Source organism: Peromyscus maniculatus, chromosome 12, assembly GCF_049852395.1.
Source record: "Peromyscus maniculatus bairdii isolate BWxNUB_F1_BW_parent chromosome 12, HU_Pman_BW_mat_3.1, whole genome shotgun sequence".
NCBI lineage: Eukaryota > Metazoa > Chordata > Mammalia > Rodentia > Cricetidae > Peromyscus > Peromyscus maniculatus.
The window spans coordinates 8735903-8806778 of NC_134863.1; the positions used below are offsets into that span (position 1 = coordinate 8735903).

The window sequence follows — 70876 nt, forward strand, 5'->3', positions numbered from 1 at the left end:
GGTGGAGGAGAAGGGTAACCCAGAGCAAGTCTCCGCAGAGTGGCACTGGCTGGACCTCCACGCCGCTCTCCCCACGCAGTCCCAAACACAGGCCCGAAAGGCCGGCCGCCACCGTCCCGTGTCTCCTTACTGAGTGTGCTGGAGCTGGAACTTTGCTGGCCATCCCCTCTGGAGCCTCAGTTATCCACCTGGACCAGGAGCGGGTGAGGCCAGAGTCCCTCACAGCCGTGTCCACAGTAGAGGTGACTTGCCCGTCACTACCCACTGCCACCTCGCCCCGCCTTGACACATTCCCTGTCAGAGGAGCTGAAAAGGCGGCGTTTCAGATGCGTGTGTATCCAGAGAAAGCTGTCCTCAGGAACAGCTCTACTTGTGAAAATAACTCACAGACAGCCCCCAGGGTGCTCTTTCACGCTTCCTAATACTTCTCACAGATACACCACGCAGAGTACACGCTCCCGCCTCTTTCCAGAGACTATGTTCTGACCCAATGTCAGATCCCCAGGGGTAAGAGATATCATTCCTCAAGCTTTTCCTCCAGAAGACAGGCAGGAAAACAATTTCTGGTTTGTAGACAAGGAGGAAGCCCAGAGATACTTAGAGGATTGTCTGGGAACACACAGTAGGACCAGAGCCCAGGCCGCAGAGACCTGTGTGCCTACTCGACCGCACTGTGGGGTAAGCTTGGAAAGCAGCCTGGAAGGCCTGCCGAGGAGCTTAAGGCGGCTGTCCTCAGACCCCTCCCCCTGGGAGGAGATGCCTGGTCCAGCAACCTGCGTCACAGCTCAGGTGTGTCATTTCCTGAGCTCTCAGGTGGGGGCCGGGCCAGGGCTGGCCCTGCTGGCACGGGTTCAGTTTCTTTATTCCTCTCACACCCGCAGTGCTGGGGCTCCTGGCACAGACCTGTGTGTGGAGGAGCCCTGGTGTTGTGTCTAGCAGAACAGTGTCCAGTCCTCCCGTGCTGAGACAGCCTCTCCGCTCCTCCTTCAGACCCACAGAGCCACCTCCCTAAGTCACTACTCTTAGAGGATCAGAATCACGAGTTCAAATCCAGGCTCTACTTCTTACCAGACACGTGGCATTGGAAAAGTTGCTGCTTTGAACCCCACTTTCCTTATCTGTAAAATAAGGCAGTGAAGTCATCCCTGTGGGGTTGCTATGGGGATGGATACACGTAAGAAATCTCGTACCCGGGGTTGGGGAGACAGTTCAATGAGCAAAGTGCCTCTGTGCAAGCCTGAGGTCCCGAGTTCGAATATGCATGCGTGTTTTTACGGCCACTACATGTGGCTCTGTGCATCTGTAACCAGAGCTGGGTGACAGACAGGCAGATCCCAAGGCTCAAGAGCCATCCAGTCCAGCCCACGCAGCAAGCTCCAGGCGCAATGAGACTATTTCAGAAAAGAAGGATGTGTGAAGACATCCTCACATCAATTTCTGGCCTCCACACACGCCTGTATAGGCGAGTATATGCACACACACACAGAAGTCTAGTATGATGTTGGGCATGGTGGTGCATGCCTGTAATTCTGCCTACTTCAGAGGTTGAGGCAAGAGGATGACAAGTTCCAGGCCAGTCTGTACAACTTAACAAAATACTGTCTCAGCCCTCGCCCCGTAAGTGCTGGGATTAAAGGCTAGGCTGCTGCCCCGTCTCACAGCTGAGGCTGCCACCACCACCACCACCACCACCACCACCACCACCACCACCACCACCACCACCACCACCACCAACCGGCTTGTCTCGGGGTTTTAAAAGGACCTCTTTTAGGTCTTGGCTTCTGTGGTGATTTGAATGAGAATGGCCCCCATAGGCTAATATATTTAAGTGCTTGGTTATCGGGGAGAGGTGCTGTTTGATAGGATTAGAATGAGGAGGTGTGGCCTTGTCGGAGGACGTGCGTCACTGGGGAACAGGCTTTGAGGTTTTAAAACCCAGCCAGACCCAGTCCCTCTCTGCTTGCAGATCAGGATGTAGAACTCTCAGCTACTGTTCCAGCACTGTGCTTCCTGCCATGATAATGGACTGACTCTCTGAAACCGTAGGCAAGCCCCCAATTAAATCTGTTATAAGAGTTGCCGCTGTTGTGGTGTCTCTTCACAGCAATAGAATAGTGACAGCTTCCAAAATGTAAAATAAAAAAAACAATAAATAAATAAATTGCGCCAAAAGGCAGCCTATTCAGTGTACAGACCGACTAATGCATGCCCAAGACAAGACAGTTAAAAAGTCTGTCGCTTGAGTAGGGGCAGTGGTGGCATATACCTTTGATCCCCCGTTAATCCCAGCACTTGGGAAGCAGAGGCAATGGGTCTCTGTGAGTTTGTGGCCAGTCTGTTCTGCAAGTGAGCTCCAGGACAGCCAGGGCAGTTACACAGAGAAACCCTGTCTCGAAAAAACAAACAAAACAAAAAGTTTGTCGCCTGAAATATAGCTGAGGCTTTTGCTGTTGGGGACATTCATGAAGCAAGTGTCTTCTTCATTACTTGTTTCCTAAACTTCCTGTGTGTGACTGTGTGAGCTTTGTGCCCACAGCAAGGTGATCAGGACTCTGTCTTGAGAAATCCAGAAGTACTGAACACCACCCCCTGATTTAGGCCTGTGGGTTCTACCTCATGACCTCCACCAAAACCTATTCGAAGAGCTAAATGCTTAAGGACAGAGGAAAAGCTATCTTCTGGGAAAGTAAAAGAAAATGAAAATTATACTTCTCAGATGGAGTCCAGCTGAACCCAGCTATTCAGTCCTGTGGATATCTGTGACAAGCTTCCAGGCTCCTTTGCCGTGTGAAAACAGGTCAGCTTGTGGAGAGAAAATGGACAAGAAGAGAGAGCAAGCAGTGGAAGGCGTCCGTTAGCCAGCTGCGCCTCGGTGAGGGCCCACTGCACGGTTCTGCGTGACTCATACGCCACCACCAGCAGCTCTTTTTTTTTTCCCCTGGGACCTGGGTGCCCTGCCTTTTAGCACCTGGTGCGGGGTAGGGGTGAGGGCTGGATTGGGGGAGGAACTCCAAGGCTAGCCCCGCCAATCTGGGCCCCATGCTCACATACTTGCTGCTTCTCCCCCACGCAAGCCTTGGAACAGGTCCAAGGGCCTGAGCCTGCAGGCCAGGAAGCAGAATCTGGCTCTCAAACTGGGCTCCACAAGGCCATCCCAAAGCCCAGTGGCCGCAGGAGCCTGAGGCGGGGACGCCATGAGCCCCACAAACTCACACTTCTTTCTTAACAAACCCAGAGCACGGGTTCCTTGGGTTATTCCTCCCATGAAATCTACGTGATTGTTCTTTCTTGGAAGCTTTTGGGTTTTCTCTGCATCTTCTTGTCCTTCTTGGCCATCAGATGATGAAGTGACAATTGCTGTGAAGAAAAAGAGAGTCAAGAAGGCTAAGAGTGAATCCCCAAGACTGCACAGGTCCCGGGCAGTGGAACCAAAGTGAAGCTCTTTCTGCAGCTGGGTCCCTCTGACTCCAGGGTGGGGATAGGTAGCACCTCGGCTTTTGGTGTCTAACTGCCTGAATGCTGCTTCCCAAATGACTTCCCTGCGACAATGGTTTGCCTTTCCTACTTCCCGGGGTGCTGAGTAGGACTTCCCACTTGAATGCCAATCCTCAGCCCTGACATCCACCTAGGACTTCCCACTTGAATGCCAATCCTCAGCCCTGACATCCACCTAGGTCACGGGGATCAAGGGTTAAGATACTCAAGAGACAACCGGGGACAGGAAGACTTCCCCGAATCACCACTTGCCTTCATCCTGGGCTGTTGTTTGAAAGTGCTTTCAAGACAGCATCAAGACAGAAGAGCAAGGAATGAGGACGGCTGGAAACCACCCCGGATGTCTGTACAGGGGGAGAAGTGAAGATGGAGACTGGTTGTCCCTGCTTGCTGGGGGATGTAGGGGAGAAAGGAGTGGGAAAGAATAGGGATGATAATTAGTGTCTTTTCTTGTTCGTTTTCTAGGTGTAAGAATAGGGGTTCATTCATTGATATCAAATACCCATTCATCCACACACTTAACCATCCATTCAGTCATCCAACCATCTATTCCTCTGGCCACCCTACCATCTGACCATCCATCCTCTGCTACTGTTCACCCATCTGTCCATCCATTTACTCCTCCATCCACTCCCCTACTCATCTGTATAGCTATCGTCTTGTTTATGCTTAAATATTCATCTTCCCATTCCTTCACCCTCCCTTCTATCCAGCCATTCACTTGTCTGTTCCTTTGGCCAGGGTTGTATGAGCCTGGAGAGCTGTGAACAAATGTCTACTCATTCACTCCTGATAGGGCACCAGTGTAATGATTTCACTCCACTCTGGCTTAGTGTGACCTGGTTGGTTTATTGTGGCTACCTCCAGGCACACTCAAAGGTAGCTGCATCATCAAAAGCCCGCTCCAGCATAGATGGTGACACCTGAGATTCTATTTTTAAGTGTGTGTGTGTGTGTGTGTGTGTGTGTGTGTGTGTGTGTGTGTGTGTCTACATGTGCTCATGCATGAGTGAGGTCGTCCACAGAGGTCAGAAAAGAGGGTGTCAGATTCTCTAGCAGGGGTTACAGGCAATTGTGAGCCTCCTAATGTGGACGCTGTGGTCATAGTGGTGTCCTTAGCTGGCAAGCTGTCTCTCCAGTCCCCGGTGAAGACTTTTTTTTATTTTTTTTATAGCCCTAGCTGACCTGGAAATTACCTTTGTAGATCAGCTGGTCTTCATCTCACAGAGACCTGCCTGCTTCTGCTTCTGGGGGTACTGGGATTAAAGGAATATGTCACCATGCCTGGCTCCATGCTCTTGGAAGTTGCATTCTTGGAACCCCCTGCACAGCTTGTAGGCAGCTCCACTAGAGAGTGTTGGGCAGCTCTCCGCAGCAGTTGCTACTGTTCATAGAGCCTCAGGGAGGCCTTGTGACCTTTTCAGGAGCTGCCTGAGCTTTATAGGTTTCATTTACTTCCTGAGTCTTACAAGCATCTTTCCTCCTTCTAGGAGGAAACGCTTCAATTTAGAGGAAACATCTATACAACACCCTCACACACCCATCCATCTACCCGTCCATGAATTCGCTCGTCCCTATATCCTTTGTCTATATTCCATTCATCCAAGCACTCATCTACACACCCATCTATCCACATCTCCCTTTCTCTGTTTGTGTACCCATCACTCACTCACCCAGCCACTCTTCATCCATACACATACTCACTTGTTTGTCTATTCCTCTGTCCATCTTTGCACTTAGTTTCTAGTCTTACGGTCCATTCACCCATTCATGTATCTATTTGCCCATGGATATATTATATACATGCATTAGCCACCGGTCCATCCAGATACCATACCCCGTAATTCATCAATTCATTGATCTCCTAAATTATCTGCATTAAATTCAATAACCAGTAAAGTTCCTGGCACAGGACTCAGCACAAATGTAGCTTTTACTATAGTATTTTATTTGAGAAGCAGAGCACTATGGGGGTTAAAAAGTCAACTCTGAATTCAGATCTTGGCTCTTGCCCCTTATAGAGTTTATGACTTTGAACAAGTTATCTAACTGTGATTAGCTGAGCTTTCCTATCTGTGAAGCAGAAATGGTAAGAGCGCCTGCCTCCCAAAGTTGTTCTGAAGATGAAATGAATCTCTAAATGCAAACACTAAGAACTATAGCTAGCAAGCTGTTAGCATTCGGGTGAACAGCTCCTGTAGGAGTAACCAGGAAGCACCATACCCACCTCATCCTTGTCTGTCCCTTCTCCCCTCCCCTCTTCTGTCCTCTTTCTCTTGGGCAACCTTGTCCTCCTAATGACCTTCCCGATTCCCATGTCATGGCTGCTGACTCCAGCTCAGCCCCACTTCTGACCTCTGGATCCACACGTGCTTACTGGGCATCTCTCCTTAGAAGCCTCAGGCTGAATTGTTCCCCTTCACACATACCATTCCTTTTCTTGAACTTTCTGTATCCATGAATGACACTGAAATATACCCAGTTGCAAGTCCCAGAATCACCCAGACTTTGCCATCTAGCCTCGCTACTGTCCCACACCCCTTCCATCATTAAGCACATTGTTACTCAACATTGTAATACTCTTTGCATCCGTCACCTCTGTATTTTCATCCAGTCTTCAGCTCCAGCCAATGGTCCTTTACAAAGACTTGCATCCTTGCCTTCCTGCCAACATCTCCGTGTCCGCTGGTACCTCCCATTCTTGCTTCACTACATCCTCCAAAACCTATTTTCATGATACCACTCTGGTCAATATGAATCACTCTGCCAGACTAAGGGCTCCTTGAAGGTGTTGTGTAACAGTCTCCTCTGAGATTAAAACATTCTATCCTGCAGGGAAGCTCCTTAAGCAGGGAAGTAAACAACAACAACAAACAAAGCATCAAAAACTCCCTGAAACTGAGCAGATTCTCGAGGCCGCTCCCTGTCAGAGGAAACTAGGCCTAGCTGCAAAGAAGACCAGACCAGCTGCCTGGAAGAAGCAGAAACCAGGGGAGCTGCCTGGAAGACTTACTCGGAAAGGACAGTCTTCAACCTGTTAAGCTGTGTGCAGGCTGTGCGGTGTGCTCCAGGTTCCCGGCTTCTCTGCCTTGTCACCCATGTTGGGGTGGGCTTTGGTGATGCAGCTGTCTTTGAGTCATTTCTGGTTATGTAAGTAGCCCTTCACACATATTCCTGTAAGTAATTAAAAAAAAAATCACGGTTCACCAAGCTGGACTTTGGTGGTATCTGCACTTTGGTCTGTTAGGAACCCTGTGGCCCAGTTTCAGATCAGCATATGAATGCTTGTCCAATGGGTCTCTGAGAGGCAAGACCTGTGGAGACAGTCTCTCACTTGCAAGGATCAGTGGACCTCTGGACAGCACAGAATATTGCTGGTGCTGTGCGGCTTGCACACTCTCTTCTCTTTCATAATGTCGGTGATTCTCTTGGCAGGTTTTAGTTTCTCTTTGTCAGTCATGCATGGGACAGATGTGATCATTCCCAGAAACCCCATTTTTTTTCCTCTAATATTTTCCCCTAAAATTCTTTGAGAACTGATGCTTCTCAGGTTTCTTATCTGGAAATACCAGCTGTCACCCCAGACCCTGGGAACTTTTCTGATCCAGTGTGGGAAGGATTGGAGGCAATAAAAGATTAACAGACACGTAGAAGAAAGCAACACAGGGGACATTAACTATGTTTCCTAATTCTGAGAGGCTGAGGTGTGCAGGACCTTTTATAGAACATGGGAACAGTTAGAGAAATACAAGCTAACTGCATGCATGCAGCTTATGGCAAATCACCCCTATAGGTGGACTTTTTTTCCCACCTGCCAGTTCTCAAATAACCGACTCAGAGGCTGGATATGATTTATAAATACATGGCCAATAGCTCAGGCTTATTACTAGCTAGATCTTACATTTTAAGTTAACCCATATTCCTTGTTTACACTCTGCCATGTGGCAGTACCTTAATTTGCATGGCAAGTTCATCTCCTGCATCTGGCTGGCGACTCCTGACTCCACCCTTCCTCATCCCATTATTCTCAGTTTGACTTTCCCTCCTAACCTTATCCTGTTCAGTGATTGGCCAGTCAGCTTGTTTATTAAACCAACCACAGTAACTTGTGTGAAACTCAGCTGGTGGTCGGACACAATTCTTTGCGCTGAAGCCCCTTCCCCATCTCAGGACCTAAACCCGGGCTGAGGTGGGACTTTGGCAGTCTTTCATGGGGTTTCCTATCTGGGATGAGCAGAGTATGTTTCTTTTTCCTGGGAAAAGTTTTATCGCACAACGTAATTGGCACCTGAACAGGGACAGGACAGAACCAAAGATGACATGAAGGAGGAGTATGTGCATGGTCCTGACTGTGGGCAGTATGACAGGCAACTGAGGCTGAGAAGCCTGAAGTGGGGAATATCTGTGAGGAGATTCCGAGAGAGTTGTCCTGTCTGGTATGGTGTGTGTTAGTGTGCCTTTGTGCTACAGCAGTTGCGAGACATGCAACTCAGGCTGAGCCATCAGGACTAGGAATGCATGTCTGTGGGAAGAGTCCCAGGATGGCAATCTTTGTGTGTGTGGTATGGGTGGCATGCTTGCTTGATGAGTGAGGTCCACCACATGCATATGGAGATGCCTTGAGAACAGTTAGAGATTTGGAGGAAGTTTTGCAGTCTTTGCGATTAGCGCACATGAGTCGAGAGTGTCAGCAAGGTTGCCTGCCCTCTGTTGTGTGTAGTTAGAAATGCATCTGAGGCCAAGATGGCGGCCAAGCAGGAGCTAGTTTGTGTGAAGGAGCAATTGCAAGGAGAAAGGGAGATGCAGGTAGCATCCTCTGTGTTAGCTTCTGACTTGGCAACTAAATCAGATAAAGAGGGAGAGGGAGAGAGAGAGAGAGAGAGAGAGAGAGAGAGAGAGAGAGAGAGAGAGAGAGAGAGAGAGAGAGAGCAATAAAAGATACATCTCAAGTCCAACTGTTAGTAGAAAAAAAATCTGTAACCCAGTTTGTAGATGGATGCATTAACCATGGTCCAAGGCAAGAAACTAGTGTCATCAGGAAATACTCAGCACTTGCACTGCTGGGCGTAGGAAAGACTTTTTTCAGTTTGTTTGAGACAAGGTTTCTTTGTGTAGACCTGGTTGTCCTGTCATTCACTCTGTAGAGCAGGCTAGCCTTGAACTCACAGAGATTCACCTGCCTCTGTCTCCTGAGTGCTGGGATTAAAGGCGTGCGCCAACCACTGCCTGGCTGTTAGGGAAGGACAATATGCAAATAAAGAAGGAAAGAGCATATCTCAGCCTAACTTGTGAGACCATGGACACAGGAGTGGAGGGGACCAGTCTGCTGCTGTGGAGGCATGAAAACCAAGTAAGGTAACCCATCCTTCCTTAAGGCAAAGGCTGCATAACCTGAGACAGGGTGAGGGAAACCAGTTCCCAATGGAGTGGATTATCAGAGCCATTAGGAACACTTTGTTTATGTCCATCTGACATCCCCATGAGCATAAGGAACTGGAGGAAGGAACTAGGAATAAGAGGAGCTGTGTTTGGACCCCATTTCACTGGGCCAGATAAAACTGTGTTTACAGAAGAGATAAAGAAAAGGTCAGTCCAGCAGGGACCTCAAGCTAGTGTGGCGCATTAGTGGCTTTGCTGAGCCCTTTAGTGGGACAAGATCTTTACACAGCAGGAAGGGCCTTGGCAGATCTCAGTGACTTAGGCCAGCAAGTAAAGAGAGCTGGTCAAGTAGAGAGAGTGACCTATAGGAAACAGCACAAAGCCAAAGCCAAGGAAGAGATCCGTCTGGGCTTCAGGAAGACAAATGTGGCAAGAGTTGTTCCAACCTGGAGTTCCTGAGGAAAACATTGAGAGAAGCCAAACTGTGGGCCTAGGAGCAGTTCACAGAAGACATCCATGACAGAGCAACACAGGTAACAACAATAAAGCCTGTCCCGGGGTGGGTAATTATCACCCAGACTGAGGAGGGGACATTTACCTCCAGCACAAGGTTATACTAGGGGTGGGGTTGGTTTGCCCAGTCAGGAACTGTAACAAGTCTTTCTCTGTCCCACCAGCCAGCTCCCAAACAACAACATGGAGACTTCGTATCCATTCGGAAAGCTCGGCCTTAGCTTAGGCTTGTTTCTAACTAGCTTTTACAATGTAATTTAACCCATTTCTACTAATCTACGTGCTGCCATGTGGCTCCTGGCTTTTACCTCTTCCCCTGCATGTCCTGCTTTCTCTGCATCAGGCTGGTGACTCCCCCTTTCTTCTCCCCAGAGCTCTCTCTGTCTGGAAGTCCCAACAATTACACCTCCTGCCTAGCTATTGACCATTTACATTGTTTGGTTTTGTTTTCTTGTTTGTTTGTTTGTTTGTTTTTTTTAGACAAGGCTTCTCTGTGTAGCCTTGGAGCCTGTCCTGGAACTCACTCTGTAGCCCAGGCTGGCCTTGAACTCACAGAGATCCACCTGCCTCTGCCTCCAGAGTTCTTGGATTAAAGGCATGCACCATCACAGCCCAGTGGCCATTTAGCTTTTTATTAAACCAATCACAGTGACATATCTTTACACAGCGTAATCAAATATCTTGCAACAAGGAACTCCCTCAACAACCAGGTATGGTGGATGGAGAGGCAGTAGCTGCTGCTATATCCGCAATGCCAACCCAGGACAGCTCTTACCCAAAGAACCAGTGGGTGAAGCTCTAGAGAGCAGGGCCTTTTTCCCCCTTGGCCCTGAGCAGGTCTGAGCAAATTAAGTCAGGCCCAGTGAGTATATCAGGTGTGGAGAAATGTAGGTAGGCTCCGTGGAAGAACTCCAGAATATGGAAATGCAATGGCTCAGAGAGAATGACAGAGGATTACAAGGAGCTAACTAAGACAGCGCCTCCTACCCGTGTTTTGTACCCAACTTTGATCTGTGGAGGAAGCCACTGATACAGATGAATGGAACCTTCCCATGCTGTATTAGACCTTGCTTATGTTTCACTTTAGTATCTTCTTAGTTGTGAACCTCTGGGGTCACCTGACTCTTGCTGAGAACAGATGACAACAGGCCTTGAGAGTGCTTCCCCAAGGTTATCTCTGCAACCCCACTGTTTGCCATGGATTGGGAGTTTGGGATGCTGCCTTGCCCTGCCCATCCTCTGGCCAACGTTTTGTTGTCTAGATGATGCAATGCTAACCCCTGAGCACTTTGCAGATTTGGAAAGTCATTGGAGAGACAATCAGGTACAGCGTTACTTCTACCCACCTCACAGCCCTAGTCGGGCTGGGTTAATTGAAAGAAAAAAAAAAATCCGGAAGGACGTTGCCGGAGGCCATAAGGTACCTAAATGAAAACCCCAGAGCTAGGGGTGGCTCCCTTCCTGTGAGTTGTTGGCTGGAGAAGCCCCTGAGGCCCCACAAACGGTAAAGGCTATTGCTACTGCTCTTGGTTGTGTGCCAGAACGAGATGGTGTGACCCTATCGCTGAAGACACCCGGTGCGCGTGCTTTGACCGTGGGACGTGGAGAAATCACGCTGGGATTGAACTGGAAACTCCCAGCCGGCCGGCTGGCTCTAATAATGGCAGAGGTGGCCATGAAGGCTGCTGGTAGGGAACTGTCACCAACATTCCTGCTTGGCTATGGACCCTGCACACTAAACACTGACACGCCAGGCAAGATACGCCTGATTGTGCAATAGTGAGTTGGCTGTCGTGAGTAAGACTGACAGCCTTCCTCTGAGACCTGCTCCACAGAGAGGATTCCCACCTGGTGCTGTGAGCTAGGACAGACACCTATGGCTGGGGAGGTCATAGGTCCCAACGGGGAAGCGGCTTCTGTGGTTTTTCTAGATGGATGTGATGTATCTGTCCACCTGCCTTCTAGACGTGTGTAGGCCCATACGTCACTGCTACTGTCAGCCTCAACTCATAACCACCGGTGAGGCTCCTGAGGACAAGCAACTGTTATGATACCACGGTGACCTATTTCTCAGTCACAGGTGGTTATCTATAGTCACTCCTTCCAAGGCTGGGGGATCACCGGGGAAGAAGGGGCAGAGAGGATGTAAGAGCCAGAGGAAGGGGTGCAGTGTTGTGTAACAGTTTTCTCAGAGAGTAAAACGTTCCCTCCCGCAAGGGAGCACCTTAAGCAGGGAAGTAAACCACAACACAATCGGTTCAAGAACTCCCTGAAACTAAGCGGGTTCACTGGGCCCCTCCCTGCCGGAATAAACGAGGTCACAAGCTGCAAAGAAGACTGAGATCAGACCAGCTGCCTGGAAGGAGCAGAAACCAGCCGAGCTGCCAGAAGAGACCAGAGTCACTTGGAAAGGACTCTCTCCAACCTGCCGAGCTGCCTGCAGGCTGTACAAGGACTCCAGGTTCCCAGTTTCTCTGACTTGTCACCCATGCCGGGGTGGGCTTTGGTGATGCAACTCAAATGACTGTCTTTGAGTCATTTCTGGTCCTGTAAGTGACCCCTCACCCATTTTCCTGTAAGTAACTCCAATAAAACTCATGGTTCATCAAGTTGGATTTTAGTGGTATCCATACCGCTAAATGGTCTGCCGTGAGTTCCCTATCTAGGGTGAGTGTAGACAAGTGTTTTGTCTCCCCAGAACAGTTTCGTCACACAACAGAAGGCGGCCACTATCTCACCATTACTACCTAAAAGGAGACAAGAGAAACCTCAGTGAGAACCTGTTCAGAGCGCGAACTATTTCAGTAAACTAAAAGCGGAGATACCGAGAACGGAAGCGTGTGCCGTGGAGGGCTGGAATGTTCCTGGAAATCAGCAAAACAAGAAAAAGATAACCGGAGAGACTGGAATGGGAACATGTATTTGCCTAATCTATGATGGACCAGGAGGAAAGCGTCGCTTAGAAGGCCCCCCACGGGTTGGGAGAAACTGTTCAGGAACTGGAACGGTTTTTAAAAGGACAGGGAGAAGAAGCAGGTGAGAGCCCAGGTTATCAGCGTGGCTGTGCTGGAGGAAGCCAGCCAAGTGATGGCAGGACGGACCTGTAGTACAGTATCCTGGGAGGGCAGGAGGCCATTGGGGATGAACAGCCAGCATCTAGATGTGAAAATCGTGGGGCTGGAGCCGAAAACAATCCCATCTATCATACCGAGTCTCAGAGGCCTAACTGTGACGAAATGGTAAAAACGGGGCGATATTGAACATGGTGGCATCTAAAAAGTAAGGATGGACAGGATGTGGAGAACCGTGGCCCGGCCCGTGGGCGATGGTGGAAAGAGCAGCAGGGTGATTGTGTGACACATGCACACGTGTCCTTTCATGATCTCCTAGGGTGAGCTCTGTGTTTCCCACCTGCCCCAAGTTCAGTTTCCACAGCAGGGAAAAGTCAGGGGCAAGAGCTGCCGCTTCTGCCTCTCTGGCCTCTGTCTCTGTCCCAGGGAGGCTGGGTCTTGCAGACTGATGTCACGGCACACCTCTAGCCAGATCCGGAGTCTGTTTTCATTCCTTCTCCATGAGATGGGAATGACTAATGGGAATCAAGAGAGAAGGGCATCGACGAGAAGCCGAGGGAGAGAGCTGCCTTCCCACTCTGGGCCCTTGCCTCAGGCTAGTACCCGATTCCACTCCTGGCCTGTGCTCCTGGCAAGTACCACCTGCACCTGGCTGCCCAGCTCCTCCTTTGCGCTAGCCAAAAGACAAACACCCAGGCAGCCCTTGGCTGTGGAGCAGCCCACTGCTGGAGGCAGGTGTCTCCGTAAGTGCCATCCGGTGCAGCATTTCTTGATTTCCTGGGTTCCCTTTCAGGTTACCCGGACATAGTGGAAATTGTGGCCAATCAGAATGCACTTAAATTTGGGCTTTGCTAATGACTGCCTCTTTGACCATGGGCAAGCCCTTCCGTGAGCTCTTCCAGAGAGAGAATAGAAATATGAACTCAGAAACAGTCACAGACAAGTGTTCCTTGCGGCATGGAGGTAGGGCGGGGGGCTATGCCAGCCAAGTGGCAAGCCCCAGGAAGACCGTGAAATGGCGGGATCAAATGCCCATGACTGGCACTCCAGGCCCACAGAGGTGGGTGGCCCCAGTCCTTAGCTCCCTCACTGGAAGGAGAACTGGTTTGTAGAGGAAGCCCCACCCCCACCCCAGCCGCAGGTGTGTGCTGAATAAATGAATGAGGGAATGAATGGAGAATGCCCAAGGTCAGACACTGGGTCAGACACACGGAAGCACCCTGATGGCAACGGGGGTCCCCAGCTCCCTCTGCTGGGCATCCCATAACTGGTTCGAGCCCCCAGCCTTGCTGACGGGTCCCACAAAACTCAGCTTTGTTCCTGAGGCATTTCTTGACTTGTAATTATAGGCGGCCCTCCCTGTGGCGGCTTGACTCACATCGCCATCCCGTTTTCTAGGTTCTTCCAGGCTTTGGGTTCCTCTTGCTTCTCAGTGTTGGGTGCCCACCCCGGTGCTCTCGTGGGGTAGACACCCAGCGGATGCTTGAAGACTGAGTCCCTACAGTTCCTCCCTCAGCTACTCAGTCAGCTTCTGAACGCTTAGGGACTTTAAACTACCCAGGCCCCAGCAGCCCCACCCAGGGGCCAGGGCTGGGCTAATCCTGCAGCAGTGTGTCCCGGATCCCTGACGGGACACATTTCCCGGCTCCTTTGGCTTCCTCGCCCTTCCTTCTAGAGGCTGAGGCTGGCATAACCCCTAGGGCCTTGTATGTGACCCTGATGTAGGCCAAGCACTACCTACTATTTTTCTGCCAGCTTCTTTATTTTTCTTCAAGTTTCACGTTAATAAATAATGATAATAAAAAAGCTATTTTTTTTTCCTTTTAGCACATACTACCATCTCGGACACAGACCTTACATTTATTAATGAGACTGAGCACTTGTAACAATGTCATGGGACAGAGATGATTCTTAGACCTCTTAGAGATGACAGCATTCACGTCAACCTGACGAGGTCACACGTCAGGAAGAGAGCCGTCCTTTGCTCCACACCTGCCTGGGCTCTGTGTGGGCTGCGCTTCCCTCTCCACCACCCCAGGTCTTCCAGGTTCTTACTCAGCACCTGGCCTCCGCGGCAAAGGGCCCTTCCCCCACTGGCTTCCCTGTGAAATCATTGACTCGGGAGAGCTAACCTTCTGCTCCAAGAGTGTGTAATTAACGAAGACTAGACAGACTAAAAACTCCATGCCCCACTCCTTATCTGCCTGCAGGGGAGCTAGACCCCTCCTGGGGTGCTCTCTATTCCTCTGCCAAGGCTCTGCTTCTCCTAGTAACCTTGCTCTGGAGGTTCTAGGGTCTGAACACATCCCAGCCCTCTGGACAAAACACCAGTTGGCTGCGTCCACTGGCAGGAATGTAGGCCCCTCCCCTCATCATTTCGGAGTCCCGGGAAGCCCTGGTCGGGGCCGGCGGGGGCTGGGGGTGGGGAGGAGGGTGGACAGACTGCGGACTTGAAAATGGGTAACACAGTGGTGTGTGGGTAATGGAATGGGCTTGAGTACCTGTCTGTGTCCCCTGACGTGGCGAGGTTGAGTGCGGGGGGTGGGGGGTGGGGGTGGGAGGGGGAGGGAGACCTCTGCACCCTGATGAGAGATACGCCCAGCACACTGGGCTGGACCCCTGGGCTTAGGCTCAAGTTGGCCCTCGAGATCCTGGCCTCCCTCTGTGGGTGGAGCCCCCAGTCAGCACTGTGGGGTGGGACAGTGGAAACTTTACCCCGGGGAGACATGGGCCACAGACCCCTCACTGATCCAGAGCCCCTGGAGAAGAGTAGGAAGCTGACACGGGACCTGTGAGCCCTCAGCAAGGGAATGCTGCTCCGAGTGTGTGGAAGCCACCCAGGCCCACAAAGCCTCTCCTGCAGTCCTGTCACACCTCGTACTGTTGTCAGCTTGGGAGGATGACCGAGGTGGCCCTGCCCGTCCCCCTTCCCCGGAGCCCAGGGGCTGCTGAGGACCCATGTTGTGGCTGTGTCCCCCTCAAGCTGAGGATCCACCGCGGGTCTCTGGGTACAGAATGCCAACAGCGTGGGGCCCCGCGGCAGTCTTGAGAGGCCTGTACTGCCAGCCGGGGGTGAAGGGACCCAGGAGGAGCCAGCAACCCTCCAAGCCCCATATCAGCTGCCTTTTAAGACCTCAGCCAACACCTTCCAGGCCTGCAGCTCCCCTGCTCCCACCTAGATTTCCGGTAGGAACCCTTGCCCTGCCTGGAGGCAATGAACCCTGAGTCTGAGGTCTCCACACTTGAACCACATGTGTGTGCCCATGCTTCCAGGCCTCCCTGTGAGGGAAACTCTTAAGTTAGGATTTGCAGATACCTCAGAAACCTGTTCTAGGGAGCGCCTACATTTACTGTGAGAGGATCGCATCTATTGTACCCTACCCACTTCTATTCGTTGACGAAGGGACCGGGATTTCTTTGTGTGGATGTCCTCCCCTGCACTCATACCCTCTCCCACCACTACTGAGGGAAACTGAGGCAGGGCATATACACTTACTTAGCCAAACCCATTCCATTACCAGAAACCACGCCCCTTACTCATTGCCATGTCCTGGCATTCGCCCCCCCCCCCCAAGTTTTCCTTTGATTCCAGAGGCTTTCTTGACCTCTTCCTGGCCCTTGTTAGGTGTCTCCCAAGCCTTTCCTGTGTGCAGGCATGCTGTGGGAATCCCAGCCTCTGCCTCTTCTGCTGGCTGGGGACTGGTCAAGTTACTGAACATCTCCCTCTCCTCCTGCCTGGGTTACTGAGCTGAAATAAGACGCGGACACACTAAGTGCTTAGTGAAGAGGACCGTCCCTGGTTTTCTGTCTGTAAATGACTCCTCTTATACTTGGTCAGGGGACCCAGGGAACTGACCCCTTGCTCTCCCTCAGGGACTCGGCAGAACACCATGGAGACTCAAGAGGCTGTCTGTCACAGAAGCAAAGAACTCGGTTTGCCTCGGTTCACGCGCCACTTCTGACAAGTCTGTTGGATGCTCAAAGGGATGGGGCTGAACTACAAAAGAGACTCCAGGAAGTTGTGGAGGTCTAGCAACCAGGGATCACTAACAGGAGGGATCAAGGAGCCCTACTTTGGGAGGAGGAATGAGAAGGGGCAAGAGTCATCTTATTGCCTTTATTTCGCTGTCTGCCCAGCTGACCCCACTGTAGGGCACAGGGCCAAGCTTGTACACACTCATGCTCTCTGTGCAGGCAAGCATGTGCACAACACACACACATACATACCCCCCCACTCACACACACGCACACGCGCGCACACACACACACACACACACACACACGCACACACGTACACACACACACATCTCTGGCTCTGTGAGTCCGTCTCTGGGAGGCGAGGGCTGCTCCTCAGCCTGCTCCTGCCTGCCCTTTTACAACAGCACCAAGGGCAGGGGTAGGGCAGGACCCTCAGCCCCCAAAAAGTCCCTGTGCAAACTGGAGGTACCAGCTGGCTTCAGGACGGGGCTCCGTACTTCCCCGTTCCCAGAGTCCCCTCCTCCACTTCCGGGGGGAGGGAATCCTCTCTGCTTACCTGGTGGGGGCAGACCCCTGCCAGGGCTGGGGCCTGAGTAACCCAGGCTCACCCCCACCCAAACCCTACCAGGACCTCCACTACTGAAGCGCAGCCAAATCTGAGTTGTGACGATTCCCCGCTGGAGAGCAGGAAGGCCCGGGCCCCGAGGCATCTGGGGAGGGGGTCATCACCCCCTCTTCTAATCCATCTTCAATATGAAGAGGTTTGGGGCACGCTTCCTGGGAGGGAGCACGGGCCTGGAGAAGTCACAGCAAGTGTCCTCTCCAAAACTTCCATCTTCTGGGCCGCAGCCAAAGGCCAGACATCCGAAAGTCCAGCGGGCTGGTCAGAATCCTTGTGCAGTCCTGGGTGGGGGGGGACACTCCCTCCCCCCCGGTCGGAGCCGAGTGTCAGACCTGCACAGGCAGCGTCTGGCTCATCTGCAGTCTCATGTCCTGGATGCTGCTGAGGATCTTCTTCTGGTGGCCCGCCAAAGTGACCCCAATCCTTAGCAGATCTCTAGAGACACAAAAGCAGCAGTCGGTCCCTTCCCTGTGGCCTGCTCCCCTGGGCTCAGCCAGAGCACCTGCCCAGTCCCGGCCCCTCGGGGGTACACTTACTCTGCAGTCATCTGGGCCACCAGGTCAAAGGATGAGAAGCCCGCGCTGACAAAGCTCTCCTTATACCTTCCCATCTTGATGGCATCTAGCCAGTCCCCCACCGTGGTGAAGGTAGTGTAATCCGGGACTGTGCGGTCCAGGAGGGGCTGTGACAGGCTGTGGACAAAAGAGAGTGTGACCTGGTACATCCAGGGAGCTAGGGAGCAAGCGGGGTTAGGGTTGCCAGTCTGTGGGCGCTGTTGGGACACTGACCCAGAGGGGGCACTGGCGATGACCTTGAGGCTGGCAGCATTGCGGATGAGCTTGTCGAGTGTGTTGACGATTTGGGAGAACTTGGGTCTGAGGTTCCGGTCCCGCACCCAACAGTCCAGCATGAGCTGGTGTAGGGCAGTGGGGCAGTCCATGGGGGGTGGCAGCCGATAGTCCTGCTCGACAGCATTGATGACCTGGGTAACGGCAAGGAGTCGGAAATGAGCGAGCGCCCCTCCACACCCTGCCAACTCCCCCCAACCCAGCACTCCCCCTCAGCTCTACTCACATCCTGGTTACTCATGTCCCAGTAGGGCCGTTCTCCGTAGCTCATGACCTCCCACATGACGATGCCATAGCTCCAGACGTCGCTGGCAGAGGTGAACTTCCGGTAGGCTATGGCCTCTGGGGCGGTCCAGCGGATAGGGATCTTCCCTCCCTGGTGATGGAGGGATATGCCCTTCACCTTGGAACTCGAGGCTGACCCCCAGCCTTGAGCCCCTGCCTGGCCAGCCCCGCCCGCCCGCCCTCCAGTCCCTCCCAGTCGGGGCTTCCTGTACCAGGGAGCTGGTGTAGGTGGGGTCTGAGGGGTCATCCTCCAGGAAGCGGGAGAGGCCAAAGTCAGACACTTTGCAGACCAAGTTGCTGTTGACGAGGATGTTGCGGGCAGCGAGGTCACGGTGCACATAGTTCATCTCGGACAAGTACTTCATGCCAGCAGCAATGCCCCGCAGCATGCCCACCAGCTGGATGACTGTGAACTGCCCATCATTGAGCTGGAGGCGAGAGGCAGGCTCAGAGGGGACCCTGCTGTCTCCCCAAAGGCCCCTGGCCGGCCTGCCTGTTTTTCTCTAAGCCCTCTGAGAACATGCTTTGCCGTGGTGTCCAGAACGTGCTAAACAGAGACCGTTGTTAGCAGACCTACTATATGTCATGCAGCTTGTCTACAACAACCCAGTGGTCTCTCTGAGGATCTAGTGTGCATTACCAACCTCATTGTATAACTAAGGCAGCTGAGATTAGGAAAGGTAAGTGTTTGCTGGATCGAGATCACACAGGCAGTTAAGAGCAGCAGAGCTGGCATGTGAAGGCCAGCTATTTTCCTAGACCACGCTACCTCTAAACATGTGTGGACTTTGAACAGGGTCTCTGACTTGACGGTGGGGAATAACTGGCCTGACCTGGCTGTCTGGGGAAAGAGGACTGAAGCGGCTCTTACCCGAAGGAAGGAGTCCAAGGCACAGTTCTCCATGAACTCAGTGAGGATCATAACTGGACGACTTTTGGTGACCACACCCTCTAGACGGATTATATTGGGATGGTCAAACTGACCCATGATGGAAGCTTCACTTAGGAAGTCCCGCCGCTGCCTCTCAGTGTATCCCACCTTCAGCGTCTTGATGGCCACAAACACCTCCCGACGGCCAGGCAGTTTCAGCCGACCCCGGCACACTTCCCCAAATTCCCCTGCAGAGCACAGGCACCCGGGTCACACGCATTTCTGGGGTCTTCCCGGCGGCGGTTCACCCATCTCCTCCTCCAAGGCCGCCTCGCACGACCGGCCACGGTTTCCAGGTTACTCACCAGCTCCAATCACCTCCTCGATCTTGACACAGGACACATCGATCTCCTTGGCGAATTCTCGCACAGCCTCATTGGGATCCTCATAGGTGAAGGGGTCAATGTAAACTTTCATCCCAGGAGCAACTGCAGGGGAAAGAGGTGGGCATAGGAGCATGGACTTCCCGCCGCGGCATGGCACAGCACGGGCCAGCCCTGTTGGGTGCAGTCTTGACAGCCTCCCTGCTGAGCCGGCCCCAGCCCCGGAGCCAGGCCCGGCCATCCTGCCCTTCCCCCACGAGAATGCTGAGGAACCACATGAGCTAGACGCCCAGGATTCCTCTTCTTGTCTTTCTCCCTCATCTCTCATCACGCTCAGACTTCTCTCCAGGTCATCCTTCCCCTCCCGCCTCCCCACTGCCCAGCCTGGTCCAGGCCTTCACTGCAACGGCCTCCCAGCTGGGCCCTCTGCCTCCGCACTTTTTCCCACCCGGCTGCCCTGCGTCGTCCTGGAACAATACCTTCACTGTCTCCCTCCTCAACTGACAGCCTTCCCCAATACCTGCGGTGGAGTCAGGTCCAAACTCTGCCTGCTGTGTGGGACCCTCCAAAGGGCTGGCCACACTTCTCACCCAGCCTGGCATCCACACAGCTGCCAGTCCAGTCTTCTCACCACCCCCGCAGCCGGGCACACAGCCGGGCACTGCGCACCCTTCACTTCCTTCCAGAGGCTCCTTGAGCCAGGAATGCCCTCCTCCCCACCACGTAGACCCTGTTCACCCTGCCACTTCCTCCAGGAAGCCTTCCGCTTTGAACCCTGACTGTCCTTTGCCACAGGAATTAACACCTAATTGCTTCCTGCGTGCGAGACAGCCTGTTCCCACGGGACGTACTGTCTTTGGGACAGCGGTTACACCTCAGACTGGGGGTAGCTAGCAAGGGAGAGCCCAGGGGACCTAGAATGAGGGAGGGGTCAGGAAATGGCAGCCAGTCAGAGGAAGGGAGCTGGAGTGGAGAGTGGTCTCTAGGCCTACAGGAGGGGGACAGAGCCACAAGACACTCACTGTACTGCTGCAGTTTCTCCGTGTACTCTGCGTCAGGGCCATGGCGCTGCTTCCTGCAGGGGCAGAGTGGAGAAGGCCTAAGGCCAAGGGCTATGGCTGTCTCTGTGCAGGGGACCCTGGCGCCCACAGAGAAGGCGAGGGGATGGGAGTGGGAACCCCTGGCTGGCGGTCATATCCCAGGTCTCTGGGTAGGGGCTGAAGTCTCTGGAGGCCGGGAACAGCACAGAGGAAGATGGGTGGGTTGGAATGGGCCTTCTCTGGCAAGGAAAGCCTGGGCCCAGGATGGCCGCGGCTGTGAAGGGAGGGGGCGGCTGAGGGGTGCAGTCAGGGAGCTCTATACCGCTCAAGTAAAGGGCGCCTGAGTCAGTCCGTGGGGCGGCCGGGGCCTGCCAGTACCTGAGGCAGACGAGGGCGATGACCACGACAACCACCATGAAGACGAACCCGGCGACCGTGGAGCCCACAATAAGGGGAAGCTGCTCTTGAAGCTGCTGGGCACCTGAGCCTGGAGATCAAGGGTGGGCAGTGAGTGAAGGGATGAGAGGGATGTGAGCTGGGGCGGGGGTTGGCTCGCAGCGGGAGAGGGGTAATACCTCTTTCGCTCGTGGTCTCAAACTCGGCCGGGCGGCTATACTGGCCATAACCCGCCACGGTGCGAGCCCGGACCTGAACCACATAGCGGGCGTCGGGCTGCAGCCCATCCAGCTGTACGGAGTTCTTCTGGCTGGTGACCGTGGAGGCAATGCCTTTACTCTGCAAAGCCGTGAGAAGGGAGGGAGGCATCTTCAGGGAGGTCTTGGAGCCAGCTGACCCTCGTCCATCGGCAGGCTTGCCCGGTGCCGAGGCTCGGCTCCCAAAGGCCGCTAACACTATCTGGGTGTAGTCTCGTTTTGGTTTCGCCCCAAGCCTCCTCCTCCGGCCCCTCGAGCCTCTTACCTTCTCAAAGTACTTCATCTCATAGTCCAAGATGACCCCATTAGGCCGCTCTGGGGGTGCCCAGGACAGGGTCAGGCTGCTCCCCGAGCTGCTGTGTAAGTGGAGCGTAGGTACTTCGGATGGGGCTGGCGAAGAGAAAAGGACACTGAGGACCCCTGGGCCCAGGCAGCCTTCCTACATGTCAGTTCCCACAGAGCCTCTGTGTCGAGGGCGAGACGACCCAGGTCCCCTTCTCACCGGCCTGGTTGGTGGTGATATTCACAGCCGCATAGCGGGGTGGCAGAGGGCTTTTGCCGGAGACGCCATTGACGGCCTGAACCTCAAAGGTGTAGCGGGTGTGGGCCAGCAGGTGGCTGATGTGGACCCGGCGCTCGGTCAGGCCCAGCTGCCGAGGCTCAAACTCCACGTTGTCGTCACAGCGCGCACAGGTCGCGGGCCCCCCAGTGCCCGAGTTCCCATGGCACTTCTTGCAGATAACGTTATAGAGGAGGTCGTCCCGTCCACCGAGGTCCCGGGGCTCGCTCCACTCGAGGACCAGCGAGGTCTCATTCACATTGGAGATCACGCCCCGGGGAGGAGAAGGCACAGCTTTGGGGACGTAAAAGGAGAAATGAGTTGGGGGCCCAGGACCACATTTAGTGCCCGCCCTGCCTGGGGCACTCAATTCTACCACTGTTTTCCCAAGCACAAAAATCTTCCTGCCCTTCTTCACGGGGGAGACAGGACTCCTGTTCGCCCTTCAGGACTCACGGTGGTGTTACCTCCTTCGAGAAGCCTATCTGGATTGTCCTCTTCCATCCCTGTACCCCGTAACATCAGTCCTAGGCCCAGCACTTAGCACACTACTTGGTCATTATCTGTTTCTACATTTGATGTTAAGGTCCCTGGTGATATCTCACGCTCTGTCACGTCCGCTGCCCCTGGCACAGTGTCTGCATACCAAAGGGGAGAAAGCGGGGACCAGCGCGTCCTTAGGCTGTGAGGCCTCTTACTACAGCTGGACCGAGAGTGCACCGGCTAAGGAGCGATGAGCTGGCAGGTCCCTAACCGTCGCCTGCTAGCAGCCGGTGGGGTTAAAATGCAGGTAGCTGGGGCCAGCCCTGAGCCGGGTTTGAGTTCAAGAGCGATCACCTCCTCAGTGACATCTGGAGCGCATCATCTAACCCCCTCACTTCATTCCCCCCATCTAGAAGGAGGGGTTATCTCACTCCCAAGGCCGGATCTCTAGGCCGGCCCTGGGAGGACGGCCCTGCAGGGGGAGAGCAGAGGAAGCTCACGCACTGGAACAGGCACTGTCCGCCGAGTCCGAGTCCGCGCGATAGAAGTTATTGTGGCAGGTGCAGATGCTGGCAGCTGGCGAGGTGGTTCGGCTGTTGGGGGGACAGGGGAGGCAGGGTCCCTCTCCTTGCTTTGCCTTGTAACTCCCAGGGGGACAGGCTGCAGGAGAGAAGAGGACAACACACACTGCCTCCCTTCTCCGCAGACATCAAGCCTTCCCTCCTCTGAGAGAACCCGGCCTTTCCCAATCTGTGGCTTAGCTCCCCCCCCCTCCAACTCCCAGACCATGGGGGCAATGCCTGTATTGCCCAACTCCAGCTAGGCTACAAAGGGCCCTTTCGCCCCACAGAAATGCCACGTCAGCAGATTCCTCTCCACCCCCCCTCTCCCCTCCCCCCACCGTGTGCCTTAGAAGACGTCAGCCCATCATCACCTGGACAGTCTGGCTTATGGAGGCAGAGTAGAGAGAAGAGGAAGAGGAGGGGGTGGGAAGAGACCACCCCCCCTGTACCCTGCTGAGATGCCCCTGTACCCTGCTGAGATGCCCCCGTACCCTGCTGAGATGCCCCTGTACCCTGCTGAGATGCCCCCAGCCTGGCCTAACAACACTCTGGGAGAGAGTAATTCTTGAGAACCCTCAAGGATACTGCCGTAGCCAGGAGGTCGGGCCTCCCCTGCAGACGGCTCCTGGCAAACCTCTGCCCCACCCACCAAGGAGCAGGGCAGGGTGTGGGCTGGGCAGGAGTGAGAAAAGGAGGAAAGACGGGTAAGAACACAGAAAGAAAGCTGGGGTCGCCTGGAGTTCAAAGGCTCAGAGCCTCCCAAGGGACCTGTCCCAAGCCAGTCCAGAGGCCGGTGACTGCAAATCCCTTCCCATCAATCCTGCCAACCACATTCAGCCCCTGTGGTACGGGCTCTGCACATCCCCCATGGGTAGGGTGGCCACAATATTTATTATTAAAAATCAGAATATTTATAGAGTGAAAGGGTTGATTGACAGGACAGTGGGCATAACTGGAGACCGCCCTGGCCACGCTAGAGTGACCTGTCAGTCCATCCACGTGATGACCTCTGGAAGGGGGTCACTAAGCTTTTCCAGCCTGTAGCTGGGGCTGTCCTCTTCTTTAGGGTTTGATCTCCCCTCATGAAGGTGATATTCCACCCTAGCTCTTTTGAACCAGTGGGGGAGGGGGCAGAGGCCAGGCCAGCCTGGTTGCTATGGGAACCAGCCTGCACTTCCTGCCAGGGACCTGCGGAGTGTTAGCCCTTCTTCAGGCTGTCAGGCTCATCACCCCCACCCGCCTTTTCTACACTTGGGAAGAGGAAGTTTCCAGCAGGTTCCTAAAGAGAAGCAGAGGGGGCCCGCGGGGCAACCCCAAACCGGGGCCTCACGGGGCAGGCAGGCCAGGTTGATGGCCCAGCCCCCTCCTCACACAGAGGACTGTGATAAGAGCCATTTCCCACTCGGGGAGGCACCATCACAAGTCCCATGGAGAAGAGGGCAGAGAGAAGAGACAAGACCCTCACGCCTTGCCCTGCTTCAGCTCTTGGGGGGGATTGAATGCCAGCTCCCACATTCCCTGGCTGGAAGGTCAGCACCACAGAACCACCCTGAGACTCCACGTTCTTGTCGGCAAACCAGGGAGAAAACTGGACTCACTCCACAGGCTCATCAGGGGGACTTTACAGCCGGAGGCCAGGACATCACGAGGTCCGGCGAGACTCAGCAAGTCTCCGCCTGGCTTGGGAACAGGGACTCCAACAATCCCTGTCCCTCCAATCGTCTCCACACTCCTGGGACCCGTGGGCCCCATCAGATGGTGACATGAGGACCTCGGACAGGGCATCACTTGCTCATCCCCATTTACAGTCTTAGGCAACAGTCTCTACCCCTGCCCCCTCTGGCATGAGGAAGCCAAGGTTAGCATGGTTCACTAGCTTGCACAGACTCACTCAAGCAGTTCAAGTGAGACCTGGGGGCTAGAGGGACTTGGCCTCCACCTACTGCACCATCCACACTGCCTCCCAGGGAGCATGCAAAGGGATACCCACAGCAGAGGCCCCTCGAGAACTCCCACATGAAGTACACATCGGGGACAGGACCAAGAGGGCACCCCTGGCAGCCTCGAAGGTCTGTCCAGGTTCGCGGGCCTCAGCCGTCAAGCATTCACAAGGTCCCTACTCTTCCCATTTACAGCCGCCATCTTTCTTGCCCCTCCCCCCCCCGGGCCCCTCCCCCCATCCCCGGTGCTGGGGGCCGCAGGTAGAGCCTGGTGCACGTTGTGAACGCCAGCAAGCGCTCCATCACGGAGTGCACCCCCCCCCCACGTCTTCTCTTCTTCAAGTCTCCTTTTCTTTCCCGCGCCCCTCTTTGTAGGATGGCCTTTATTTCACAACGCGCAGCTCCTCCCTCTCCTGCCCTCCAGTCTCCCCTGAGACCATATCTGGCCAGATAGGAAGCCTGGCTGTGGTCAGACTCCACCCACCCTCCCCTTCCTCGGGTCCCACTTACCGCGGCACTGGGACTCCTTGGCAGCCGGCTCATGGCCGGTGGCGCAGGTGCAGGCGCCGACGGGCACCATCCACTCCCCGTCGCCATTGCAGTAGAGTTTGAGAGGCACCGAGACCTCCACGGCATTAGGGATGCAGGTGCCGGGGGCAATGACCAGCGACGTGGGCTCCGCCCCCGTCAGGGTCTCGGGGAAGAGGGCGAAGCCCGCGGTGGTGGACGCGCACTTCTTGTAGAAGGCGCGCACCGAGATGAGGGACATGCAGGCGCCCTGGTCCTGGAAAGCCAAGTAGAAGCCAGCCTTGGAAAGCGGCCCGAAGCTGCGCACCTTGGTGTTGACCCGACCGGCATCCAGCCGCGAGAAGCTCTCGTCCGGTGCGATGGTGTCCACTTTCACATAGGGGTTCTCCATCCAGAAGGGCGAGGAGGCCGACGCCACGTCGCTGTCGGCCTCGTAGTAGAAAAGGTTGAAGGTCTCCTTGCAGGAGCCGGGGATGTTGGGGATGCTGTTGCAGTCGCGCACGGTGAACTTGAGCTCCACGTAGACGCGCTGCACCTCGCGCCGCCAGATGAAACCGGTGCGAAGCCAGTTGTTCTGGCTGGACTCGCGCACGTTACACACCTGGTACGTTCGGATGGGGTTCATGGCTTCATCGTAGCCGCTCACTTCTTCCCACTGAGCGTGGACCAAGTGAAAAAAAGAGAGTGAGCCGTTTGCGGAGCGTCGGGGGCTGCTGCATTTATTTACCCCACAGAGGCGCTGCTGTGGTGGGTGGCTGAGCATGCCAACACGGGTTCGAAACCCAGCTTTCTGGGTCCCTTAGACTTTCTGTGCCTCAGTTTCTTGGTCTGAAACCAAGAGACAGTTAGCATACCTAGGGAATACAGAACCACATGAAGAACACCCAGAACAGGGCTGAGACCTTGGGAAGCCCGAGGTGACTCCTATGTGTGTGTGATCTGAGGGCCGCAGTTTCATCACCTGTACAGTGGGGCTGACCGGAATTAAATGAGGTTGGAGGAACTAAACAGGACAACTTGGCTAAGCTTGCCTGCCAGAGAGAAAGCATTTGGTGAACACTGGCTGTCAACACTACCAACACATTGCATCGTCACAAAACTCCCACAAGAAACCCAAGGCTTATAGCAGAGACAGACCGACCCAAATCACAGTTGGCCTGTTCACTGCAGAGCCTGTACCTAGGGCCCCAGGGCTCAGCCTGGCCACGAAGGCCACCTCGGGATGTTAATTCTAACAGCTGAGAGATATCAGAATGGTAGGAATTTAGCAATCAAGAAACAAGAGGCCCAGAAAAGTCAATTATACACAGTGTAGTAGAGATCTGGGCCCAGGCTTCCTGGCTCTTTTTTTGTTTGTTTTTGTTTTTGTTTTTTGAAACAGAGTTTCTCTGTAACTTTGGAGCCTGTCTTGGAACTTGCTCTGTAGACCAGGCTGGCATTGAACTCACAGAGATCCTCCTGTCTCTGCCTCCCGAGTGCTGGGATTAAAGGCATGCGCCATCACCGCCTGGCTCTTCTTTTTAAAGATAGGTTCTCACTACGTAGTCCTGGCTGTCCTGGAATTCACTATGTAGACCACGCTGTCCTAGAACTCAGAGATCCCCCTGCCTCTGTGCTTAAGGGCACTGTCACCACGCTCGGCTCCCCAGCCCCCATCCTGAGCCGGCGCTCTTTCGGGGACCCAGGAAGGAGGGGGGCGGTCTGGATGGATTTGGAAGGACCACCAGGTCAGGGTGACAGGACAAAGATGGAACAACAGACAGAAGAATGAGACACACAGACATCCACAAACTAAGAGGATGAGGCCGTGGAGGTGACACACAGAAGGAAGGGAATGGGAATGCCACAGGAGGTGAGGACAGAGGGCAGCCCACAGCCGGACCCGGGAGGGAGGAGGTGTCACGGCACCAAAACTCAGGAGAGAAGATGGGGAAGTCTTACCCCACTTTCTGGGTGAGACGTCCATGCCAGCTCAGATGTCACCCATTTCGTGTCCATGAGGGTCTCTGGGGAAACAACAGAAGGAAAAGGTCAGAGGCCAACCTGGTCAGAGTGAGGAGGTCACCCAGGAAAGGATGTCAGAAACCAGCTCCCATCAGGCACAACCTCTCCAAAGACCACCTCTTTCTCCAGAGGAGATCCCGAAGTCATTCCCAGGGGTAGGCGTCACAACTCCCAAGGTGTCAGTCTGGCTGGCTAGGGGTAGCAGTCTGCCTCTGACCCTGGGCCTGGGTTAACGAGGCTGGAGCAAAGGCGGGCACACACACCTCAGGCTCGGCTAATCTCCACACAAAGGGGCCAGCAGGGCCTTTATCCGGGAACAAAGGGCTGTGGGCTTCAGACCCTGCAGCCTGGGCCTCCCCTGACTCCATTCCCAGCACAAAGGCCGGGCCTCACACACTGCCCTGGGGAAGGGAAGAGCCCTGGCAGGCTGGGGCCTGCTCCCAGCCTCCCACTCGGCCACCTGTGGGGGCTGAAGCCAGGATGCTCTTTGAGGTAAAAGGGACCACTGATGCCCAGAACTTAGTTCAAAGCTTCATGACATCCACAGAGAAACCACGGCTCACGGCCCTCTGTGGAAGGATGCCGAGACAGAGTCGGTATATTCTGTATAACTGTTAGTTAGGACCTGGAGCCAGGGCCTGAAGATGGCTCAGGTCTAGGTCCAGCTGATTCAGCAGCAAACCCCTCTGAAGGGACCAGAGGGCCAGGCGTGGAGGCACATGCCAGGAGGATGGGGAGTTTCAGCTTAGTCTAGGGTACATGGTGAGACTCTGTCTCAAAAACTAACTAACTAACTAACTAACTAACTAACTAACTAACTAACTAACTAACTAACAAAGCTTGGAAAACGGCTGTGTGTCTCAGCCAAACTTCTGCCTCCAGGAAACCTTTCTTGGATCTCCACGTCAGGTGAGGTGCCTTCCTCCGTGGGTCCGGGCCTCTCCGCTCTGAACTCAGCGTTTCTTGTCGGGTTGGCTTGCTCAGTCATGGCAGGCACACCTGAATGTTCCACACAGGAACTTGCACCCCTAGAGCCCAGTTCTGAGCTTTGGCGGAACAACTAAAGACAGCGTGACTCCAGGATCAGACTTAGCATGATATCAGGAAAGGGAGGGGATCCCCGCCCCCCCTTCTTCTTCCCTGAAGCCCGAGAGCCAAGACAACCTCAACTTTGGGCTTGATGGGTAGGGATGGCCCAGAACTTGGAGAGAGGCTGTCATGCCACATCCTTGGTAGGGTAGCTGAGGGTTCCTAGAAGATCTGAACCCCACATGTTCCTGCAGAAGCCGGCAGAGACCCCAGTGGATGGGCAGCACCAGGGGCTGAGTGCAGCAGGCGCTCTGTGCAGGGAGCCAGGCTGGGGGCGGGGGGGGGGGGGGGGGACGCTACACAGCCGGTGGTCTTGACATGGCAAGCTGTCCCAGCTTCCCGCGGTAGACAGACAGACCAACAGACAGACATCTGGCAGGTGGTCCTTCGGGGAAGCAGAGATGGGCAAAAGCGGGGGCCCAGAGATAGGAAGGCAGAGCAGGGTCTTTGCTGGGCCAGGAGATGGCCAGGCTGGGCCCAGACAGCGGGGATGCCGGGCAGCGGACGACAACAGACAGTAAGATGAAGAGACAAGGAGGCCCAAAGAGACATCCCCGGAGAAGGAGAGCGTCAAGCGGCCTCTTCCCCAGCCGGCAGCCTGGAATCCTCTGGTCCCTGGGAGCAGTCGATCCGCGCAGAGCCAAGCACACCCCCTCCCCCAGCCAAGCAGCCGGCCAGTCCGCCTGCTTGTCTGCCCGCCGCCGCCCGCCGCTGCCCGCCCGCCCGTCCGCCCGCCCGCCCGCCGGAGCAGGCAAGGGCTCCCACTGCTCCCGCGCGCTGCCTCCCTCCTCTTTCTCCCTCACTTCCTTCTGCTCAGCCTGTGCCAAACCCATCTGGAACTGTTTAAACCCAAATATTCAGCCCCCCTCCCCCTCCAGCCAGATTCCTCCACAGTTTAAAACAAGCCCTGCGCGCTGGCTCCGGGAGGAGGGGAGGGGAGGGGGAGGAGAGAGGGGAGGGCTGGAGGCGGGCGCAGGAGGAGGGAGAGAGGGAGGCTCTTCATTTCTGTTTAATTTCTGGAGAGGGGAGGGAGGGGATCAGCCTTTGGCCATCGCTCAATCTCGGCACATTTTTCCCATTAATGAGGAGAGGACTTGGGTTTCCAGGCCTGTGTGCCTGAGGAAGGGCTCGGGCTCCGGTCACCCCGGTGGGGAGGAGGCGGGCCGGGCCGCTCTGGTTTCCCTACTTCTCTGGGGAGAGGAGGGGCTTGTGCCTTGCCGTCTGCCCCAAGCATCCGAGGGAGGTCTAGGGCAGACTGAGTATCAGTGCCCTGGCCTCAGAAGGCCTGACTGAGGATGATAGCACCCCTCTGCCCAAGGTACCGGGAGGGAGACCTTTTCTCTGCTGCGAAGACGACACAGGGGCTAAGAACAAAAGAGCAACGTGAGCAACCTCCAAATACTCCTGGCTGCAGCTTCCACGCCGTGCCCACCCCCCACCAGGTGGCTGTGGAGGGAGATAAGACAGGCGGGCCACCCCTAGACACAGGGCTCATATCGCCCTTAAAAGTCACTGGGAAGCGGAGGATCTGCCAGGGGGGCTTTGATGCAACACCCTGCCAATTTTCCACAAGGCTACAGCCACAGCAAGTAGCCGTGGCGGCAACTCTGTGGCTCTCACCTGTGGACAAACACAACAGTTTGCCCGGGCAGTACCCAGTTCTCAGTGGCTGACTCGTTTCCCACTACTGGGCCCGCAGAAGGGGCAGGTCAACACATATGGTGGACAACCACACACAGAGAGAGCCACAGCCACCCGTGAACACACACACACACACACACACACACACACACACACACTCACACACCCCACAGCTAGTCTCTCTTTTTCAGACTCACAGATGCTTATGGCACAAACAGATTAGTCTCCTTCGATATCCACATACAGCAAATCTTTCTCACACACAGCATCAGCTTGCTCTAGACAGACCACTCTCCGCCACACAGCCTTTCTAAGGACAGGCACGCCCAGTCCAACAGTCCATCCTCTTCACACACCCAACCCCACAGCTACGAGGCACACGCAGTCCTGCATGTAAAGTACCAACACAAGCGCTGGCCGCCCTGCAGAGACCTGTAATGCGCTCTTACACAGTCACGCGGAAAACATGCTACCGCCCCATGAAGGAGCGTGGCAATTCGACACAAGAATCAACCATGAGCGGGAGGTGGTGGCGCACACTCTTAATCCCAGCCCTCGGGAGGCAGAGGCAGGAAGATCGATCCCTAAGAGCTGGGGGCCAGCCTGGTCTACAGAGGGGAATTCCAGGACAGTCAGGGCTACACAGAGCGACCCTGTCTCAAAACAAGCACCAATCACTGAAGTTAGTATAACAACTTGGGGGGCTCTACATACAGCAGACACACGCGGCAAGCATGCTCTTCTTTGGGTGTCTGTAGCAGAGTGAAGGGAGAGCTGAGAGCTGGGAGAAGAAGGCGCTACCTCTCACCCTGCCTCTCACAGAGGCCGGGCAACCCCAGCTCTGCTTCCTGTTGTCCTCGCTAAAGCAGGAGTTGTCTGTCAGTCAGTCAGGTCACAAGGTAGGGGGTGGGGCAGGGGCATTGAGAGGATTCTGGGTGTGGCTGGGTGCGGCCTCCCAGGTATAGCCCCTGCCTAACTAAGCAGCCAGCCACTTCCCTGGCAGCAAAATGGCAGTGTGTGGAGGGGCACTAAGCCTGGAGGGACGCAGCATTCGGCAGTTTGGCTCGGGAGCTGTGGTACTTAAGTTGGAGAGCTGGCACCATGGGGACATTCTGGAAGCCCTGGCCTGCCTCTGAGGGTCTCGTTGGACCACACGAGTGCAAGAGCGCAGGCCGAGAGAGAGAGCCTTGCTGCCTGGCCGGGTGAAGGGCAGGGCCCATTCAGCTTTGTGGAGTCGCCAGACTCCACAGCACCTCCAGGTTCCGAGTCACTCAGAATAGTCCACCCTGGAACCCAAGTGCCACGCAGGGCCCAGGAAACAGTAAACAAGAAAGGAGACAGAACCATGGAGCCTTGGCCTGAGCCCAGACTGAGGTGCTAGGGGAGGTCATATTTCAAGGCTCGGGAAGCAGGGGGCGGGGTGGGCACAGGAGGACAGGGTCCAGGCAGGAAGGAGTGCCCTGAAGTCTTGTCTGTGGCAGCTCAGAGAAAACTACCCCAGCTGTCCTTGTCCCCAGAGAGTCCCTTACCTTGCTCCCAAGCAGGGACTCACGGTTTCCTGTTTCTTATTCCAGTCATGCGTCTGTTTGTGTGCATGCAGTGGCCTGAGAGGGGAGGGGTGTGGGGGAATCCTGCCCTAAGATCTGAGGGGTGTGTGTGTGTGTGTGTGTGTGTGTGTGTGTGTGTGCACGGATGCAGGTAGTTGTAGTCGGGGGTTTGTGCTGTTGTTATTGTTCATTCTTTGCTTTGTTTTGAGGCCACTGACCCATGCTTAGCTCTAGCCCCTTGGTCCCCACATCAGGGCTGGTGGGGAGGGGAACAGCTCCTAGCAGAGAACACACTTTGTTTTTCATTCTTTCCCTCAGATCATGGGGATTTATAATTAAATAAACCTGAGAGGGAGGGGGGTAGCACAGGGCAGAGAGCCCAAGGGCCTCAGTGTTCCCACCCTGGCCCTGCCAGCCAGGCTGGACCACAGACAGCTGGCCCTGGCACGAGGCCTCCATCCCTCCCCAGGATGCTGGTCCAGTGGCCTGACCAGGAGCTGAGGCGGAAGGCCATGGGAGACTTGGCCTTAGGATAGCCCTTGGGCCAAGGGGCCACTCCCACCCCATCAGGTACCCAGCTGCCACCCCCCACCTCCCCCCCCCTGCCCAAGCCTGACAAACCAGTTTGACTCAGCACAACAGGCAGGTCTACAATTTTCAAACTATGCAGGCCTGGTGATTCAGCCTCTTCTGCTGTTTGATTAGTGGAAGGCTAGTGGCGGAGGCCTTGCCCACAACAACCCAGGCTTGAGCTCTCAGCTGCCTGGGCCAAAGCGGCAGGCAGCGCAGCAGTGGCAGCCCTGGCCGAGGGGAGGGCGGCCAGGAACAAATTGGCTCCCCTAGCTGCCTGCTGCTGTCTCTCCTCAGATCAGAGGCTCTGGTGACAAACAAGAATTGAGGGTGGGGGCCGGGGGTGGAGGAATACCAGAGACAAGAGAAAGAGGTAGTGAGCAATCCATGATAATCCCGGGCTGTGACCCCTGGCAGTTCCCACATTCTCAGGGTCACACCGGCTAACCTCAGAGGACGGCGGAGGCTTGCTGCTGCTTCTCCCCCAGGGCCAGGCTCCTCTGCAGTGAGGACTTAACCAGCATGGCTAAGTGGGATGTCCCCACCCCACCTCCTACAAGCTGGAACTCTTTCTCTTTTCTCGCAGAAAGGCTTACTCCCAGCTGGGGCTTTCTCAGATACATACAACTGACCTGTGGCTCGGACGCCATGCCCCATCCAAGGTCCCATTCTTAGCTTGTTTCACCCCACTGAACACCCCTCTCCCACTTATTCATGGCCCAAATGGAAAACTGAGATGAGATCCTGGGATCTCGGTAAACTCCGAGTGTGCAGAGAGCGAACAGGACCCGGGCGTCAGGCGGCATGCAACTTGTGGGTACACCATGGGCAGCTCACAGAGACCCCCAAGTCTACATGCAATGGCACTGTCGCCGAGAGCCAAAACACCAGGGCAAACCACCTGAAAAGTTTGGGGGCTGGTGATGGATCATCAGCAGTAGGCCCTGCTCCCTGGACACAGGCTCCGGGACCGGGAAGTCCACCCATCACATACTCCAAGCCCTGGAAGACAGCTGGCATCTAGGCAGGACTCCGCTCTCTATCTCTTTCCTCCCCGGGAGCTGCAGGGAGATCCGCCCCAGCTTTCCAGTCCAGCTTTCCTGTCTCATGATTCCTCCCTTTCAGCAGGGTAAGGGCACTGCTCCCCTAAGAGCAGACCCTGGGGTACTAATGGTAATAACAACAGCTAGCCACAACTGTGCTGAGCCCTTTACACATAGTAACAATTCAATCTGGCCGGTACCATTTCCATGTGAGGGCAGGCATGGAGAAGCAGGTAGAGGTTAAGGGTTGGCTCTGCTCAGCACCCTCTGTCTCTTTTCTTCTCTCTCACACCGGGTCTGAGGTGTTGAGAAAGAATGATGAAAAGCCACACTCGTAGGCCCCGCCACTTTCCAGGGGCACCCTCCCTGGCCTGGAGTCCCTCAGCCTGGCACTAGCTCTGACTCCCATTCACAGCTGATCACAAGGGCCTCTCAGTCACTCCTTGGCCCAGAAGACCTGGAGACCAGGATTGTGAGGAATGAAAAGCCTCCTCAGGTAGCCTTTGCTCATCTTCCCCAAACCACACTCCCGCCCACACCCCACTGTCTGCACCCACCACACTCCACTTTAAAAGGGGCCGTAGGACAGGTGACACACAGCTCTGCTAAGTACATGTCCCAGAGTGCAGGTGCCTCTCCTGAGCGGAGACCGGCACAGACCTGGGAACTCAATAGGCTCCCTGGCTCACACCCTTAAGGCAGTCAACAACAAAGCCTCACACTGGTTTCTCACGCCTGAGATCCTATCACACACATGTGGGTGAGTGTGTGTAAGTGTGGGTGCAACCTCGGTGTATCTGTCTAAATTTGCATGTGTCCACCCAGGTGGATAAATCTGTCAGCATTGTGGGCTCCAAAATAAGAGGGGACAATGTCCCCACTGGAGGAAATTCCAAAGCACCAGAAACCTCTATGAACTGTTTTAGCGATTTTTTTTTTTCTTCCAACCTTTAAGTTCACACTGTGAATTTAAGGCAGGAACCATATTACATAGGGTTCATGTTTTTGTTCCTCAACTAAAAAAGTGTCTGGACTGTCCAAGACACCAGACATTAAGTACTGCCTACATACCAATTTCCCTCAAATTCTGTGCCCCCCCCCTTTACACATTAAGGAAGGTTTTCGCTCCTCACTTAAAGGGTTCACAATTTTTGTAACACCAGGGGACTGTGTGCGCCTCCAGACTGTGTTAGTGACCTGTGCCGGTGTTCCCTGTGGGTTCATGTCAAGTGGCGTAAGTGTGAGCTCTCTTGTCTGGGCCAGTCACACTCGGGCTGTTTGTTTGTTCAAGTTCAATCTTTTCGCAGCAGCAGCAGCAGCAGCGTCTTAGCAGTAGGTTTCACAGAACCCACAGACAAGGCTGACCTCTTCCCGCCGCAGATGACTGTAGCCACTCGGCTCGGGAGCTACCCGGGCAAACCCTCGTTTGTGAGGTTCAAAGGAAACCCAAGCCCTCCGAGGGTCTTGCTAGAAGTGGGGGTGGGGCGGGTCCGAGAAGGTGTACAACAGACACACACACCTCATGTGTTGCTGGCACTTGAGAAATCATAAACAATGACAGCCCCCCGCCTCTCCACCCCCACAGCTATCCCCTGACAAAGCCGGGTGCACACACTCACGCTCACAGTTAACTCCAACGGGTTCCCAACCAGCGGAGCCCCCCAGCCCGGGGAGTCCCGCTTCACCCCGCCCGAGCGCCCAGTCCCGCAGCCCCCGCCTTGATTGCTGGGTCGCCCACATTTCCTCGCCTTCCAGAGGTGCGAAACCCCGAGGGTCTCGTTCCTCTGCTGGGAGTGTAGGCTATTCCCACAAAAACCCACGGCCGAACTGCGGCTTTCGGGTGTCGGTGCTGAGCCCAGCTGCCAGCAGTTCCCTCCACGAAGGCTGCGGAGCCGGCTGGAGAGCAGAGCCTCCTTGGACGGGTGCTCAGCCCGCGGCCCCCACACGGCGGGGCTCCCCGATAGCGCGCGGGACCCCGACGCCGCTCACCTTCCAGCGCCCAGCAGCCGGCGGACAGCAGCAGCGGCGGCAGCAGCAGCCGAGCGAGCAGCGGCAGAAGCCCCGGCGGCGGGCGGGCTCGGGCCATAGCCCGGGGCGCTCGGGGGGCCGAGCCGGGCCGCGCCGGCGGGGCTGGGGGCGCCCGAGGAGAAGGCTCGGGCACAGTCCAAGAGATCCCGGCAGGGAGGGGGCGCAAAGCAGACGGGCGGCTCCGTCACCGAGGTGTCGCCCAACCCGGCGCTCCGGGGAGATGCCGGCAGGTCGGTCCCGCGGGAATCTGGACGGACCGGTCCAGGAGGATCCGGGGCGCTGCGCGACTCGACGCCGGAGGACTCGGGAGGCAGAGGGCGCGGGTGGTCGCGGTTCTCGGGGTACAGTCCACGGCGGGCCGGGCTCGGATCCCGGGCTCCGGGTGCGCGCGCCGTCCGAGGTAGGAGCCGGGATCTGGCTGCGCCGCTCACGTACTCACTTCTGCTGGTCCTCGCGTTGGAGCGGCCGCTCTGGGCGAGAGGGGCGGGGCTCCCGGCCTGCCCGTCAACACTCCGGCCACGCCCCCAGAGGCCGACCGCCCACTCACAGACCGCCCAGCCAGTCGGTTCTGCTGCGAGAGCACCTCTGCTGGAGTTCAGTTGGCCGCTCTTCCACCGAGCCCACCCTCGGCGTCTTGGGGCCTGGAGCGGGAGGAGCTAAGGAAAAGATGAATTAGATTGGGCGGAGCCACACTGTCCGTCAGCGGGATAACCCCGCCCCTTTTCTTCCATTGGCGATTAGTAACCAGCTCGAGTCCTAGGAGGTGATAACCGGATAGAATGAGCTGGGGGCGCCCCCCTGTGGCTAGCGGACCCCTGGGACTCGGCGGCTTTTTTCCTCCCAGGCGCGTCCTGACCCAGCCTAGGCCTTGGCGAGTAGGGAAAGAGCTGGGGGGTGGGGTTTACCCACACCCGCAGAGCCAGCTCCCAGGGCTTCTCAAGGGTTTATTTATTCGTGCACTCAGATGTGATAATTTGTTCAATAAATACTTTTGGACACCCACAATGTGTCAAAGAATGGCTAGCGCTGAGAAGTTTGTGTTATCCTGGAGCCATGTGAGCGGTGGAGGTAGGTTTAGAGCTCACAGCGAGGGGTAACAAGCATTCCTGCAGAGAAAGAACCTAGATTTTCGAAGCTAGCATTAGGTCTAAGGAAATGGCACCCGAGTGACAATATGAAAGATAAGTAATAAGCGTTATTTCCAGGCAGAGAACACGCACTTTGTATTAGGACCTAGAATCGAAGAATCTGAAAGTTCAGAATAGCTTGGGTGTGGAGTCAGAGACAGGTGGAAAGAGGCTGTGAAGTAGGTGTGGAGGGGCCCGGAGAATGTTTTTTTTTTTTTGGATTCGTGATATAGCCTTCCTCAGAGCTAGTTTGAAACAGGGGGGGCTTGCCCTATCTGGTTGGCATGGCTGACCCGAGGAGGATGAGCAGGCAGGGACAAGGGTGGCTCGTAAATGGGCTTTGTTGTGGTCGGGATGGTGGCTTAGACTAGGTGATAGCTCTGAGGAGGAGCCAACAAGGACAAGTTTGAAGTGTATTTAGGGGGTAGAGTTCGCCAGACACTGTGACTAGGTGGTTGAGAGAGGTGCAGTCGTCAGGAACATCAAAGGGAACCTCTAGATTCCCGCAATGGACTTCCGCCGGTTCATTTCTTAGAGCATTTACAAGGTGCAATAAACACCCTGAACAATAGCGCACACTTTTTCAAGGTAGGTGTTATTATAGCCTCATTTCACAGACAAAACTGAAGAAAGAAAAAAGAAAAGACAGAGACAAACTGATGTGTAACAAGACCTGGCAGCTTGCCCCAAGTCATACAGCTAACAAGAGGTGGGAGCTGAACTCAGGGCTGCATAAACACCCATTTCACTTCATCAAAGACCTCAGGAGCACCCACGTGTGTTCAGAACAGAACCTTGAGATGTCCTTCCCCACCTCTGACATAAGGACTCAGAATTTCTGCAATGTGGAGCCCAAAATTCTGTACTATAACAAACGGGTGGTTCTGATGTGCACTGAATTCTGAAGTCATGACCACCATGCATCCTCTCGCTGTCCTAAGTGGGTAACCATCACCCCACGGTCCCTCAGAGCCTTCCTTACCTACCCTCTAGTTTCTGGGCCAAAGAATGAGGTTCAAGATGGCCTCAGACACATGATGGACAGACTTGTTCCCCTGACCACGAAGCACCCCAAGACTCCAGCTCAGGAAAACTCCAGCAAGGTGGGTGAGGTCATGAATCCAGAGCCTGAGGATATCGCTTTGAAAAAGCTTTGTCTCCCTGAGCAGGGACTGAGGTATGTGTGGGTGTATGGAGCTGGGGTTGGGGTGGGCACTAAATGCCTTATTCAAAGACCTGATTCATTCTTAAATTCTAAAAGCTTCCAGAAACCTCTAGCAAAGCTCTAGTCCACAGAAGGGATCTTGGAAACCATCTTATCCAGCTCTCAATTGTGGGGCTGGAGATCCCGAGGTGGAGAGAGGAGACTGCTTGCTCTGTAGCCCTCTCTGTCCTGGAAAGCTGGCTGGTGTTGACCAGGGTGGATTTTCAGCAGGTGGCCTAGGGGCAGCACATCCCAATTAAAGACTTGCTTATTGAAAGGCAGAGTAGCGAGGTTGGCACTCCTGTTTGCTCAGCATCTGTGCCAGACGAGGCCTCGCCCTGGACAAACAGCCCACCAGGCGGCAGGCACCAAGCTCCTTTGTTCCTGGGTCTGATAGCAGAGGCAGTGGTGGCGGTAACGGGGGCCTGTCCCCACCGGATGTTGGCACCATGATTCCCACGGGAATGCTTCCTGACCTAGATGTTGACAGACCGGACAGCACCCAAGTTCTGGCTACGTTAGCCGGCGGCGACAAAGGGGAGAGGAGATGAGGGCAGGTAGGCACACTGGAACTGAAAGCCAAATGTGTAGAAGGTCCACACTTCCTCATCTTCCCAGCAGAGACACCAAGGAACCCAGGGAATAGGCTCTGGCCTTGGACTTTGAGATGGAGGGAACACAGCGAGGCTATGGTAAAAACATTTCTTTGACCACATCACCGTTTGCCTGTTTGATTTTAGGAGGAAGCTTGGCGCTCAGAAGGACCCAAGTCCAAACAGGCAGGCCCATACAGCTGTGGGGTCTGTAAGATGCTGGACCACCTGAGCCCCAGTATCCACGTGAACAGGAGTGAGTGAAGATCTGAGGAGCCAAAATAAGTGGACCCCCTGATAAGGAATGTCTAGCTCCCCAATCCTCTCTGCAAGCACCGTGGGTTCTGAGACAGCCGAGGAGTGTGTGAGGCGGTGAACAACTCCAGGTTTCTTTTCAGGAGATAAAGCTTCTGCCCCTGACTTGAGCAAAACAGAGGAAGAGAACCTGAGGCAGGAAGCAGAGGCCGAACCACTTTGATAAATGCTTTAGAGGCTTTCTGTTGTAGACCAGGGTGGAGGCAAGGGGACCAGTGGAGACACCAGGGGCCGGGGTTGTGCCACAGTGGCCCAAACAATACGGTAGAGAGGAGCCTTCTTTAGAGAGAAGGGAAAGGAAGGACCTGGAGGTGAGCGGGCCTAGGACAGGAAGAGGAGTGGAGAGGACATCCTGATGGGGGCGGGATGGAGGGTTTTGTTCTGTATGTACTAGCTGAACTTGGGAGGCCTGTGAGGAGGGGAGTGGAGATGTGCCCATCCACATGTGTCCATCCATCCTCTTCTACTGACTGCTATCTGCCCTCTGAACAGCCAGCTCTGCTCTCCCTGGCATTTGGAAGTCCCACGTCAGGATTTTGCCCCGACCGTTCCCTCTGCCTGGTGCTCTTCCTCCACTCTTCACTGGGGTACTTCCATCTTAGTGTTTGGATATCAGCTGGCCCCATGTTTCCCTCCTTCCTCTCCACACATCGCTGTCTAGCCATGGCATGATTGACACTGCCTAAGATTACATCATTAACCATCAGTTTTCACATATATTGTCTCCTCTGATAGAACATGAATCTCCCGTTGGGTAAGGACTTTTCTTATTTGCCACTGATCCCCAATATGAAGACCAGTGTTCTGTATGAAGTGCCTGCTCACTAACAGTTTACTAAAACGAATAAGTATGTATGCAAGCACCAGGTACTTTTAGCCACTTCCTTGTCCTGAACTGGAGGCAGACATTACTAATCAACCCTAGACTCTTTTATCCGTGTGATGTTCCGTACAGCCATTGCCAGCCTGCAGAGAACTGGCACACAGAGTTATAACCATCTGCTATTCCTACTTGCTACTTACACAGCCTTGTGCGAGTCTTTTGAAAGCTTTTTGAGCCTCACTAGTATCCATCAAATGTCTCATACAAGATGTGGAGATAACCTTTTCACCTCTCCCTTATTTCTGGGATCCCAAGCTGGATATTACTGTGCTGACAAGCATTATGTCCAGGAGGGCTGGCGGGCTCAGGTCCAGTTATCCTCTTGAGCCACACCACTCCTGGACTTTTCTGCTTTCCTGTTTTATTACCAGTCCCCCAAAGGAAAGGCTGAAGGGACCTTTGATAGCTAGTTCAAAAATCCCCTCAGTTTCAGATAAGGAAACGGACCTCAGAGAAAGGAAGTCAACGGAGCCACTAGCCGACCGACCGACCGCATCTCGCACTCGTCAGGGGCCAGTCGATCAACTCTTCCTTGATAACGGGGATATGACGAGAAGGCTGCAGTTCCTTATACCCAAGCACAGTCTCCAAGCCCTAAGAGGCAGAGCCTGGCTTCCCTGAAGACTCTGAGCACTTGGCCCTAGACATCCATTCATAGGAGGTGAGAGGAGCAGGTCTCTCCCTCGAAGTCACTTTGGGGAATTGCCCTGGGCCGTTGGGGCCACTGAGAAGCTTTTGGCTATTCCACAGCCTGTTGGTGACTCTTGGCAGCTTCTCGCCTTTCTCTCCTTCCCACTCAGCCCGGCTGACCCTCACCGTCCTCTTGAAGTTATTCTGCGCTATCCCCTTCTAGAGCAAGAGCTCAGTGTGGGCTTCCCTTGAGGGAAGGGAAGGGAGGAAATGGTGGAGCACTGGCAGAACCTCCCTGTGCTCTTGGATAGGGGATCTTTAGACATCGTCCCTAGAGGGAGCACTTTGGGAGCCTTTGAGCTGGCAGGCCTGTGCAGTGTGTTTGCAAGTGGTCTCTTTGTGCGGAGAGGTCCATGGTTTTTTTTGTTTGTTTTTTTTTTTCCCTCTAGGAGCTATTTGAAGAAACATTGATGTTTGAAGGAACAGAAAGGCAGATCCTTGTTCAGGAGGGCAGGGAGAACCCAGAGGGACTGACTCCAAGGTACTAATTAAGGACCAATACCCATAGCCATCAGAGGAAGTCAAGAACTGGAGAAGACTTGGGCTTTTGTGTTTAATTAGGAAGGATGGAATAACAGGGGCCAGGGGAAGACTTTAGGAAGACAGATTTCAACGCGCCGTTTAACGTGCAATCAGTTTATTGACCAGTTATCACGAGCCAGGCACAGAATGCAGCTATGAACAAAGGAGTTTATGTGAGGGGAGCCAGGAGGAGTGTTGGCCTTACAGGACAGGCTTAGGATACCACAGGAAAGAGGCATAGACGTGGCCCAGGATCCAGTTGTCAAAGACAGCTCCAGCTGAGGTCCATGGAAGCCTCCTCAGGAAGCAGGCAGTGTGCAGAAACCCGAAAGAGGCTGGGGAAGCGGAGGATGTGGTCGGGAAGGAGAGCAAGGGCATGGGCTGTGAAGCATGGCACTCAGACCCAGAAGCACACTGGGGCCACCTGGCAGCTTCCAAAAGGAAGAACGCTCGCTCACCCACGGAGATTCTGCTCTGAGGCAGGGTCTGTGCACGGGTGCATTCCTAAAGCTGCCCACTCGTTCTGACGTTGGGGGCAGAGCAAGGGGAGAACAATGGGCTAATAGCTGGGAAGATGGCCCCAGTAAAGTGCCTGCCGCGCAAGAATGGAGACCTGAGTTCAGATCCCCAGCACCCAGGTAAAATGCTCTGTGCCAAGGCAAGTGCCCAGGGTCCCAGCAATGAGGAGTGGAGGCAGGAGAATCCCTGGGAGTTGCTGGCCAGCCAGTCTAGCCAACTGGTGAGCTCTAGGTTCACTGAGAGAATCTATCTAAAAAATCCAAGGGGAGACAATGTTGATATCTGGCCTACCCATGCACACACACACACACACACACACACACACACACACACACACACACACACACACAAAATCAAAAGACAAGTACTGATCGTAGAAATACAAGTTGTAAGGTGTGAGGTGTGGCTCAGAAGGTGATAGCAGTCAGCAGTGTGTCCCCTGAATTAGGGATGTGCTGCTCAGAGGAGGGACACAGGAAACCACCACACACAGGTTTCAAGGCCTCAAGCAGAGGCCTATGCTGGCCCGTGGCTTTGTAAAATAATGCTTATAAAAGGATTTTCAGTTTGTGTTTCCTCTCCCTGTCTCCCCTCAGTGCTGCTGTAGGAGTAAGGAGTCTCTGACTCCTTACAAATGTTCCCTCAGGGCTGTCAGGGCTAATGAGACTTTCCAGGTCTCCTGGTCCAGCTTCTTGCCAAAGGAAGTCGCCTAGTGGTGGTGGGTAGGGTGATGCTGCAAGCCTGTGCCAGCCCTGCCACCCCGTGTCTCTGGAAGCTCGGGTCCTCTGCGCCAGCCTCAGGTGGGGAGCGCTCATCTGGAGTGCCTGCTCCTTCTCCCCATGGGCCCCATTCTCTGGCACCTGCTCAAGCACTAGTCTGGTTAATTCCAGTAAGGGCTTCTTTCCCAGCACAGACAAAAATGACATGGGTCCTCCACTGTGTCCAGTTCGCACAGCAGAAGTGAGATGCTTCTCATTGTCCCCCTACACTCCCCTCCCGCCCACCCGGCTGCCACTCTAAGGCTAAGCTGGACAGCCTTTTCCTGCTCACCTGCCTCTCCCCAGGCCTGTGGGGGGACTACAGCTGCCCTTCACTGAGCCACGCTGCACCCCAGCCACCAGCTGGCAGGAAATGGAAGGTTCAGAGATAGGTAGGTGGGGAACTTGGCCGTGCCTCTGATGACCAGGCCCTTTCATCTCCTTAATTCTCCATTTCCCATGTATAAGACAATGACCCCCCACTTGGGGACACAGATGTAAGGATTGCAGGAGAGATTAAAGCCTATGATAGCTAGAGTACTTAGATAGTGCCATTTACTGTTTATTTACACTGGCTGCTATTAATTAACGCTACACGCTCTTCCCACTTGTGCTGAGTGTTCTAACGTTTTAAACTTTTACTCCTTTTTATCAAATAAATAAGAAGACCTAGGTGTGGTGGCTCATGCCTGTAATCCCAGCATTCCAGGAGGTTGAGGTAAGAGGACCATTGTGAGCTGAAGGCTAGCCCAGACTACAGAGTAAGTTCTAGGGCAATCTGGACTAGAATAAAGCACTACCTGAAATTTAATTAGTTGAGGGAGTGGGGGTGTAGACTATAGCGTTAGGGGTACTGTGACCTCCCCACACGCAGGCAGGCTTTGATTAGATCTGGGGGCCACCTAGTGGCCACTGTCGGATCATCCCACGCTACCCCTGGCTAGGTAACAGACTAACTTAGCTGGCTGACAGACTAGCCCTCCAAGGGGCATCAAGACAAAGCACAGGGGATGCTAGAACGTGTTTTCCCTGAACACAATGTGTAGATTATGTTCCCAAGAACTGACGCAGTAGGGCTAATGAGACAGGGCGGCAGCCATGGGGGAGAGTTTTAATAGTTGGTGACTCGGTTTCCCTCTGGGCCCCCAGAAGGTGAGCGAGCACGCTAATATGCTTGGAGACGGTGGAGTGAGGGAAGAGGCTGGGAGAATCCCCTTTCCTCCTTCTGTGGGGGTACCGCCATGAGCGAGGATGGTTGGTGCGTGCGGTCTGTTTTCACGTAGTTGCCGGCACCGTCAACCTATTAGAATACAATAATGACTGCTGTGCTGAAAAACAAGGGGAGTTTTCCAAAGGGCGGCCAGGCGAGGTGACACTGAGGACACACTGTGGATGCTGAGTCGTCAGGAATGACTGACGTGGGCAAGGCAGGTGGCAAGAGTAGGTAGGACAGGAAGAGGAGCGAGTCACCCTGACGCACAAGCATGAATGAAAGGCTGTTCCAGGATCCCAAGGCTGGAAGTGTTCTGATCTCCCTGGGCCCTGACTGTGGTCCCCAGGCTCTGCCCCCAGTCCTTTGAGTTTCATACCACACAGTACCCTCGGGGAAAACAGCTACCCACATGGCTCTTTCCCATGCTCCTGACTGCACACACCCCCCCTGGTTCCTGGGCATCTCCATTTGGGCATCCTTCAGGTACCTCAGACCAAGCATGTGCAGATGATAGCCATCTCCACCATACCCCCACCTCACATTCTCTCCTTCAGGATCCTGTGGCATGGGGAAACACAGCTCTAACACAGCGCCCCAAACAGATGGCGCGGAGCCCCTTCGTCCTTCCTGTTAGTTCTCACGCAGGACAGAGTTTAGCTCCACACATCCTTTTCTTCCTCGCCCGGCCTCTGGCTATCTGTGTCCTGCCACCACAGCTACTGTATCAGTGTAGTTCAGCCCTTTTCTTGGTGTTGGATTGCGATTGCCTTTTAGCTGGTTCCTACATGCTTAGCTGCTCTTAAGTTAGTGTTTGAGACTCGATCGGTCACCTTTGGGTTGCTGTGAGAAGATGCCACTCAAGGCAACTTAGAGAAGAAAGAGTTTATCTCGGCTTGTGGTTCCAGAGGGATAAGGACCTTCATGGTGGAGGGCCCTGGTAGCAGGAACAGGAAGCTGAAAGCTCACATCTTGAACCCTTATAGCACAAACCAGAAAGAGAACTGGCAGTGGGCGGGGCTTATTTCTCTGAGTCTACCCCCATGACACACTTGCCTTGAGTCTGAGACCTGCTAGTCTCAGTGAGTCCTGGGCCAGCCTTGGCTGCACAGCAAGATCCTGTGTCAACAATCCCCTCAAGCTCCTCAGAAAGGATGTGGGACCTGCAATCAAGCAAAATGGACTTAGATGTCCTCACTCACTACCGATGGGATCTTAAGTCATGCTACCCCCCCCCCAACCCCCCCCCCCCCCGTTTCCTATCCTGGAGGATGCAGGTAATAATAGCACCTATGGACCATTAGCTGTAGGTACCATGGCTACTGTTTCCCTCTGTCCCCGGCCACCTCTCCTCCTCTCAGCTGCCCTTAGTGGCCCGCCTGTCCTTCACCAGCTGCACAGTCATGGGCAGCACCGCCCAACCAAAGTTAGCCCGTTCCACCATTTGTGTCCCAGTAGGGAACAGCTAGTTAATTACCCTACTCCACAGCCAGGAGGGTTACGGAGGGGCACAGGGGAAAGGCCATTGAGTCGCCTCCCTCCCCAGAACTGAAGGGTTTTAATTAGGAGCTGGCCCACCTTATCCAAACACAAGCGAAACCCATTTGTAGTTACAGAAAAGGAAACAGAAGAAATGAAGATGGCAAAAAGAGACAACAGTATCGTTGGGTTCCCCGTCCAGTCTGCTTCTGGGCCTAAACCCCCACTGTTAGGAGACTGACCCATCTATTTACGTTAAAAAAAAATTATCGGGCTACTATAACATGAGGGAGAATCTCAATAATAGTAAAGTGGTGTCACTGTTCCTGAGAGGGTAATTATGCTGTTATAGAAATACATACATATGCATATGTATACATATACTCTTTATGTGTGTGCTCCTGCCCCCTCTCTGAAAGAGCCTTAAAAGCAAATGGTACAGCTATTAACTGAGACAACGTCAGGAGAGGTCAGATGGCCAAAGGTTGAAGTTTTCTGGGAGCTGATGACCCACAGAGGAGTCTTGGGAGAAATTCTTAGTGGACCTACCCTTCAAAGTAAGAGCCTTGGTTTTGGCCGGGTGGTGATGGTGGTGGTGGCGGCGGCGGCAGCAGCGGCGCAGGCCTTTAATCCCAGCACTCGGGAGGCAGAGCCAGGTGGATCTCTCTGAGTTCAATGTCAGCCTGGTCAAAGAGTGAGATCCAGGACAGGCTCCAAAACTACACAGAGAAACCCTGTTTCGAAGAACAAAACAAAACAAGAGCCTAGGTTTCCAAGGCTGCCTCTCTGGGAATCTTTTGTGGATTCATTTCTAAGGACAAGTCTTTGTTCCATGAGCACACTACCTTGGATGGGAGCCACTGAATGCTGACACCCTGAACAGACTCCCACACATCTCCCAGTGTGTCATGTTATTCCCTCTGGAAGTTTTGATGCTGGAAGTCCACCCTGGCTTTCCTCTTCAGGTTGATCAAATAGCCTGATTGTCTTGGACCGGATGGATGGGGCATGCGAGTATGGGTGGGTGTGTAGAAAGGAGTGTGTCAGAGGAAGGCCAGCCATCCCCAGGTTGGTCACTTCCCTTAATGATCTTCTTCTTCTTCTTTTTTTTTTTTTTTTTTTTTTTTTTGTTCCAGGTGTCACGAGATCTTGGCAATCCCTTGCATAGTTCATCCAGGAATTGCTCTCAAGAGAATTGGCAAGGAGCTCTGTTTGGGGGCCTGGAGTGAGTTTTGACTTGTGACCCAGAGTAGGGGTGGAACCCCGGGTGGAGGGTGGTGGTGCTATCTAAAATCATGGCTGGAACTCCACTGTGACGGAGCCAGGCATTTTCAAGGATGGGCTCCTGGGCTGTGGTGAAGGTTCAGAAGTCTCTAGCTTTTGTGTCCTGTACCTGCATCCATGGGCTCCATGCCACACCATCAGATCAACATGGACCCCAGGGAAGCATGACTGGACGGGAATTGAGCTGAATTGCCCCCTTTCTAGCGGACAACTTATATAAATTATCTTTCAAGCCTGACCACTTGAGGCGTCGAAGGAGGTGCTGGTAATAATTATACCGGACCAACTGGCTTGAACTGCAACCACCTGAGGCAAACCCCGTTCAGACTCCTTACTCATTGGTCAGATAAAAGTCCAAGACAAAGGGATGATGCCTAGAAGCAAATCGTTGGTTGAGTTGGCCAACAAGTCTTTCCAAATCCACCCCCTCCCCTTTTATCCCCTACGTCACGCTTTATGAAGGACGCACTGTTAACAGTGGCACAGTTTGACTTGGTAACCTCCATCTAGACCTTGCTTAGGCTGTGGTCACCCGGAACACAGCCCACGAGTGCTTCTCTGTGCCACTGTCCTCCAGGTTGTTTTGTAACCACACAGGGTTATTAAGTAGTGTGAAGAATAGGGCTTGTCTACATGATCTGTCAATATTGAGAGGGCACAGAGCAACAGAAACTGGCATGTTGCTGGCATGAGAGTGAATTGCATGACAGACTCAAGGAGCACAGTATCTGCAGCCCAGAGAGCACCCCTGGGTGTACCCTTGGGAAGCTCTTGTATGTGCCAGGGTACATGCTACCTAGCAGCGTTATCTGTAAGCGAAGACCTGCCAGCAGCCTGCAGGCCCTTACCAGGGTCATGGCTTCAGAAAACCATCAGCAAGCTGGAGGTGTAGCTGAGAAGTTGATCAGGTGCCCAGAGCAGCCACAAAATAAAGATAACAACAAACAGTGACAACCCACCAGTCAACTTGTGTCAAGAACAGTTTAGAGAAAAGGGCACGCTCCTGGAGGGTTTCTGTTGGGCAGCACTCTCTATAAAAAAGGTCCAGAAGCATGCTAGGACGCAGCAGCAACATTAAACATGTCTACAGTAACAAACTAGATTGGAGCACAGTGGCTGTGGGGAGACAGGAAACGCGTGGCGACCAACAGGAAGTGTACAGCAACTTGGGTTGCCTGGAGTCTTTTCTGTTTTAGCTGGTGGCATGTATACAAGGCTCATCTTGGGCTTTTCAGGCAACAGATCTGCTTTCTGACTCTAGCCCTGTACTTGGTTTCGAGTGGCCTTAGACATGTTCACTTGACAACTCCCTTCTCTGTTAATGGGGTTCTCATAGTGCCCACCTCAAGAGCGGCCATGGCACTTACATGGCTAACCAGGGATTTTCTTTGTTTCCTACAGAAAGTGTGATCTTGGATCCTTCTGTGATAAACCCTGACAGCAGGGGTACCGGACGTGAAAATAGGACTTGGGGGTTGGGTCCATGTCTCCACAGGCAGGCGTGGGGTGAGCTGGTGGCATGTGCCATTTACAAACTCACAGAGACAGCCTTATTTCCCCCTGGTATTTCCTGGTAGTGCCGAGCTCAGAATGCCCCCCTTCTCTCCCTTCCCTTCACCTCCAGTGTCTACCACCTCTGTCCATTTACAGGACCAGACAGATAGATGCCATTCATGGTCACTCAGCTGTTGAGAGACGAAAGTGGGATTCTAACCCAGGGATCTCAGGAATAACACACTTCCAACCTAAACCAGGTGTTCATACCCTTGGTCATGTTCCATTTGAGCATCTTTTTTGTTTGTTTGTTTTTGTTTCCTGAGATAGGGTCTCACTGTGTAGCTCTGACGATCCTGGAACTCACTATGTAGATAAGGTTGGCCTTGAACTCACAGAGATCCACCTACCTCTGCCTCCTGAGTAAGTGTGCAAGCACAGCCAGCCCATTTAGGAATCTTATAAAAATCACCAGAAACTGTTCTCACCCGAGGGAGCTCTGGCATCTGACCACATGGACATGGCAACTTTCAGAGCTTCCTGGACAGGCAGGTGCCAGGCAGGGGTCCACACTCCCACCCTTGCCGAGGTTGTGGTGGGTACGTGTGCATGAACGCAGGTGTCTATGGAGTCCTGAAGAGAGCTGGAGTTGTAGGGAGTTGTGAGCCGCCTGATAGGAGAACTGCGTTTTGATCTTCCACAAGAACCTATGAGCTCTTAACCTTTGAGCCACCCCCTCCCCCAGCTCCTACTCTTTTGCTTCATATTTTACTGCATTTTTCAACAAACAGCTTCTAAAAATATCTGACCGTGTAAACATTTATGTCGTCCTGCTCTTTCTACACAGACACTGCTGAAGCATTTCTTCTGCAAAGAGAATGACGGGAGAAAGTCGGCTCCCCTCACATCAGCCCTCCACCTAGCTCCCGGCAGGCTCACTCAGGTTACTAGTCCCGCTAGCCAGTGACCCACTGCAAATAGGTAGAAGCACTTGGTTCCCCGGCTCTCAAGGACCCAGAGCCACCGCCAGTGCCTTGAGAAATTCAGAGGAAATTCACTAGAGGGCGCTACAACACTGCCCTGCGAAAAGCATTGCTCCTGCTTTCCGGCTCACGGCTTTCTGTTTCTCCTCCCAGCCCCTGCGGGCCCCACCTTCAGTTAGCAGGGGTGCTGCCGTATTGAGCACCCATTCAGCACAAAGCCGTAGGCTAAGTGCGGACTTGCAAGGGTCAGGGCACAGGTATGGCCCACTGGGAAGGTGAAAGGTGGGCTGCGAGTCCAGAGAGGCAGCGCCTCACGCTCTTTCCTGCTTCCGGGGACTTACAACACATATGCACACACAACACGTATGCACCATATAAATGACATGCGTTGGTGCACGTATCGAGTGAACAATATACAGTATATTCCTTTTTTTTTTTTTTCCATAGCTGTCCGGACAAGAAGCGTTTTAATCGGGGAGAGGCTTCATTTGGACTCACTGTCTAAGTACAGTCGGTGATCGCAGGGGAGGTATGGTGGGGGGTGTGAGGCACCGGGTCCGCCTCACATCTGCAGTCAGGAAGCAGAGGGAGATGCTTCCTCCTTTCCCGTTTATATTTGGTCTGGGACCGCAGTCCATCTGATGGTGCCAGCCACATTCAGGGTAAGTCTTCCTCTCTCCTCGGTTAAACCTCCCTAGAAACACTCTCACAGACCTCAAAATGTGTCTCCTAGGCGATTCCAAGTCCCGTCAAGCTTGCTCCATTAACCAGCACGCCCGCACACCCTGTGCATAGGCCGCATTCCCAACACCCCACAGAACAGACCCGGGGGAGAATGTGGAACCAGTAGCGGCGAGTTTACAACTTGAGAGAACAACTCTCAGGGCCCCAGACAATCCGTGGAGCATGAGGATCACTGTAAAAGAGCCCCCGTTAAAATGCACACATGCTAACCACATGTTCCCCCGAGGGCTACGTGCACGCCTCCATGCCCACTGGCACGTCAGCTGATTTACTAGGTGCTGAGGCTGGGGTCCTGGAGCTTTTGTTAGGGGGTCAGAATGAGCTCGGAGCTGGGGAGGGCTAAGTAGGCACAGACTCTGCCCGGCCTGCTCACCACTGCACTGTGGGCTAATTACCGGCCGGCTTTCTAGAGGGGGACAAGAAGACCCAGGGGTGGAAAGTGGTTTTTCTAGGCTCAAATAGCAGTAGGTAGTGGAGCTGGAATTCCAATTACGCCCCGAAAAAAACTTGCTATTAGGCAGATATGGAAACAAAAGACCCCAAATAAGCCAGGTGTGGTAGTCCAGGTCTGTAATCCCAACACTGGAGAGGCAGAGACCTAAGGGTCACCACATGCTTAAAACCAGTCTGGTGAGTTCTAGGCCAGCCAGGAGACCCTGAATCAAAGCAAGACAACCATCAAGACAACAATGATGAAATTTAAAATAAAAAGATTAAGCCACTGGGGAGCTGGAGAGATGGCTCAGTGGTTAAGAGCACTGGCTGCTCTTCCCAGAGGACCAAAGTTCAATTCCCAGCAACTACGTGGCAGATGACAACTGCCTGTAACTCCAGTTCCAGAAGATTCAAAGCCCTAACACCCTGATACAGACACACGTGCAGGCAAAACACCACAAAAAAAAAAAAATAAATAAAAAAAAAAAATAAAGATTAAGACATAAAATAAATAAAAAAGATGTGAGACCCCACAGGGAGCAGCTCTCCATTTTTTGTCTTCCTCTTGCTCTGTCTGCATTCACAAGAATTTTGCTGTTCAGGCTGCCCACCGCTTAGGATCTCCAAGCAGTCCTGTTAGCTGAGCCCAGACCTAGCCGACCCTAGAGCAGTGAAGTCATCAGTGGTGGGCAAAGATGCCTGGAGAGCTTGTGGCAAGCTCCGGGGAGACTCCCGGTGAGACTCCACTGCCAGCAAGTGAGCTATCTGTGGAAGAGGGTGATGCGTCAGAAATCAAAGATGGGTAGGAAAGATGGGTAGAAAAGATGACTCAGCAGGTGCTGGAGTTCAGTCCCCAGGAGCCAGGTGACAGAAGAAGAAAACTGATCCCACAGTTTGCTTTCTGCTCTCCACACGTGTGCTACAGCACACACATGCCCCCTGTCCTCACTGAGTAACATACAAATGCAATAACAGTAAAACAAAGTGAAAATTTGACCTGGCACCAAGTGACCATCCAGCCGAAACTGTCCACTGGGAGGTGGGACTGGTGAGATCTATCAAGATCTAAGGTCTATCGGGCCCATCAATAGTCCGCTGTAAGCTTAGAATGGTACATTTGACCAAACATAGGCGGATCTGAAGTCAGGCAAGCTGCATAATGCCTGTGCCATCCATCCTCCCAGGACCCTAGCCTCAACTGATGCCAGCGGCTGGATGAGCTCCTGTCCAGGTAGCTGGAAGAGGAAGAAGGGCCTGAGCTTTCCTCACAGAAGGTGCAGGTCTGTGTGTGCTTGCCAAGTGGAAACTGTGTCAGCCTTGCTCAGGGGCAGCCTGGAGAAACCAAGGCAACCCCCCCACCCCCACACACACACTAAACACAAAGTTTCAGATGAAACAGTTAATCACCCGCATTGTGCAGAAAGAGCGGTGTCCTGAAGTTTAAGTATATGCACCTCCTGGGTCAAGGCTGTGCAACAGTACCTGGGACCTGGACAAAGTGTAAACATCTTCACATCACAGGGAAGCACCCATTAGGATAGCCATTATGGAGAGGCGCTGAACTACCAGCCAGACAGAATGACCTGGGCAGTGACATCAGCCAGCCTTTTGGATACCCAGGTGCCAGCAGGACGGTATCATGGCCACAGTGCAGTGATGGAGGCTACTCATGAAATCAGCAGCTTGACTGCATCTTACCAAGTCCCACCTAGGTACATCCGGTACTTCCTTCTCTTGAATGGCCAACCAGCTAGGGATGTGGGTGAAATGGGGTGTCGAGTCACTCACCAGTGTGCATCTGTCAGCAATGCTGGAGCCTCCTCAAGTCTGCCTGGAATGGTTGAGCAATGGAGGCGGAGCTTTTCTGTCCCGACCGCCCAGTCCCAAATAAACACACAGAGGTTTATAGTAATTACAAAATGCTTGGCCAATAGCTCAGGCTTATTACTAAGTAGCTCTTACATTTAAATTAACCCATTTCTGTTCATCTATGTATTGCCATGTGGCCTGTGGCTTTACCGGTCCTCTAGCATCTTGCTTCTTGGGCTGCTGGCTTGAGTCTCTCTCAACTCTGCCCTTCTTCATCCCAATCCTCAGTTTGATTGTCCCACCTAACTTTATCCTGCCTTGCTATAGGCCAAGCAGCTTTATTATTAACCAATGAGAGTAATACACATTCACAGCACACAGAAGGATCACCCCACAGCAAGACTTCATCCATGTGGGCAGAGCTGTGTGACTGAGGTTCTCTTTCTTTTATTTTTCTTAAAAGGATATTATGTTACGCCCTTCCCTTGGAGGTGACTGAGTTCCCCAGGAAGGCAGCCTCTGCAACGCTTCCAGCCAGCCCCCCAGTTCTGCCAACCCAGACCAGCTCCTTTCCTACCAGGCCCTCTAAAAGCTCAGCCTACAAGATTCCAAGACAGTAGGACAGCTTTCAGACAGACAGACAGCCGAGCCTGTGATTAAGGGTCTCTCTCTTTTCTTTTTGTCCCCCTTAAAATAGCATTATGCTATGGAAAGATCTAAAGACCTTCACAGCACTCCCCAGGGAACATCCTGAGACATGGATATCACCGTCCTTATCTCACACTGGGAGCTGGACTCAGATTTCATAGTTCATTTTGTTTCTAGTCACACAGGGGCCCGAGGGTGGGGCTCCCAGGACCCTGCACATTGAATGACTTCATTGGACTCAGTCATGGCCCCGATGGATCTATGGGGAGAGAGCCTCGGCCTTTCTGGTGTCGTCTCCGTCTTAGTGAGGGAAAGGGAAGGAAGCTGACTTGGCATTTCTTTCAGGAGCAGGGAAGTTAAGACAGGATGAGGATCTGCAAGCAACCACCCAGAGGGAGGTCTCCTGGGTGCATAACTAACTGTATTGCCTCATCAAGGGGATGACTATGCCTCCCACCTCCTTGCGTCTGGTGATTCAACTTTTCTGAGGGATGGTCACATGATTGACAGGTCCAGCTGGGAGCAGACTGTAGTATGAACTGTTTGGGCCAATTTAGAATGTCATGTCTCCACCTAGAGGCAGTTCTTTTGACCAGGAGGAAGTAGTTTTCCTTAAAAAGTTTTAAAGTTAATGTACTGTGTGTGTGGTATAGCATGTGTGTGAGGTCAGGAATGTTGGCACCTTCCACTCTGTTGAGGCAGGGTCTCTCTTGTCTCTGCCACTGAGGAGTTGACTCCACCCTAGCCGGTTCTGCACTTGAGAGATTCTCCTGTCTCCACCTCCCATCCGGGCAGGAGTGTTAGGATTGCAGATGTCTGCCACAACACGGAGTTTTTTATGTGGGCTTCCTGGACGGTTTCTGGTGATGGGACTTAGTCATCAGGCTTGCACAGCCAATGCCTTCACCCCAACCTGAAGTAGCTTTCCGTCAGCAGGACTCCACAAAGTCCTCACATCTCAACATTGTTACATTGTATCTTAAATCTTAAGGAGGGGCAATTGGGAAGCTTTCCTTTCTAGGGTTTCCAATGAGAGATAGGGTCCGAAGCTGATTCAGAAGGATGGGTTATTCTCAGTGACCACTAAGGCTGCCAAAATCTGTCTATCAACCTAATATTCACACCAGTTAATTCTCTATCCTACTCCTTTAATTAAGAATTACTTTCAGGGTATTAGAATTGCTACCCAAGTAGAATCCCACACTCTACTCCTAGTCAAAGAATCTAAGCTACAATCGAGATTAATCACATTATGTGAGCTGTTTTGCTGCTTAAAACATCGTACTTGATGCTGGGCATGGCGGCACATCCCTGCGATTCCAGTACAAGTGAGGTGGAAGCAGGTTGATCAGGACTTGAAGGCCAGGCTGGACCATATGGGACCCTGTTTCAAAGCAAGCAGCTGACAGGGATGCAGCCTCCACTAGCCCCTCAAGCTCACGAGCCTCATTTTTACAACCAGGACACTCGTGGCGTCTGCCTTTAGGTTTATTGCAAGGATAAAAAGAGAGTGCCGCATCGTGCTGAGCGCAGGGCTTGATGTACAGTAAGTGTCCAGGCAAGCTGTGATTTCCTAGCAGATCACTTCAAAAGCTCAGCTATTTGTCTGTCAGCGAGCAGTGGTCCTTTGCTGCAGGGAAGGCTGTAATGGCTGCTGATTGCTTACAAGTTACATTTCCACTTCCAGAAGCATTTCTATGGACTCTGAGAGCAAGCTTGCCTGCTAAGTAAAAAAAAATGTGATTCAGTTTATAAAATTTCTATTTTTGTCCAGCTGTTTTTAGAACCCTCTTTTTCCATCGGTAGAGGAGTTGGACCAGATAAACTGTGAGATGCTCTGCCAATAAAAAAAATTTTCATTTTCTCTGTTATATAAGACAAGGAAGCTGTGTCTATCTACTCAAGTATCTTTGGGGTTCAAAAATAAACAAAAGCAGATTAATATTTTATACAGAATAATTTTTAGACTGAGAGAGCTGAGCCAAACATTTAACCTTCAACAATGAATGTCTTGTCAATAATGAGGTCATTTGTATGCGGCATTGTAATTCAGAGAGAAGCAGATGCCTTCAGCTCATTCAGCAAACTTGAGAAAATCAAGAAAAAAATGAAAAGTTAATTTTAAAGAGCCAACCCTTACTATGCAGGGAAATTTAGGATCTCCAAAGTGGGCATTTATTGTCTGACTTTTCCTGGGGACGTGGGAGTAAATATTCCAAATAGGGCACCGACCATAGACCAGGAAACGGATCCACCCAATCTAGCTCGGCAAACCAAAGAGTTGACTGGGGTTCCTCAGAGGAGTGTGGGGTCACACAGGCAGCTGTGCCATCAAAGGTCACCCAGCATCCCGGGATCTTCCTCACAAATTGGTTGACAGAGTGGCTCTTCTCCCAGCATCTGATCATTTTAAAACCTTGTGAATCTTGTACCTTTCTGAGCTCCCTGGGCCTTGAAAGTTGGGTTAGTTTGGGTCTTCGGAGCCTCTCTCCACCTAGTGGGAAGTGCTTCAGTCAGAAGGAAACAGTCACACAGCAGCAGCAGCAGGATTAGCGGAGCCGTGTCCATCTCCAACAGGATGAAGATGGCTAAATACAACCCGGCGACCCGAACACTTAGATAGCGTGCAATCTCTCTCTTTAAAAATTTTATGTGTGTTGGTGTGAGGGTGTCAGATCTCCTGGAACTGGAGTTACAGACAGTTGTGAGCTGCCATGTGGGGGCTGGTTACTGAACCTCGGTCCACCGGAAGAGCAGTCAGTGCTCTTAACACTGAGCCTCTATATTATGCAAGCTTTGGAGCCTGTCCTGGAACTCTGTAGCTCAGGCTGGCCTCGAACTCACAGAGATCTGCCTGCTTCTGCCTCCCGAGTGCTGGGATTAAAGGTGTGCGCCACCACTGCCATCCTCGCTGCTGTGGCCGCCCGCCGCCTGGCATGTTATGAGATCTTTAAGTGGTGCCTCATTGACTAGTTGTAAACTCTGGTTCTGGAATTCAAACCCGGGTCCAGGCACCGTACCAGAAGCAACTCAAATTCGCTCTGCCTCATTTTCCTCATAGGGAAATGGGGGATAAACTTATATACCTGAAGGAGTTTCTGGGAGGGAGGAGGGTGGCACTGGGGGAGGGGTGAATGAGAACCAAGTATGACAAATGTTTGAAAGCGCCATAGAGAAACCTATTGCTCTCTATCCAACTTTTTTTGTTGTTTTTGTTTTTCGAGACAGAGTTTCTCTGTGTAGTCCTAGAACCAGATCTGTAGATCAGGCTGGCCTCAAACTCAGAGATCTGCCTGCCTCTGCCTCACAAGTACCAAGATTAAATGCACCACTACTGCCCAGCTACTCTCTATCTAATTTTCAAATTAGCTTTCAAAATGCAGGAATCCAGGCTGGAGAGATGGCTCAGTGGTTAAGAATGATGGTTACTTTTGCAGAGGACCCAGGTTCGATTCCCAGCACCCATATTAGGTGGCTCACAATCACCTGTAACTCTAGCTCCAGGGAATTCAGTGCCCTCTTCTGGACACACACATGAACATAATTGAAAATAAAATAAATCTTTAAAATCTTTATTTTTAAATTGCTAGGATTAAATGAAAAGTTATTATAACAGTTGCCAAAAGATAGTGTTTAATACAAAGTAGATTATATAAGATTCCCTGGACTCTAGCATCCATGGGCTCAACCAACCTTGGATCAAACATATTTGTGGGTGGCTGGAGAGATGGCTCATTGGTTAAGAGCGCTGGCTGCTCTTCCAGAAGACCCAGGTTCCATTCCCAGAACCTACACCATCTGTAATGCTAGTTCTAGGGGATCTGACACCCTCTTTAGACTCCCTGGGCACTAGGCACAAATGTGGTAGACGTACATATATGTACTCATACACATAAAATAAAAATAAGTCTTTAAAAATCGCTGTGGAAATAAAAATTATGTCAGTTCTGAACACATACAGACCTTTTCTTGTCATTATTCCCCAACAGTACAAGGTAAGAATTGTTGAGGTAGCATTTGTATTATGTTAGGTACTGCAAAGAATCTGATTTAAAGTATATGGGAGAGGGTGGGGGAGAGCTCAGGAAGAGAGAGAGAACTTTAAAGTTTGTGGGAGGATGTGTGTAGGCTGTATGCAAATGCTGTACATCGTTTTATAGAAGGAAGTTTGCATTTAAGGACTTGGTGTCTGTTGGCAGCAGGGATCTTGGAACCAGTCCCCTGTAACTGCTGAAGGGTAACTGCACTCCGGCAGAACTCCGATCCTTAGTTAACAGTTACAGTTTAATTTCCCAGTTAGCTTCGAGGTTAAACTGTAGCTTCTAGCGGCTCCTTCAGCTGGGGAGCCATGTGACCAAATTCTGGAACACAGGAAGCCCAGTCGCTTCTTCAAGCTCTGGGCTGTTCAACTCTACGGGGGTGAGCACCATCTGGAGGACAAGAAAGATTTCTCTAGATCCTTTCCCCTAACCTTCAGTGCTTCCCTGTGGTGTCTCTGGGGTGGGTGGGGGAGGGGCGGTGTCATCCCCAGCTCCTTGTGCTCACCCTGAGGTGTCTACAGGGGGCAGTCTCAGCAGAAAGTCTGGATGGCTGCCCTTGTAGTGGAGAGATGAGGAGGTGGTGGAGAGGTTACCTAAGCTTGCAGCACTTGGTCCCGTGTGAGATTGGAGGTACTTTGCATTGTATTCCCAGCACCCAGAGGTAACATGGTTCAATGACCCTCACTTGCCCTTAACGCACCCTTTGACATGACAAAGTGGCAGTGGAGATGGTATATTCCATTTCACCTGTGCTTTGTACCCTTGGTAACCCAAGGATGATGTGATGTGGAGCTCCTCTTTGTGGACGACTCCTTTTTTATGAAAAAGAAGTCACACTGGTTAGTGTTTTGTCACCCCGACACACCCTAGGGGTAACCCTGGGAAACTGAGAAGCTCCCCCACCCCACCCCCATCAGATTGCCTAATAAATCTGCGGGCATTTTCTTGATTGATGTGGGAGGGTCCAGCCCACTGTGGGCAGTACCACCCCAGGGCAGGTGGTCCTGGGTTATTTCAGCTCCTGCCCCCAGGTTCCTCCCTGACTTCTCTTGCTAATGGACTATACACTGTAAGCCGAAATAAACCCTTTCCTCCCCAAGTTGCTTTTGGTCGTGGTGTTTATCACAGCAAAGGAGAGCGAGCTAACACACCCCGGTTGAAGGGAACAGACCCAGGTCTTTGTTCTTGTTCAGAAAGCAACTGACTGAGCTGTCTCCCCAGCCCCAGCTCTTGCTTCTGTCTGTTTCTCTGATCTTTGTGTCTTTATTATTCTTTCTCTTCTTCTACTGGTTCTGGGAAAACAAGCAATCATTCCTCTGAGTTGTAACCTCAGCCCCTTCCTTCAGTCTTCCCTCCCTCTTCTCTCTCTCTCTCTCTCTCTCTCTCTCTCTCTCTCTCTCTCTCTCCCTCCCTTCTCTCCCTCTCTTCCTCTCTCCCTCTCTCCCTCTCTCTCTGTCTCTGGTAGCTTGCTATACAGCAAGAACGACCTTATGCTTCTGTAGTCTATCTCTGGAGAACTCAGGAGACAGGTATGGGCCAGAGTACTTAGTCTGTGCAGTGCTGGGGGCCAAACCCACGGCTTTGCACATGCTGGGTGAACACTTCACCAGTGAACACCCTCAGCCCTACCCCACACCCCATTTCTTGTTTCCTAATGTGTGACCCTATATCACTGACCTTACACCCTTTCTTCCTGGTGGCTGTGCGCTTTCTGTGAAGTGCTGTCCGGGTAAAGCTCATACATTTTGCTGTTTTCTGTTTTCATTATCATTCAATTTTAAATATCGTCTCTGGTCATTTCTTTTCTGACCCATAATTTGCTTAGGAATGTCTCATTTTTTCCAAATGTTTGGGATTTTCTAGCTAACTCATTGTTACGATCTGTCTTGGTTACTTTTCTACTGCTGTGAGAAGACATCGTGACCAAGGCAACTTATAAAGAAAAATGTTTATTTGGGCTTACGGTTGTAGAGGGTTAGAGTCTATGACCATCATGGTGGAGGGCATGGCAGCAGGCAGAGATAGTACTGGAGCAGTAGCTGAGAGCTCACATCTTGAAACACAACCACAAAGCATACAGAGGTAACTGGGAATTGCTAGGATCTTTTGAAACCTTAAACTCACTCTCAGCGATACACTGCCTCCAACAAGGCCACACCTCCCTAATCCTTCCCAAACAGTTCCACTAATTGAATACCAAATATTCAAACATAAGAACCTATAGGGGCAATTTTCATTCAAACTACCACATTCGACCCCTGGTTTCCATAGGCTCATGTCTACATCATGATGCAAAATGCAATTTGTCCAACTTCAAAAGACTTTTCACAGTCTCAACCCTGTTTAAAAGTTCAAAGTTTCTTCTGAGACTCAAGGCAATCTCTTAACTGTAACCCCTATAAAGTCAAAAGCAAAAAGCAAGTTATATATTTCCAGTGAACAATGGCATAGAACATATATTACCATTCCAAAAGTGAGGAAAAGGGGCTAAGTGAGGAAATACTTGGTCAAAGCTAGACCAACCCCAGCCAGAAAAATTCCAGATCCTGTAGCTACATGTCTGGTGTCAGAGGGCTTAGACGCTCTGCCCTGCTGTGGAATGATCCTTTTGTACACTGTAAAGATGTTTTGCTCTTCTTGGTTTAATAAACTGGCCAATAGCTAGGCAGAAAGAGGCTAGACAGGAGAGCCAGACTGAGAAAACACTGGGAAGACGGTGGGCAGAGTTGCCAGCCAGATGCCGAGGAAGCAGGAGATGAACATGCTGTGCTGAAAAAAGGTACTGCCATTTGGTAGAGCGCAGATAAGAAATATGGGTTAATTTAAGTTAAAAGAGCTAGTTAGCAACAAGCCTAAGTTATCAGCTGAGCATTTATAATTATTATAATATAATAATGCGTCTCTGTGTGGTTATTTGGGAGCAAGCTGGGAGGACAGAAAAGTCCACCTATAAATGGCACCCAATGTGGGGACACATATATCCACATAAAACCAGAGAAAGCTTAAGAAAAGCTTTCTTCCAAACACACAAAAACAGAGCCAAATGTGGCTTCCTAGTCTCACAGTCTCATGCCAGTTGCAGTACAGAGATGCGGCTCCCAGCAGCTGCTGGGGGATGGAGCCAGCTGCCAGCCACCATGCACTAGCACCATGCGCTAAGCTGAGCCATGCCAGCAACTGAGACAGCGGCTGAAGATTTGTCTCATGGGATGAGAGAACACTACAGATACTTAATAAAAACAGATCCAAATGAAAGAAACCTCTAAACGGGTTATAATGTGTTTAAAAGTGTACATAGGCTTGAGAAGGAAAGGAGAAACGATTTAGACAGTCATAGAAAAAAAGAATAGTTTAAAAATAATAAAATCCTTAAAAAATGAAGCAATATAAAATAAAAAAGCCACACGAAGATGGAAAATACAGGGGGAGTCTGGATTCTGTATGTTATTGTGTTGTCTTTGAATTCTTTGATTGCTGGTGAACAAATGAGAGATGTTGGATTGTGAAGGCTGCCAGATTAAACCAACACACATATTTTTAAAATGTCTCGACTTAAAAATGGGGGTCAAAAGATGTGTTACTTTGGAGAAGAGGTTTTGCTTTTGTTCCCACAGAAAACAAAAAGGCTGTGGATTTGTTCAAGGTTAAAGGTGATCAGGTTTGATCAAGGAAGACCCTCTGAAAATCCTGGCTACAGACATAAAGAAACAAACCTAGAAGAACTACAAGATACATAATGTGTAGTTTATCATAAAACAGAAATCATCCTTGGCTGACTTGTGTACATACAGTCTATACTTGTACTTATACAGATATGTATGCTACCTTTAAAAGTTTATGTTTTTCAAAGCAAGGGGACCAGATACCAATGAAAATGGATGGCAGGTGATCCAGCATCTCAGAGCGCCTCTGTTGCAGTGTCTTCAGAGTTCTGCATCCAGGACAGCTTCAAGACTCCTGGCTGAGATGGTCCAGCCTCACAGACTACTCCAACCAGGACTTAACCATTATCCTGATTTTTCTCAAGTTTTGCCCAAAGGTGTCAGTCCCCCCAAACAACAAGAAGCAAACTGGAGAAAAGAACACCCATATTCCTAAAAGATGGGTTATGAATGTTTGTTATTAATTAGAGGGGTTGATTACAAGTTGTTATTGTTTGGGGTATTGTGCTTATACAACTAATTTATAAATGTAATATATAATTAAGAAATAGAGGTTAGTAGTTAGTCATCTATAATAATCAAACTTGTAGTCATATTAGGTATGTTTCCAAGGTTAAACAGATTTATTGATAGATAGATGGTATTCAAATATTTCAAAGACCTACAGAATATGGCATTTAAAATGTTCTAATAACATAAAACTTTTCATGACAGTGAGACATGTCTGCTCCTGGTAGCACTAATTTACTTCAGAGAAGGTGATGGGCATCAAAGAAACCCCATATGGAGTTTGCTTTCTTTGTGGCAAAAGCTAGTCACTGGACAAAGAAACTTCCCTTGCTTCAATTGCTGACAGTATGCTGTTCAAACTGGACAAGCAAGACACAGAAGAAGGTGACTGCTGGACTTTGCCAAGACAAGGCAGGACCAGTCCCTCAAAATTCCTGTTTTACATATAAGTCTTTCAGATATTCTAAGCCTGTAGGCCAAAGATGGATGCCCCAATGTTGCAGAGGAAGCTTGGATGACTGTCCAGGTAGCCCAAGTCCCTGTCATTAGGTAATATTACATCCTTCTGGGGTCTTTGATGGAGTTAAAGACTAAATAGTTAGACTTATAGTTTTCCTTAGTTATGATAAAAAATAGATTATGTATAAAACTTCATACTCACAAAGGTAAAATAGATAATAAAGTATTTTCTCTATTTGCCAAATACAAATGGACTGGATATTATAACTGTAATTCTTACTTGATAACTGTTTTTGTTGTATATAATTTTAATTTTACTATGTTAAAGTTGAAGCCGGCCGGGCGGTGGTGGCGCACGCCTTTAATCCCAGCACTCGGGAGGCAGAGGCAGGTGGATCTCTGTGAGTTCGAGGCCAGCCTGGGCTACCGAGTGAGTTCCAGGAAAAGGCGCAAAGCTACACAGAGAAACCCTGTCTCAAAAAAAAAAAAAAAAAAAAAAAAAAACAAAAAAGTTGAAGCCTTTCTTCACAAATGAGAATCTTAGCTGTGTGGGGTCTTGCCCTGAGGGCTCCCCTCCCTTTTTTCCACTTCAGACCAGGCCTCTCCTTATCTCTTTCAGCCCAAGATGAAACAATACATTTCTTACTGTTCTTTTTCTTCCCAAACTGTATTTTTTTCCCTGGCTGCTCTTTTTCACTGTCGATATAGACCTGAGTAAGGGTGATTACTAATTACCACAGGAAAGAGTCAATATTGGGCTGTCTTAAAATTTCCTCAGCCAAGAAAAATCAATCCTATTTTTTCTAATTTAGCCTCAGGCAGACTTTTAGGTTAAAGGCAGAAAGCAGTCACATTTTACCCCCCAAATGTTATGAGAATGATCTCTAGCTCAGTTGCTAATATTATTCCCCTCTGAATCTCTTGAACTGAGCCTCTGAATCCACATTGCTCTCAGCATTACTTGTCTTCCAAGCTCCTACAAGGAGGACCCATTAGACCACACGTAACAGCATTCAACTGCTTTCTTAACCCAAAGCCTCAAAATCTTCCACATTACTCCAAAACCCAGCATGGTCAGGCCAGGTATAGTTTACTCCCTGGTACTAAACTCTCTCTTTGTTCCTTTTCTGTTACTGTGATAAAACACCATGACCAAGGCAACTTATAGAAGAAAGTGTTTATTTGGGGCTCACAGTTCCAGAGGGTCAGAGTCCATGACCCTCATGGTGGGGAGCTTGAGAGCAGGCAGGCAGGCATGGTGCTGGAGCAGTGTCTGAGCGCTCACATCTTGAGACACAACCCAGAGGCAGAGAGAGCTAATGGAGAATGGCGAGAGCCTTTTGAAGTCTCAAAGGCCACCCTCAGTGACACACCTCCTCCAACAAGGCTGTATCACCTAATCCTTCCCAAAGAGGTTCACCAGCTGGGGGCCAAGTATCCACCTATATGAGCCTATGGGGACATTCTCATCCAAACCACTACATGATCTGCAATTGGATTCTTTGGACAGATTGAAGTGCATGCTCCAGCACGTGATCTGCCCTGTGAGTATGCACCTGGAAAGAAAATGGCTTGCTAGGTTGCATGCATTGAACATGCCAGTGAGTCATGTTCACATACACGCCTTTCCTGGTCTAACAGTTACTAAGAGAAAGATGTCAAATAGAATCTCCAATTCTAACTATGGATTTATTGATTCCCCCCCCCTTCAATTCTGTCATTTCGCTTCATGTATTTTGAGGTACTGATATTAGCTAATACATATTTAGGGTATTTATATCCTAGGTATATCTTTATTTTTTATAATTTTATTTTATGTGCATTGGTTTAAGGGTGTCATCTCCTGGAACAGACAGTTGTGAGCTGCCATGTGGGCACTGGGAATTGAACCCGGGTCCTCTGGAAGAGCAGCCAGTGCTCTTAACCTCTGAGCCATCTCTCCAGCCCCATAGGTATATCTTTATAAATGGACTCTTTTTTAAAATGCTATGTCCTTATTATCTCTGCTTCTTTGATGTGAATACAGGCATACTAGATTAAAAACAAAACAAAACAAAATCAAGGTCTCACTTTGCAGCCCAGGTTGGCCCTGAGCTGGCAGTTTTCTGACCTCAGCCTCTCAAGTACTGGACTTAGAGGTATTTCTCATCACACCCAGCACACAAAATGGGAAAAAAATAGCAGGGATTTGTGCATGCTAGAGTGTTCTAACATGGAGCACCACCCAGCTACTTTTTATTTTAAGATTTATTTATTTATTATGTATATAGTGTTCTGCCTGCATGTATACATGCAGGCCAGAAGAGGGCGCCAGATCTCATTATAGATGGTTAGGAAACACCATGTGGTTCCTGGGAATTGAATTCCGGACCTCTGGAAGAGCAACCCGGGCTCTTAACCTCTGAGCCGTCTCTCCAGCGCACCCAGCTCCTTTTTTAACATGTTCCATTTGTATTTGGTTTTCAGTACACAACTAGGGATCAGCTTAGGAATGGTTTCTTTCCTCTCCTCCCACTTGACTGCACAGAATTCACGGAGCGAGCCAGAGGTAGATCTTCCCTTTACATTTTGGAATAACATACCCTTACAGCTCTGGTGGAGCAATGGATACCAGATGCCCGTCACCACCGGAAAGAACAACTATCAAAACAGGCAAAACATACTCGGGAGGCAGAGCCAGGCGGATCGCTGTGAGTTCGAGGCCAGCCTGGGCTACCAAGTGAGCTCCAGGAAAGGCGCAAAACTACGCAGAGAAACCCTGTCTCGAAAAACCAAAAAAAAAAAAAAAAAAAAAAAAAAAAAAAAAAAAAAAAAAACAGGCAAAACATAAGAGATGCACCGAGGCTTCAAACAACAGAGAGGGGAGTCCAAGGACTTGGCCCTGGCTTTCTCTCTCTCCCTTCCTTCACAGCACAGGGAGGTGACAGTCACAGTATAGCCTTCTAGGCAGGCTGGAAAGACAGGAAGCTGGAGTTCAGGGACACGGGGTTGTAATTTGTAGTTCAACGTAACAGAGGAGGAGCTGCGTGAGGTTAAGTGCTACAAGGCTGCACTGGGCTCTCCTACAGCCTTTGAGGGGTCCCCTGGGCAGGTGCGAGACACCACCGTGTCTACAGCAGGGCTGAGCGCAGAATGGGAAGACCAGAGGCTGCTGTTGGAGAGACTCGCGTTTCAGCCAATCCAGAGTCGGCGGTGAGGACAAGGAGCCAATCTGGAGTAGGCGATGAGGACGGGGAGCCAATCCGGAGTCCGCGGTGAGGACGAGGCCCTAGGACTGAGAACAACAAAGTCTATCAGCCAGATTTAACTGGATGAACTGCCTGCCAGGAGAAGCCGGAAGAATCAAAGCCAGCAAATCAAGGGTCAGGTGAGGTGGTCCTTGCCTATAATTCCCACAGGGAAAGCCAATGCAGGAGGATTGTTGTAGCTGGAGAGTTTTCTCTCTGGGTCCCACCAAGCCCCAGCAGTCCAACAGCCCACTTATAAAATAAACACACAGATGCTTATATTATTTAAACTGTTTGGCCTAATGGCTCAGGCTTCTTGTTAACTGTTCTTATATCTTAAATTAACCCATTTCTATAAATCTATACCTTGCCACGTGGCTCGTGGCTTACCAGCATCTTCACATGCTGCTTGTCATGGCGGCGGCTGGCAGTGACTCCCCCACTCAGCCTTCCACTCCCAGAATTTTCCTCTCTCCTTGTCCCACCTATACTTCCTGCCTGGCTACTGGCCAATCAGTGTTTTATCTATTGACCAATCAGAGCAACACATTTGACATACAGGCCATCTCACAGCAGATTGTTGTGAGTTCAAGGCCAGCACAGGCTACAAAGTGAGTACCAGGCCAGTAAGGACTACATAGCAAGACTCTGTCTCAAAAGCAAGAAAACAGGGCTGGAGAGATGGCTCAGAGGTTAAGAGCACTGACTGTTCTTCCGGAGGTCCTGAGTTCAATTCCCAGCAACCACATGGTGGTTCACAACCATCTGTAATGAGATCTGGTGCCCTCTTCCTGCAGGCAGAACACTGTATATATAATAAATAAATAAATCTTTAAAAAAAAAAAGCAAGAAAACAAAAACAAAACCCAAACCCAGGGGGGTGGGCTGGGGGGGGGGGAAGGGAGGGGGCAGGAAGGGGGAGAACAAGGGAATCTGTGGCTGTTATGTAGAACTGAATAGTATTATAAAATAATAATAATAATGATAATAATAATAATAAAAACCCAAACCCAGAAAGGAAAAAATGGCATTTGCCAAAGCTTTGACTCTGGCTGGCTCTGTTAGAATGAAGTATACAGACAAGAAGCACACAGACCAGGATGTTACTACCTCCTGAAGGAAATTTTAGTTGCCAGAAAAAAATATGACCCACTAATATCTGAGATTTCATTGACTCCTCAATAATTTCTAGGTCCCCAGAGATCTTTGAAAGGAACAGGCTGGAAGTCCATAAGACCATCAGAAGACTACGTCCCGCTGCAGGGTGGATACCTGAGGAGGTTTCTCTTCCGTAATTCCATCTCCTCCGGTGTGTTTCTGCCTTCAGCCTACCTTTGTGCCTTTCTGGATTTGTACCTCTCTGCCTGCTTCTCCTCGCAGTCTCCAGAGGTAGGGACGTTCATCCTAACTGTCTGCTGTTAGCACACGCCCCTGGGTAGACTTTTTTGATCCAATCCACCCCAGGTAAGCCTTGATTTATCAGAGGGCCAGCTCCCAGAAAAAATAATCTCTTTTTCTCCAGAAAGGCTGGCTTTTGAGATTCTTTGTCTGACTGAAGCTATGAAGGAAATCCATGTGGGCTCTTCCTCCCTGGAGCTTGAAGGAAATCCGTGTGGGCTCTTTCTCCCTGGAGCTGATAGTCCTCCCTAGTGTCCTTCCTTTTCCCAGGCAATGCGCTCAGCCTTGGAAGACAGAAGTTAAAAGAGTGTGCTTTAGAGAGGAAGTAGAAGCACAGGGTTTAATATTGTTCCCCTTGCATATTTTATCTCAGTTTGTCACTCGTATTTTTACTTTGTTTATGGTGTCCTTCAAGGACAAGATTTTTTTTTTAGTATTTATGATGTCGAATCTGTCAGCTTTTCCTTAATGACTTTTGGGTCTGGTGCCCTGAATGAGAAATCGTTCTCTACCCTAACTAAGGCTGGGCATAATTTCTAATGACTGCAAAGTATGCCATTGTGTAAATATGCAAATGTGTCCTAGTAATTTACAGATACACATTCAGGATGTTTCTCCTGTGTAAGCCTTTGCAAACAATGCAACGGACAGCCTTGTGGGTACATTTGCCTTCTGCGATTGAAACAATCTCTTTAGAATGGGCTTCTTCACCATTCAAAAGCCTTGACTACAATTAAATACTCACTTTCTATAAAGTGGGAGACAAAACTAAAAGACCAAATTTCTTTTTTGTGTAGAAGTGCCACTCAGTAGATTGATGTGTGTGTGTGTGTGTGTGTGTGTGTGTGTGTGTGTGCTTGTGTGTGTGTGCTTGTGTGCGCATGTGTGATGTGGCTAGAGGACAACCTTGAGTGTCCTTGTTCCTCAAATACCATCTACTTTTCTTTACATTCCCGTGCTGGGAATCGAATTCAGGGCCTTACACATTCCAGGTACGCATTCTCCCAGATCTTGGTTTTGGGGACTCTTGCTGACTTGAGGCTTAATGATTAGGCCAGGATTAGGCCAAGGAGCCCTGAGATCTGCCTGCCTCTGCCTCCCCAGCACTGGGATGACGAGTGCCCCGATGCCCTCTGGCTTTCTCACAGATCCTGGAGATCCAGGTCAGGTCCCCTGCTTGAGCAAGGAGACCTTTATGCAATGAGCCCTCTCGCCAGGCCTGGCCACACTCGAGATTTCTTACTCATATTGTCAAGACTTCTTTTTGGTGAGTATAAGACACCATCCCTTTCCACTGCCCCCGTCACTGCTACCACTTCTTACATGCTCCACATCCTCTTCTCTGGTGTCTCTGCATTGAACCAGAGGAGCTTCAACCAGCCCAGGCTGACCATGAAAGCTGCAGCTCCCTGAAGACCGGAGCATGGGCTGCTAAAGCTGAGACCAGCATTCTTGTGAGATGCAGCAAAACACAGGATCATAAGCAGAGCGTGGGTGACACAGCTGAGATCCAGCACCCACGGTGCTGGGATCATAGGATCCAGAGTCCGAGGCCAGCCTGGACCACAGGGTGAGATCCTGTCTCAATACAGATGAGTTTGTTTCTATGGGGGCGGGGGTTGTGTTGCTCAGTGATAAAACTTGTGCTTAGTTGGCATCTGTGAGGCCCTGAGTTCAGTCCCCAGCCCCAGAAAAATAAAAATAAAAAGAAAGAAAACATTAGATTCTCCTGTTCCGTGTTCGCAGTTCAGAAACCCAGAGGTCTGCCTCTTGATTTGAGCAAGTTTATTTGGCTCTGAAGTTTGGTTTGTTTGGAGATGATGAGTGAGCTTATCTCTGAAGACCAAAGGAAAGGATGAGTAAGAAACATAAGCCACACGATGGCAGAACACCCATGTTCTTGCTGCCGGGCGGAGGCAGGGCCGTTAACTCCACTGAGGGAGATCTGAAACTGATCTCTCCCTGTAGCAGAAGTAACATCTGAGGCTGGAGAGATGATATAGTCTCTAAGAACACCGTTGCCCTTGGGGCAGGGCTTGGCTCCCAGCACCCCCGAGATGGGTCAGACCCATCCATAACTCCAGTTCCAGGGGGTCTGATGCCTTCTGACCTCTATTCCCAGGCAGTCAGGTGGTGCACATTCATACCTGCAGGTAAAACACAGAAAATAAAATCATCTTTTAAAAAAAAGTGCAGAATTCTACCTGACTTTCAAAGAAGAACTAATACCAATCCTCTTCAAAGTGTTCCACACAATAGAAACAGAAGGAACACTACCAAACTCTTTTTATGAGGCTACAATTACCCTGATACCCAAACCACACAAAGATGCAACAAAGAAAGAGAACTACAGACCAATCTCCCTCATGAACATTGATGCAAAAATACTCAACAAAATATTGGCAAACCGAATCCAAGAATACATCAAAACAATCATCCATCACGACCAAGTAGGATTCATCCCAGGGATGCAAGGATGGTTCAACATACGGAAATCAGTCAATGTAATACACCATATAAACAAACTGAAAGAAAAAAACCACATGATCATCTCCCTAGATGCTGAAAAAGCCTTTGACAAAATCCAACACCCCTTCATGATAAAGGTCTTAGAAAGAATAGGAATACAAGGAACATTTCTAAACATAATAAAAGCAATTTATAGCAAGCCAACAGCAAACATCAAATTAAATGGAGAGAAACTCAAAGCGATACCACTAAATTCAGGAACAAGAAAAGGCTGTCCACTCTCCCCATATTTATTCAATATAGTACTAGAAGTTCTAGCTAGAGCAATAAGACAACAAAAGGAGATCAAAGGGTTACAAATTGGCAAGGAAGAAGTCAAACTTTCACTATTTGCAGATGATATGATAGTATACATAAGTGACCCCAAAAACTCTACCAGGGAACTTCTACAGCTGATAAACTCCTTCAGTAAAGTGGCAGGATACAAGATCAACTCAAAAAAATCAGTAGCCCTCCTATACACAAATGATAAAAGGGCTGAGAAAGAAGTCAGAGAAACATCACCCTTTACAATAGCCACAAATAATATAAAATACCTTGGGATAACACTAACTAAACAAGTGAAAGACCTTTTTGATAAGAACTTTAAATCTCTAAAGAAAGAAATTGAAGAAGATATCAGAAAATGGAAGGATCTCCCATGCTCATGGATAGGTAGGATTAACATAGTAAAAATGGCAATCTTACCAAAAGCAATCTACAGATTCAATGCAATCCCCATCAAAATCCCAACACAATTCTTCACAGACTTGGAAAGAAAAATACTCAACTTTATATGGAAAAACAAAAGACCCAGGATAGCTAAAAGAATCCTATACGATAAAGCAACCCTTGGAGGCATCACCATCCCGGACCTCAAACTCTACTATAGAGCTATAATAATAAAAACAGCTTGGTACTGGTATAAAAACCGACATACGGACCAATGGAATCGAATTGAAGACCCTGACATTAATCCATGCACATATGAACACCTGGTTTTTAACAAAGGAGCCAAAACTATACAATGGAACAAAGAAAGTATCTTCAACAAATGGTGCTGGCATAACTGGATGTCAATATGTAAAAGATTACAAATAGATCCATATCTGTCACCATGCACAAAACTCAAGTCCAAGTGGATCAAAGACCTAAACATAAATCCAGTTACACTAAACTTAATAGAAAAGAAGATAGGAAGCACTCTTGAACGCATTGGCACTGGAGACCATTTCCTAAATAAAACACCGACAGCACAGACCCTGAGCACAACCATTAATAAATGGGACCTCTCAAAACTGAGAAGCTTTTGCAGGGCAAAAGACACAGTCAATAAGACAAAAAGACAGCCAACAGATTGGGAAAAGATCTTCACCAACCCCACATCTGACAGAGGATTGATCTCCACAATATATAAAGAACTCAAGAAACTAGACATCAAAGCACTGAACAGTCCAATTAAAAAATGGGCTAAAGAGCTAAACAGAGAATTCACAAAACAAGAACTACAAATGGCTGAAAGACATTTAAAGAATGCTCAACATCCTTAATCATCAGAGAAATGCAAATCAAAACGACTCTGAGATACCACCTTACACCTGTTAGAATGGCTAAGATCAAAAACACCAATGACAACCAATGTTGGAGAGGATGTGGAGCAAAGGGAACACTCCTCCACTGTTGGTGGGAATGTAAACTTGTACAACCACTATGGAAATCAGTATGGCGGTTTCTCAGAAAATTAGGAATCAAACTACCTCAAGACCCAGCCATCCCACTCTTGGGCATATACCCAAAGAATGCTGATACATACCATAAAGATACATGCTCAGCTATGTTCATAGCAGCACTATTTGTAATAGCCAGAACCTGGAAACAACCTAGATGCCCATCAACGGAAGAATGGATGAAAAAAATGTGGTACATATACACAATGGAGTACTACTCAGCAGAGAAAAACAATGAAAGCATGAAATTTGCAGGCAAATGGATGGAACTAGAAAAAATCATCCTGAGTGAGGTAACCCAAACCCAGAAAGACAGTTATGGTATGTACTCACTCATTGGTGGATTCTAGATATAAAATGAACAATCAGACCACAACCCATAGAACCATAGAGGCTATATATATAGCATGGAGGTCCCTAGGACGACTGTGGCATATAATAAATTTCAGTTTTACTCAATTATTGAAAAAAAAATAGCCAAATGAATGGAAACACATGAACTATGAACCAAAGGCTGAGGGGCCCCCAGCTGGATCAGGCCCTCTGAATAGGTGAGACAGTTGATTGGCTTGATCAGTTTGGGAGGCAACTAGGCAGTGGGACCAAGTCCTGTGCTCATTGCATGAGCTGGCTGTTTGAAACCTGGAGCTTATGCAGGGACACTTGGCTCAGTCTGGGAGGAAGGGACTGGACCTCCCTGGACTGAGTCTACCAAGTCGATCACAGTCCTCGGGGGAGGACTTGTCCTGGAGGAGGTGGGAATGGAGGGTGGGCTGGGGGTAAGGGGAGGGCGTGGGAGGGGGGAGAATAGGGGAACCCATGGCTGATATGTAGAGCTGAATGGTATTGTAAAGTAAAAAATATATATCACAAAAAAAAAAAAAATTTAAAGGTGCGTCTATGGGTCAAGAGAAACTTTTTTTCCTGCAATATGTATCTGTTGAAGAAAATAGAGGCAGAAGGAAAAAGAATTAATGTGCCTCGCAATCTCGTCTCCCAGAGAGAGACGTAACTGAGAGTTTCCCGGCGTCTTTATTTCCTGTGTGCGTGTACCTGTTTGTGTGTCTGTCTTGTTACCCAACCTGGAGTCACAGCCCGTGTTCTAACAGCTGGGCACTGCCACCTCTCCTCAGAAAGCCACTTTTGAAAAGCCAAATTAACAGAGAAAGGAGATTTATTCAGTGTGGTCACCTTGAGGGGATGGGGCACAGGGACAGCTGTGGTCTCCCGAGTTTGGTAACAGCATGAGACACACGCTTTTAAAACGCTGAAATGGTGGGGCCACATATCTTATCCTCCCATGTCCCTTAATAGGCTGAACGCACCGCCTCACGGTTCCCTACTGCTGTCTGGTGTGGTTGGGAGGCAGTGGCCCAGGCTTGCGTTGGGAACAAGGTAGTCTCCCATCTCAGTCTGAACCCAGAGGCCTGGCTTGTCCCATGACGGTGTGTGCTCCTGCAGCATTGGTTTAAGTTTTATTATTCTTATCTATAATACATTTTATTTACATTGTAA

The 70876-nt window shown here is 51.3% G+C and overlaps 1 protein-coding gene across 1 annotated transcript; it reads right to left on the minus strand.

Annotated features, from left to right (window-relative positions):
- Nucleotides 1-16561: 16561 nt before the first annotated feature.
- Ephb3 (EPH receptor B3) lies at nt 16562-35311 on the minus strand. Its single transcript, XM_006987738.4, has 16 exons — nt 35095-35311; nt 27153-27217; nt 25194-25866; nt 22685-22840; nt 21641-21991; nt 21404-21528; nt 21061-21220; nt 20864-20972; nt 20468-20520; nt 19428-19550; nt 19063-19310; nt 18404-18619; nt 18133-18282; nt 17847-18040; nt 17595-17750; nt 16562-17493 (listed from the first exon to the last, which is right to left on the minus strand). Exons 1-16 carry the CDS (start codon nt 35189-35191, stop codon nt 17385-17387), a joined length of 2985 nt encoding a protein of 994 aa, XP_006987800.2. The 5' UTR covers nt 35192-35311; the 3' UTR covers nt 16562-17384.
- Nucleotides 35312-70876: the final 35565 nt, after the last annotated feature.

What these genes read in the sequence shown, in the direction of transcription:
- Ephb3 (XM_006987738.4), bottom strand. Translation starts at nt 35,191, where the DNA reads ATGGCCCGAGCCCGCCCGCCGCCGGGGCTTCTGCCGCTGCTCGCTCGG. An exon ending in ATCGCCAGTGCCCCCTCTGG is followed by an intron (nt 17,751 to 17,846) that starts GTCAGTGTCCCA and finishes TTTTGTCCACAG; the next exon opens with CCTGTCACAGCCCCTCCTGG. An exon ending in GTGGCCCAGATGACTGCAGA is followed by an intron (nt 17,494 to 17,594) that starts GTAAGTGTACCC and finishes TTGTGTCTCTAG; the next exon opens with AGATCTGCTAAGGATTGGGG.